Source organism: Megascapheus bottae, chromosome 38, assembly GCF_031878675.1.
Source record: "Megascapheus bottae isolate mThoBot1 chromosome 38, mThoBot2.hap1, whole genome shotgun sequence".
Lineage (NCBI taxonomy): Eukaryota > Metazoa > Chordata > Mammalia > Rodentia > Geomyidae > Megascapheus > Megascapheus bottae.
Genome location: NC_143546.1, coordinates 5,699,154 through 5,771,047, shown reverse-complemented (window position 1 = coordinate 5,771,047; position 71,894 = coordinate 5,699,154). Strand labels below are relative to the sequence as shown.

General features: G+C 42.6%; 1 protein-coding gene and 1 non-coding gene across 3 annotated transcripts; one reads left to right on the top strand and one right to left on the bottom strand.

Moving 5' to 3' along the window:
* Window positions 1-23,228: 23,228 nt before the first annotated feature.
* LOC150041917 (zinc finger protein 566-like) lies at window positions 23,229-53,407 on the top strand. 2 transcript variants are annotated; one of them, XM_090325382.1, is made up of 6 exons: window positions 23,247-23,288; window positions 29,592-29,718; window positions 30,956-31,045; window positions 45,190-45,297; window positions 46,205-46,761; window positions 52,227-53,407. In XM_090325382.1, exons 1-4 carry the CDS (start codon window positions 23,274-23,276, stop codon window positions 45,192-45,194), a joined length of 237 nt encoding a protein of 78 aa, XP_090181508.1. In that variant the 5' UTR covers window positions 23,247-23,273; the 3' UTR covers window positions 45,195-45,297; window positions 46,205-46,761; window positions 52,227-53,407. The 2 variants fall into 2 exon arrangements, with proteins under 2 accessions (XP_090181507.1, XP_090181508.1); XM_090325381.1 differs by lacking the exons at window positions 45,190-45,297; window positions 46,205-46,761; window positions 52,227-53,407 and adding an exon at window positions 32,690-34,699 and having other exon boundaries at window positions 23,229-23,288.
* LOC150041918 (U6 spliceosomal RNA) lies at window positions 38,105-38,209 on the bottom strand. Its single transcript, XR_016533712.1, has one exon. It is a non-coding gene; the product is annotated as a U6 spliceosomal RNA (small nuclear RNA).
* Window positions 53,408-71,894: the final 18,487 nt, after the last annotated feature.

The window sequence follows — 71,894 nt, the reverse complement described above, 5'->3', positions numbered from 1 at the left end:
CCTTTAAACAGTCCTTTAAAATACTAATCACATTATTCACATTTTACCATGAGATTTCTAGTGTCAGTTTGCAAGAAAAGACAGACAGGCAAAATTTTTGATATTAATAAACAAATTTACATTTAAATCTCTAATACATGTCTCCAAACTCTAACTTAAAGTAATAAATCCCAAATTCCCTAATACCTTTGTGCTAAACAGGATACAATGTTTGCAATGTAGACAGCTGTATCCATTGCAATACCAGATTTTTAAAATGCAGATTTCAGGATCTTTAGAAAAATACTTTTTACCAGTTTCTCTTTAAAACAATGCACCTTTGAGACACAGGAAACATTTAAACCTAATACTTTTCTTGAAGTTTAAACTTAGATTTACCCAATTGCTTTTGTTTTTCCAGTATAAATTTATCCATTGTTTACATAGCATGCTGACAATTTTGAACATATTCATTCTCACCCGTTCACACACACATTCATACTCAAAGATCTTAAAGCGCGCAAAATTAATATAGGGCATACATTTTCCAGAAGTTTAGTGACAAGAGATTTTTTGCTAATCTTATTCTTGTGTGTGACAACCAAGTTGGGTGGGAGTCTTAAACTTAGGAGAACAAAGACTGACATTTGTCCTGCCACCAACTGTCTCCAGACTATCACTTCAGCAGGTTGTAGGAAAAAGGAAACTAGAGGAAGCCTGCAGCTGCTTTGTCTGGCCTCTGCTCACCTGAAATGCAGCCGATTGGGAGGGGCCATACCAGGCCCGAGTGGGGCCAAAACTTTTACTTCCCAGAAATATTCAAATAGATAAAAAGGATGTGTGCTTGAGTACATGCAGAAAAACCATAAGGATCCCTATTTAGAACTGGTACCAATTTTAAAGATAAAACTGGACAAGGAAAAATATGTAACACGAACAAGACAGAAAAGCAGAGACTTTTAAGTAACCCCCAAACTTCTGATGGCATGCCTGGCCTTAAACTACCAGAGTGATGGAAAGATAGATTTCCATTTCCTGGTAGCTGGCAGGCGGAGGCCATCCTAACCTACCTACAAAAGGCTCTGAAACAAAATCAGACATTGACATATAACAAGAAAATTGGACTTAATCAGATAAACTTAACACAAAAACATAAATTTAGATGAATGTTTTCACTAAACAGCTGTTTTTAGATTTAGACATGTCTTCCTGGTGGGAATCTCAGGCATGCCCTGTTATCCACAAGAAACCCAGAAGGGGGGTCAAGGCGTCCCTTGACCATCCAGGCCTTAGAGATCTTGCTGCGTCCAGCCTTCTTTTCTCTCTGTTTTAGGACCACAGTGCACTTTCTTAAAAACAAAACACAGACATACAGGGGGTTGGCCAATTTCTACTTACCTCCAGAGGCCTTTGCTTTTCACCTGGGCATCTTTTAAAAAAAAAGGTTGTTAAAGGAAAACCACTGTTTCTAGAAAAAAGCAATCTTTTATCTCAATAGCATAAATATACAAATTATGAAGAATTGATGAAAGACTTGGGAGCCCTGGTCGGGTGGCTCCCATGAGCATATTTACTGCAGGGAGATCATGAAGAAACTTGTATTTGAAACTTGTATTTGCCTGATCCTTATTAACTTTAGTAGCCCCAATTGTTTTTCCAGCCAATAGGACACTGCTCCCCATTTGATTAGACTGTGGCCTCTAGAATTGGGGGAGCAGTTCTATGCCAATTTTTCATAACTAATGCAGTCATCATAGAATGTCACAACATCCATATCTTGTCTCTCCCTAGCGATTATAGGGCAGGTTCTCTTCAAGAGCAGCGGCTGAATGGCTCTGGCCAGGACAGGGGGCATGCCAATTGCTAAGATGCTGCTAGGCCAGCTACACCCAGGAGCTGGGCCTGCAGCAGTTTCTAGGAGCTGGGAACTTAAGGCCTGAAAGGCAGGCGATTGTAGCTCCTCAGGGACAGGGTGTGGAGGCAGTCCTGCTGTAAGCTTGTGGGGGGGGAGGTCAGAGTCTCCTCGCAGAATATCATTGAGGGGCAAAAAGATATTATTAGGCAATTTTAAATAAGGCCTGAGCCATTGATTATCTCCTAAAAGCTTTTGGAAATCATTAAGGTTTTTTAAATGAGAAGTACGTATCTGAATCTTTTGGGATATTATTTTATGAGGGAATAACTCAAAGCCTAAAGACAAATAGGGTGGTTTTAACTGTATCTTATAGGGGCAATTTGTAATCCTGCCTTTACAAGTGCTTGGGACATTTCTTGAGACACTTTTAGTAGGGGCGTAACCTCCGGTCCTGCCAACAAAATATCATCCATATAATGAATAACATATATGGAGGGGTAAAGTTTTCTAAAGGGGTCAATAATTTGTGCTACGAATTTTTGGCATAGGGTAGGGCCATTAGCCATCCCTTGTGGTAATACCTTCCATTGATATCGGGCCATAGGGTCTTTAAAGTTAATTACAGGTGGGCTGAAAGCAAAATGCTGCCTATCATCGGGATGAAGGGGTATTGTAAAGAAGCAATCCTTTAAATCTATTACTATCTTTTGAAAATTTTTAGGGATGGCGGCTGGTGAGAGGAGTCCAGGCTGCAAGGCTCCCATAGGGACCATGACTTTATTGACTTGTCTCAAATCCTGAAGAAGTCGCCATTTTCCTGTTTTCTTTTTAATAACAAAAATGGGTGCATTCCAAGGAGAAGTGGTGGGTTCAATTCTGCCAGCAGCTAATTGTTCCTGCACTAGCTCTGTGGCTGCCGCCAGCTTTTCAGTAGTAAGGGGCCATTAATCATCCCACACAGGTTCCATCTGTTTCCAAGTAATCTCGTCTGCGTGGAATACAGGAATGTCAATGGCCATTGTTGAAAATTTTTAAATCCTAGGCCAGTGCGAACTAATTTGGGTGGGATCTCAAGAGGGAAGGGGAGGCCCTGCTTTTTCTTTTCCTAGCCCTTGGCCAGGAAGAAATCCTTGACTAAGCATTTGCTGTGTTACAATCTCATTTGGCCCACACATAAAAGCTTCATTTGAGAGAGAATATCCCTCCCCCAGAAGTTAACTGGGATATTTGGAACTACATAGAGTTGGACTGTGCCTTTATTTCCTTCTTGATCCTCCCATGTTAAAATTTTTGAACTCTGGAGAGGGTTGGAGGACTGGCCGATTCCTTTTAAATGTGTTAGAGAAGAGGTAAGTGGCCAAGTGACTGGCCATTGATTTTGGACAATAATGGTGGCATCAGCTCCTGTATCCAAAGGTCCCTCAAATAATTTTCCTTCTAATTTTAAATGTAATAGGGGTCTAGAAGGGGTAATGGCCTGGACCCAATAGGCATCGGAGGAGCCGAAATTAGAGGAATCTCTGGACTTTGAGAAGCTGGGGTTATTGGTATTTAGGGGTAGTAAAGCCAATTGAGCGATTCTCTGTCCCGGATAAATGGAGACAGGGCCGTCCTGTGCAGAGGCCACGATTTTTATCTCACCTGTGTAATCATTATCAATTATGCCAGGTGAAATATTAAGTCCCTGAATAACTGAGCTGCCTCTTCCTAAAATAAGGCCAAATACATTTGGCAGCAGGGGCCCAAACACTCCGGTGGATAGGAGCTGGGTTCCCGCCTTTTGAGTTAATATTGTATGGGTGGAGGAACAGAGGTCAAGTCCTGTGCTCCCGGGGGTGGCCCGCATGAAGGATGAGATGCTGCAGAGGCCACCTGTTGTGGGGGATCAAATCTGACTGCCCCAGAAGTTTGTTGATTGGGGCCCCGAGGCTGGCCCCTCCTGTAGTTTCCAGCCAACCCAGGAGTTAAAGGGTTTCCTTGAATATCTGTCTTGGAGTGGCACTCAGAAACCCAATGTCTGCCCTTTTTACACCATGGACAAATGGGTGGGATTTGTCCTTGCCGTGGGGAGTTTCCCGGGACTGAATTAGTAGTTTGGGGCTGGGGGCACTCCCGAGCAAAATGTCCAGCCTGAAGGCAGTTAAAGTACAGGTGCATTTTTCCTGGGTGTAACTCTCTGAGTGCCGCTCCGACGGCCAGGCCAATATTGCGGGAAGTGGGGTCTACATCTGAGCAGATTTTTATATAATCAGAGAGAGTCTTATGGCGCCGATGAGGCCGTAATGCTGCTTGGCAGGCGGCGTTGGCGTTTTCAAAAGCCAGGTGTTTAATAAAATCACTCTCAGTTTCGTCCCTACCAGAAATACATTCAGTGGCTTCAGTAAGCCTCCCCACAAACTCATTGTAGGGCTCTTGTGGTCCCTGACAAATTTTAGCAATGGAGGAAAAAATAGAGCCAGGAGAAGGTATTGCTTTCCAGGCCTCAAATGCAGTGAGCTGGATCTGTGCTAACAACCCAGGGGAAAACCTGGTTTGCTGCTCATTAGTATTATAGGGGACCTGTCCCAATAATTTTTTAAGTGTCCATTTGGCCATTCCTGGTTTAAGGACATTGTTCTTTTCTTGTTCCCAACATCTTTCTGTATAATCAGCTTTCCAGGAAAGATATTGACCTCAGCTGAGAACTGCTTTTGCTAGGGTTTCCCAATTGTTAATTGTGAGATATTGTGAGCATAAGGTTTCCAACAGAGACACAGTAAAGGGGGCAGTCAGCCTGTAGGAGGAAACAGCGCTCTTCAGTTCTTTAATTTGTTTAAATTTAAAAGGCCGGTAATGATTCTGAGCTTTGACGATTACTCGGGGGCCTCTCTCTCCCTCTTCTTCTGATTCCCCCTCACTCTGATTATCCGATTGCCCTATTTGATCTCCTTGAGAGGACTGGGTCCCTAACTTTTCTCCATCCTGCTCCGGGGTTCCTGGTTCCTTGTTTTGGCTGTTGCTGCCCTGGGGTAGTTTATCTTGAGATCCAGTGACAGGAAAGGCAAGTAAGGGAGGGGCCTGCTATTTTACCTGAGATTTGTGTGGATTCTTTAAGGGCCTAACTTTTAACTGGGAGGAGATGTCTAAATCAAGCTGATGCAAGGCCTGCAATAAGTTAGCCTGCTCCATTCTTGCCTTAAAAGGGGCAGAAAGGGTTTTTGTTTCCTCCGTTAACTGTTTTATTGCTTGCTGAGTGGTGTCCAGGAGATTCTGAGAGGGCGGGGTCAAATCAGCACTGACTGGACAGAAAAACGGAGGCGGAGGCGCAGGCGCAGAGGCGTAAGGAGGGGGGTGGTGACCGCCGTATTGGTCTCCCTCACAGGCTGCAGCAGCTTCCTCTATGGAAGTTTGGTCCTCAGGGGGAAGTTCCTCAGGGGAAGCTGTTAAAACAGGGTAAAGGGATTTATTATGAGGAGTAGGGCTTTCCACCACAGGCGTGGGGATAGAAACTGAAGGACAGGGGAATGGGGAACGGGCAGTGGCAGTTACTGGTTTAATATCAGGAGTAGTTTTAATATCGGGGTATGTGACAGCGACGACGCGATGCTTTTGTAAAAATCTTCTCCATCTTTTATGGCCTGTGAAGCCTCAGGTTGAACATGCTTTATCTCAAAAACCTCTCTAATTAAATTCCAATAAGTGAAAGCAGTTACAGGGACTTTCTCTGGTCCAAACATTTTATTATAATAGTCCTGTAAACAGTCCCCTACATGCTTCCACCGAGCCTCATTGATAGTGCCCTCTTGATGAAACCACGGGCATATTTCTCCGAGGAGGACAAAAAAAAAGGGTGAGATCCTTCTTTTTAACCCTAATTCCTTGCATATTGAGTGAAGCCTTTAAGCCTTGAACAAACAACTCTTGCTTACTAAGTTTCTGTCCCATTTCGGCGAAGTTCTCCTACCTTGGCAGCACATGCCGGCGGGTATTCCTCCTCCTCTGAATATGGGGTGGCTTGACTACGTAGCCCTTCTCCATGGTGACACTTTAGTTTGGGGTTCCCATGCCTCTCGTTGGGCACCAATCTGCCCCAGCCCGCGGGGTTCTGTCAACTGAGAACCGAGAGGGAACAGTACCTAAATGAGTGGGACAGACAAACACAAAGGAATGAGACCAAGACAGTGCTCTGATCAAGGTCTGTTTATTGAAAACCATCAGGGGCTTATAGAGAGCCCTAAGGCAGGAACTAGGCTCGGTAAAAACAAATTGTCAGCATGAGTCCATGGGAACAGGACATGGGCAATTTGGTCGCTAAGATAACGGGTCTGTGAGAACAGGACATGGGGCAATTTGGTCGGGGGGGGGGAGGCAATTTGGTCCAGGTGTTTGTGGTCTTTCCTGAGACAGAGTAGAGAAGCCTAAAACCTATCAGGTTGAAAGTCTTTAGCCAACAAGTTAAGAGACCCTGAGGCCGTCTCCAACACATTGGAGACAGGGGTCTCGGGGACTTTCCTGGCTTTGAGCCACAGTCCTCAGAGCTCAGCCTCCCATGTAGCTAGGATTAGAGGTGTGAGCTGCCAGTGTCTGGATTTTGCCATTTTTGAGTTGAGCTCTTTATGGTTAGAATACTAGATGGAAGCCACAGTGTTTTCTCCCATTTTTTTGGTTTCTGTTTGTGTGCATGTGTAGTCGATAATGGAATCAGGTTTTTGCCTGTCTTGCAATCTCTTCCACTCTGCTACTCCCATCCTTGTCTTTTCTTTCCTTCCTTTCCTCCCTCCTTCTTCTCTTTGCCAGTCCTGGGGCTTGAACTCAGGGCCTAGACACTGTCCTTGGGCTTGCTCAAGGCTAGCACTCTACCACTTGAGCCACAGCATCACTTCTGGCCTTTTCTATGTTTAGGGTACCTGGGAATTAAACCCAGGGCTAATTGCATGCTAGTCAAGCACTCTACCACTAGGTCAAGCTCATTTCTTCATACCACATTTGGAAGCACAGTTGTATTCATTTTCATTATATCCTGTTTATATGACTTTGTGTGTGTGTGTTTGTTTTGGGGGGGGATTTTTTTTATTGTTTTTGTCTGTTGTTGGGTTTTTGTTGTTTTGGGCTTGAGGGTTGTTTTTCTCTGCTATACTTAGTGTCTTATTTAAGAATATGGTGTGAGTCAAGTGCCATTGGCTCACATCTGCCATCCTAGCTATTCAGGAGTCAGAGGTCTGAGGATCACAGTTCAAAGCTATGCCAGGCAGCAAAGTCCCTAAGACTGTCATTTCCAATGAACCATTAGAAAACTGGAAGTGGTGTTGTTACTCAGTGTGGTAAATAAAAGCTCAGGGCCAGTGCCCAGGCCCTGAGTTCAAGACCAATGACTGACATAAAAACAAGAGAAAGGAGTGAGAGAGGGAGGGAGGGAGGAGGGAAAGAAAGAAGGAAGGAAGGAAGTTAGGAGGGATAGAGAGGAGAAAGGGAAAGGGGGAGGGAGGAAAGAAGGGAGGAAGGCAGGGAGGGAGAGATGAAAGAAGGAAGGGAGGGAGGGATAGTTTTTGGTGCTTGGCTCTCACACCTGTACTCCTAGCTACTCAAGAAGGTGAGATCTGAGGATTAAGGTTCAAAGCCAGACTAGGCAGGAAAGTCCATGAGACTCTTATCTCCAATAAACCAGCAGAAAACTGGATGTGCTGTGTCTCAACACGGTAAAGCATTAGCCTTGAGCACAAAAGCTCAGGGACAGTGCCCAGGCCCAGAGTTCAAGCCTCAGGTCTGCAAAAGAAAAAAGAACAAAAAATGGAGTGAAATAGAAGGGACAAGAAGGGATATAGAGAAGCTACTATGCTTATCGTCACAATAATGATGAAACTGGCATTTCATCTATAATAGCAGATATCTGATACTTCCACCAGGCCAGGCATGATAGCAAAAGCTCTACAACACTACCTATACAAAGGCTCATTTTTGTTATCTCTATTTAAAAATGACAAAAATGGAACCCATCCATGGCTAAGGTTAACAAGTAAGAGACAGAAGTGGGATTTGAACCCAGGTATTCTAACTCAGGGTTTGCATTCCTCAACACAATGCTCCCATGATGTGAGGGACAGGCCAGATACTATCCATACAGTCTCTGGTGGCTCATACCTGTCATCCCAGCTACCCAAGTGGCTGAGATCTGGGGATCCCAGTTCAAATCCCAGCCCAGGCAGAAAAAGTCCAGTACACCCTTTATCTCCAATGAACACAGCATGCAATCAGATGGATGGACTGGGAATGTGGGTTAGTGGTAAAGTGCTTGTCTAGCATCCACAAAGCCCTGGGTTCAATTCCTCAGTACCACATACACAGAAAAATGCCAGAAGTGCTTCTGTGGCTCAAGTGGCACAGTGCTATAGCCTTGAGCAAAAGAAGCTCAAGAGCCGGGAGTTTGGCCTAGTGGTAGAGTGCTTGCCTAGCATGCATGAAGACCCGGGTTCGATTCCTCAGTACCATGTAGAAAAAGCTAGAAATGGTGCTATGGCTCAAGTGGTAGAGCTGTAGCCTTGAGAAAGCCAAAGGACAGTGCTCAGGCCCTGAGTTCAAGGCCCTGGACTGGCCAAAAAAAAAAAGAAAGAAAAACGAAAAGAAGCTCAGGGACATCACCAAGGCCCAGAGTTCAAACCCCAGGAGTGGCCAAAAAAACAAACAGAGAGCTGTGGCTCAAGTGGTAGAGTACCAGTCTTGAGTGAAAAACACAGGGACAGCAGCCAAGCCTTGAGTTAGAAGCTTAAGTACTAGACCACACACACACACACACACACACACACACACACACACACACACACACACACACACACACACACACTGTTCCTCACAGGTCAGGAGGCCTTGCCTTCACCATTGAGGAACTTGCCAATCCATGTGGCTTCCAGGGAGACCCTGCCATTAAATTATTATTATTATTATTATTATTATTATTATTATTATTATTACTACTACTACTATTTATTTGCAGACAAGGCCCCCTCTCACTGTGTCCTCACATGAGCCCCACTCACGACTACCTCTGGTTCCCTGCCTAGATCCCGCCTGCCCCATCTGGTTTGCACCACCATTGTTTTCTGGGTGAGCGGGACAGAGCAGTCCAGCGCCTGCTTTCTTCGGAACCAGGCCACTGTGAGGTGCCACACGGAAAGGGTCTGTGCACAGTAGGTGCACACCAGATCCATGCCTCCTGTCTGAGGGTCTGCAGGCTCCCTCACTCTTCTCCTGACTCCTGCAACACTTCCAGCTGCAGCCACACGGGGGCGCGCGCCGCCTTCTGATTCCTCACCACCTGTCAGGTGGCTGTGTGCAAATTTCCCCAGTGGAGGCCTTGGGCAAAATCCATGCCAACTTCAGCTCATGTCCTCCTGTGTGAATGAGATGGGGTGGGGGTGTGATCAGAGTGTTTGATCTGTCGGGGACCATCAAAGACACCAGCTCCAAAAAGTCAATGGCCTTTCAGGGAGTTCCAGGACACACAGGGGCCCCAAAGACTCAGATCACAGAGGGGGCGCCCCAAGTCACAGAAGCCAACTGTGAACTTCTGTCAAAGGGGCCCAGGGGAAAGTGAGGAATCCATGCTAGGCCTGGATGTCAGGTATAGTTCTGAGAGACCCTCTCAAGAAGATGAAGAGGGCACACGTGTAAAGAGAAATAGAAGTTCTTTTTACATCCCACCTCTGAAATATGGATGCTCACAAGAAAACATTTTCTTCCATGTATATTTCCATTTGGGCCTCAAAACGGATTGAAGGCATAACTCTGTTGGTAGAGTGCTAGCCAATGAGGGAAAGGAGAAAGACTGACTTCAGGTTCCAGTCTCGGAGAAAGAAGAAAAGGAAAAGAAAAGAAAAGAAAGAAAGAAGGAATGGAGGGAAGGAAGGAAGATAGAAAGAAAGCAAGATAGGAAGGAAGGGAGGCAAGGAATGAGAAAGAAAGGAAAGGAAGAAATAGAGAGGAAGGAGAGGAAAATGAAGAGAGAGAAAGGAAAGGAAGAAAGAGAGAGGGGAAGGAAGGAAGGAAGGAAGGAAGGAAGGAAGGAAGGAAGGGAAAGGAAAGAAAGATCAAAGGAAGGAAAGAGAGAATGAAAAATGAACAAAGAAAGAGAAAGGAAAGAGGAAAGAAAGAAAGAAAGAAAGAAAGAAAGAAAGAAAGAAAGAAAGAAAGAAAGAAAGATAGAAAGAAAGAAAGAAAGAGCAGGGGAGGGAGGGAGGGAAGGAAGGAGGGAGAGAGAAGGAGATCAAGAGGAAGAAAGGAAGAAACAAGAGGAGGAAGGAAGGAAAAGGGAAGGAAGGGAAATGAAAGGAAAGAAAAACGAAGGAAGAAAAGAGAAAGAGAAATGAAGACAGAAATGAAGGAAAGAGAGAAGAAAAGAAAGAAAAAAGAAAATGAAAGGAAGGGGAGAGGAGGAAGAGAGGGAAGGAGGAAGGAAGGAAAGAAAGAAGGAAGGAAAAAAGAAAACTGTGATTTGCTACTCAAGAGGCTGAGAGCAGATTTGAGGACCAAGAGTTCAAATCAGCCCAGGAACAAAAGCCCCTCAGACTCTCATCTCCCATGAACCACCAGAAAACTGGAAGTGGCACAATGGCTCAAAGTGGTAGAGTGCTAACCTTGAGCTGAAGAGCTCAGAGACAGTGTCCAGGCCCAGAGTTCAAGCCCCATGACCACCACCACCAACAAAAAGCTTAGTGATAGCACCCAAGACCCTAGTTCAAACCCTAGGACCAACACACACACACACACACACACACACACACACACACACACACACACATTGGTAAAAGGGTTATGCAGGAACCATTTCTTCCCTGGTATCTGACCCTAGAAAACCTTGAACTCATGTCTGAGACGTCGTTCCCCCTCTCCTATATGTTCAGTTTTTTTTTGTTGTTTTTTTTTTGCCAGTCCTGGGCTTGAGCTCAGGGCCTGAGCACTGTCCTTGGACTTTCTCAAGGCTAGAGCTCTACCACTTGAGCCTCAGCACCACTTCCGGCTTTTTTTCTATGTATGTGGTACCGAGGAATCGAACCCGGGTCTTCATGCATGCTAGGCAAGCACTTTAACCACTAGGCCAAACTCCCGGTCCTATGTTCAGTTTTGTAAAATGGAGAAATCTGATAAATATACTCAATAAAAGACATCTACCACATCCCACCAACCAGTGGTCTCGTCTGTTATCCTAGCTACTCAGGAGGCTGAGGTCTGAGGCTCGTGGTGGAAAGTTACTCTGGGCAGGAAAGTCCATTAGCCTCTCACATGCAATAAACCACCCAAAAACCAGAAGGTGAGTAGTGGTTCAAGTGGTAAAGAATCAGCCTTGAGTGAAAACACAAAGGAGCTCAGGCTCAGGCCTGAGTTCAAGCCCCATGACCGGCACAAATGATTTTTTTTAAAAATTCCCTATGTATTCATTTGAATCTTGTGCATTCTACCAGCAGCATAGAAATTACTTCAATTTCTACTCATTTCCAAATCCAACAGATATTCAGTTACCTATTTTGAGTAAGTTATTTGCAGATGCCAAAAACAAAAATAAATTTGAACTCGAATCTCATTCCCAAAGCCTATCAAACTTTTTCTGATCTAAAGATGGCATTTTTTTCAGCTATCAGGAAATGCATACGTTATTCCTTTTTATATGAGAAGATAGGGGAGAGAGAGAGTGTGTGTGTGTGACAGAGAACACTGTCCTGGGACTTGATCTCAGGCTTGAACTTGGGGCCCAAAGACTGTCTGCTCAAGTCTGCTGCTCTATCACTTGATCCACAGCTCCTGTTCCATCCTTTTTAGTGTTTAATTGGAGATAAGAGTCTCACAAGCTTTCCTGCCCGGGCTGGTGTTGAACCACAACTCTCAGATGGCAGCTTCCCGAGAAGCTGAGATTACCAGTGTGAACCAGCAGTGCCTGGCAGTGGTGGGTGTCTTTTAATGAGCATATTTATCCGATTTCCATCCTTTAAAAGACAAAACATAGGGCCAAGAGTTGGGCCTAGTGAAAGAGGACTTGCCTAAGCCTCTGACAGCCATGGGAGAAACATGGTTCCTTCACGAGGTTTTTACCAATCTTTGTGTGTGTGTGTGTGTGTGTGTGTGTGTGTCACTAAGCACAGGCATGAGTCACTGTCACTGGCCCCCAGCTCCACCCACACCTTTCTTGTGTCAGCTTCCTGCTATTTATTTTTTGGACTGTGAGTTATCTTTTTCTATGGAATTACACCATTGGACTGGATGCCAGTGTCTCCTGCCTGTCATCCTAACTACTCAGGGTGCAGAGATCTGAGGACCATGGCTCAAAGCCAGCCTGGGCAGGAATGTTCATAAGACTCTTATCTCCAATAATAATAATAATAATAAACTGAAAAAAAGCCCAACATTAAGTTGTAACTCAAGTGGTAGAACACTAGCCTTGATCAAAAGAGCTCAGGAACAATGACCAGGCCCTGAATCCATGCCCCAAGACTTTATTAAGTAGTTCAACTTCCACCTATGAAAGAAAGTATGCATTTCTTTTAAACCTCGGGGCCTGTTTTATTTCACTTAACATAAAAAAAATTCCAGGTGATTTTTTCAGAGGGATCAGTCATAGGACTTGAACTGGCCTGGGTGCTGTCCTGAAACTTTTTCACTCCAGGCTAGTGCTCTATCACCTAAGCCACAGCTCCACCTGTGGTTTTCTGGTCATTCATTGGAGATAAAAGTCTCACAGACTTTCTTACCCTGGTTGGCTTCGAACCACAATCCTCAGACCTCAGACCTCCTGAGTGGCTAGTTGGCAGGCATGAGCCTGGCTTCCAGGTAAATTAAAAAAAACCATCCATCCACCCACCTCCATTTACCTGAATAACTTCAGAACCACTTGTCTCAGGATGCCTCAAGCTTCCAGAAATTTTCCCAGCGCTGAGGCAAGGACTGTGGAGAGGATTCTTTCCTAAAGGAGAGAGATGCGAGGTGTGTGTGGGTGGTTGCAGCCACACAAGCGTCCTCCCTTCCCTTGGAGTGTGCCCTTTGTGGCCCCTGCCCCCAGGGTGAGTGGCAGCCTGACCCCACAGATGCCTCTGCTGAACAGTCATCTAGTTGCAGCTGCTACTTTCCACCATGTAAATGTTCAAAATTAATTGTTTCAGTGAATGAAATCAGACCACATCCTCCTTGGGAGGGGAGGGGGGAAGTCAGGACGACAACACCAAAGGTGAGATTAATGTCACTTGAGACCCCCTTCCCCTATCATCCCCCCAAACAGCACCCTCCTTCACAATTCAATGGAGACCCCAGCCAGGCTTTTCCTATAGACTTCACAGTCAGTTCTCAGCATCCCAAGGGCCTTGGTTTAAAGGCTAAGCCCCACCCCACACGCAAATGATCCATTCCATATTTGCATATGTATTTGCATACCACCCACACATAGTCTCCTACCTATGTTCAAGAATCTCCAGGTATGGAAACAAGATGTTTATCTTGGGTGGTTGTTGTTCTTAATGTGCTATCTCATTTCTCTTCTCTTTTTTTTTTGCCCTTATGGTTAATCTCATGTTGTTAGCATATCTGGCTTTGTTACCTGGTATATTGTCTATACGTTTATTTGTTTATTTGAAGTAGGGAAGGGAAGGGGGGGGAAACAAGATGATTGGGAGGGGGGAAGAGGGAAATGGGGACCAAAACTTGAGAGGGGCTATCAATGTGTGAGAAATAATGCACCTACTATCTGAGGAATGTAACTGCAACCCCTCTTTACATTATCCAGACAACTAACTAACTAACTAAATAAATAAATAAATAAGACTCTCCAGGTGACTTGTAACACCTAACTCAGTGACAATTACAATTCACAAAGCTAGTCCATTTTCCAGAACTCTATTTTGTTTGCTTGGGTTTGCTCCACGTTGGGCTGTGTGTCCCTTCAGGAGAGGGACAGTCCTGAGCATTGCTGCTTACTCATTCTTACTCATGGCTTATTTCCTTGTATGGGGCCTGAGTCCCACCTAGGGTTAAGCAGTCCTGAGAGTCTCTGCTGGTCCCTGCTGCCTGAGAGGTGAGTGCCTTGTGTGCAGTGTGCCTATTGGCTTCAAATCTTCAGCTCCCCCTCCCCTTCCCCCCTTCCTCCTCCTCTTCCTCCTCTGAGCCCTCAGTGGCAGCTCTGAGTCAGTGCTTCTACCCCTCCCCCTTTTTGGCAGATGGGGTAAGTTGAGGCCCCCCTCCAAGACAGGGAGTTGTTCATTTGGTGTCAGGATGAGAACTCAGGGCCCTTTTCACTGTGGCTTAAAGTATAGATAGAGCTCTAGCCTTGAGATGACGAGCTGAGGAACGATGTCCAGGCAGAGAGTTCAAGTCCCATGAGCGACCAAATTAAAAAGTTGTCGCTGCAGGTGATAGTGTCAAGGTTTGGTCTCCCACAGTTAATGAGACCTGACAATGGGCCAATATTGGTGGCTCATGTTAGTAAATCAATCTCCTGAAAACACAATGGAACCACAAAAAGGTAAATGGATAAGTTTAAGCTCCAAAGGTCCTCAGGTTGGGCATTAAACAGGCTTTTTATTTTCTGACAGTCCTGGGGTTTGAACTCAGGGTCATTGTACTGTCCTTGGGTTCTCTCAAGACGAGAGCTCTACCACTTGTGCCACAGCATTGTTTTCTGGTTTTTTCTATGTATGTGAGTCCCAGGCTTACAGAGATCAAAACACCTGGCCCCTTAACAGGCTTTGTGTGTGTGTGAGAGAGGGGGCTGGGGTCATGGACTTGAAGTCAGTTGGGGGTGCTGAGCTCCTCAGCTCATGGCTACCACCTTACTCTTGGGCCTGGGCACTTTCCCTGAGCTCTGCCTATGTTTTGTCAGTCATTGTGGGTTGGAAATCTTGGCCTGTACGCTGCCCTTGAACTCTTCAGATCAAGGATACTGCCCTAACCCTGGGCCTGGATTTTTTTCCCTAAGCTCTTCAGTTCTAGGCTACCACCTCACCCCTGGATCCACAGCACCACTTCCGCTTTTCTAGTGGTTAATTGGAGCTAAGAGTCATTGGATCTTGGGGCCGGGAGTTTGGCCTAGTGGTAGAGAGCTTCCCTAGCATGCATGAAGACCTGGGTTCGACTCCTTAGTACCACATATACAGAAAAGCCAGAACTGGTGCTGTGGTTCAGGTGTTAGAACACTAACCTTGAGGAAAGTCAACCGGCCTGGTTATAGTTTTTAAAAAGAGAGCACTTGCTCAGTCTGGAATTCTTTTTACAGTGCAGATCCTGTACAATTTTTTTATTAGTGGGTCATGGGACTTGAACTCTGGGCCTGAGCACTGTCCTTGGACTTTCTCAAGGCTAGAGCTCCACCACTTGAGCATCATTTCTGGCTTTTTTTCTATGTATGTAGTACTGAGGAATCGAACCCTGGTCTTCGTGCATGCTAGGCAAGCACTCTACCACTAGGCCAACTCCCAGCCCCTGGTGCTTACATTTTGAAAGCTCAGCCTCACTGAAACTTGGGGCTGTTGCCAACCAGTCCCAAGGCAGAGAGCAGTCTCTGTGCAGCTATTAAAATGACTCCTAACTGTATTCACTGGGAACTCTTGACTTTAATGCTGTGAGTTTGAATCCCTCTCGAATGGCTTGGATTTAACCTAATTATCTCATCCTGAAATCATAACATTTTTGGTCTCAATCATTGTGAATATGGAGACTTAGCATTAGTGGAGAATTAGTTTATACATACCTAAGGAGTATTTTCAGTAATAACCAGTTTTAGTGCAGGTGTAATATGTTTTTATTGGTTTCATTTATTTGTTTTTATATGTGCATTAGTTCTACAAATTCTGTATGTATATTTAGAATGGAATTGCTTTTATAAAACCTATCTCTAATGAACTGGGGATTCATCTTTAGTGGAGAGCATAATGTTCCACTTGAGACATTAAAGATTCTTCTCCCATAAGAGGATTTATGCTTTTCCAGCCCACGTATAATTTTTTCATATTATTTATTGTAATTAATAGAAGGGTTGCATTGTATTCACCAGATAGAAGGTGCATTACTTCACAAACATTAATACCCTTTCTCATCTTTTGGTCCCCATTTCCCTCCCCCCACCCCCTCCACATATAATTTTGGGTGTCTGACTTGAACTCTTGGGCTCAAGGCTACCTCTCTATCCCTTGAGCCACAGCTCTACTTCTGGTTTTCATGTGGATGATTGGAGGTCTCATGGACTAAAAAGTCTCATGAACTTTTAGTGTTAAGGCTTGCTGTGAATTGCAATCCTCAGGTCTCAGCCTCCTCAGTAGGTACGATTACAGGCCTAAGCCAATGCAACTTGATACTGTTTTGATTAGAAAAATCTGGGGCAAACTTACGCAGGTTCTTTCCTGACCACTTGATTTGACTCCTCTCCCTGGCATGCTTCCAGAATCTTCTGTTCATTGTCAACAGCAAGAAAGAAGGGAAGAAGCTCTGGTGAGTTGCTTTTTATTTCTCACTTTGTTTTTTAAATTGTATTTTATGAATCTAAGGGTGTCCAAAAATTAAAAACAGAAAAGCAGATTCAGCTTTGAGAACATGCTCTCAAGTCAGAAAAAGATGGTTTGTGGATTTAGCAGATTAGAACATCGTACATTCTAAGTTGTGTGCAGATTTGCTTCAGCTTGTTTCTAGTTTTCCAACGTGAGAAAAAGTAGTCACACATGTTATGTGATTCAATGACACCTAGGAAGTAACTTCCCATGGAAGGTAAATTTTCACAATCAGCCTATCTGAGATCAGATCCTTAAGCCTAACATTAAAGTACATTAATGAAGTTTTACTGCAGTTACTGGCTCGTGCTAGGGGATCCGTGAGGTTCTTGTGGTTCATGCTAGAGGATACATATTGAACTGCAGAGCAGCCTGTCGGGATCGCTTTTCTCACCTTATCCTGGAGCCTTAAATCACAGGGGGTGGTTATTACAGAGGGAGTTGTCTGGAATTTACTGTTTTCCTTGAAGCTGTTAGCTCTGCTGGTTTAGAATTGGGTCAGAGTATCTCTGGCAGGGCCTGCTTAAAAATCACTTTTTAGTGAAGTTGACCGAACTTCAAAATTAATTTAGGCTTCTCGTGAACAGGGATCCTCAGATCTCAGCCTCCTGAGTCTCTAAAATCACAGGCATGAGCCACTGATGCCCCATTTGAAGGCTGAGGACACTGAGCTCTCTGGGTCAAATCAGGTCTTTGCATCCTCATGCCAGGCCAAAGCAAGTGGGGATCCCTAGACCCCAGGTGCTGGGCATTGGTGGGGCTGCAGCATACCTGGAAAGACAGGAGCTCAACTCTCAGCAACAGAAGCAACAGCACCAGAGGAATGCAGGATTGAATCCTAGCATCCACAGGAACCACAACAAAGTGAACCCCATCCACCAGTTGCCAGGAAGCACCAACAAGTGCCCATAACCCAACAACTGGACTTTCTCACCACCCCTTAGGCAAGGGGGAGTCCAGGAGGAACGGGACTCACCATTGCGGCCAGAGAAGGGGGAGATCGGTTGTCAGATCCATCAGATCACACCCGGATAGGCTGTAACACCCCACATTAAGGTGGATATTGGCAGATGCAGGCTTTTCCTAACAACTGTGGAAGAGGTAATTGGGGGCTGGGGTCTCCCCGGTGCCCAACATTGGGGTTGGTGGGGGTGACTCACCCCCTGGCCATAACTGAGTGGTAGTGTCCGGTTTCCTGCCATCCAGGGAGGAAGAGCAAGAAAGTTGAAGCAGGGCTTGCAGCAGCAGAGCTAGTAAGCAGAGTTGGGACCACAGCCACCGCCACTGCCACCCCTGAGCGGGACACAGAGGGACACACAGTCTCCAACACAGCGGAAAGAGAAGCAGCTCCTGCAGGTAGTGGCTGTGGAACTGATGGCCCTGGGCTTCCTGCCCACCTTGTGTGTTCCTTAGGACTCAGAGTAGCAGTACTGAGAGAAGCTGCTGCTCCCAGCTGCCTGATGGGTGAGTGCCTTGCATACTGTAGGGCTGGATCTTGCCCTCCTTTCCCTGCCTGCTTTTGCTTCAAACCTTCAGCTCTTTCCCACTCCTCTTCTCCTCCTCCTCAGTGGCAGCTCTGAGTCAGGGTTTCTTCTCCAGACTCTTTTTTTTGTTGCCAGATGGGGTAAGTTGAGGTCTTCCTGCACTCCCCTTGCTGGATAGGGATGTGTCCCCTCAGTAAGGGTCAGGATGAGAACCCAGGGCCCTTGGCACTGTGGCTTAAGGGGTAGAGCACTGGCGTTGAGCTGAAGAGCTGAGGAACAACACCCAGGCCCAGCGTTGATGTCCCACTACTGACCAAAAAAAAAGAAACAACAAAGTTGTTTCTGCATGTGTCTCCCACAAATAATGAGACGAGATAATGCGCTGATATTTCTGGTTCATGTGAGTAAATCAATCCGAAAACACAATGGAACCACAAAAATGGGTAAGTTTAATCTCCAAAAGATCCTCAGATTTGAGCATTGAACAGGTTTTTTTTTTCTGCCAGTTCTGGGCCTTGAACTCAGGGTCAGAGTATTGTGCTAGGGTTATCTCAAGACTAGAGCTCTACCACTTGAGCCATGGCACCACTGCTGGTTTTTTTCTACGGGCAAACTCCTGGCCCCCTAACAGGCTTTATTTATTTATTTAGTGGGTCATGGGGCTTGAACTCGGCCTGGACCCTGTCCCTCAGCTCCAGGCTACCACCCTAACCTTGAGCCATAGCCCTACTTCCTGTTTTCTAGAGGATAAGTGCAGATCAGAGTCTCAGGTTCTTTTGTGGATAAATAGAGATAAGAGTCTCAGGTTCTTATGTGCCTGGGCTACCTTTGAACCTTGAATAGCCTGGATGACTGGCGTGAGCCACCTGGCCTGGACTTAACAAGGGTGTGTGTGTGTGTGTATCTGTCTGTCTGTGTATGTATGTATGTATGTATGTATGTATGTATGTATGTATGTATGTATGTATTTGTTGGTTATGGTACACTGGAACTCTGGCTGAACTCTATCCTTGAAATCTTCAGCTCAAGGCTATCGCCCTATTCCTGGCCCTGGATTTTGTCCCTGAGCTCTTCAGTTCTTGGCAACCACACTACCCCTGGAGACACATCACCACTTCTGGTTTTCTAGTTGTTAATTGGACATGAGAATCTCTTGGTCTTCAGTTCCCAGGATGGCTTTGGAGCATGATGCTCAGATCCCAGTGCTTGGTAGCTAGGATTACTGGCAGGAGTCACCCCACTAGGCTTTAAGGATCTGTTTGATTTGCAAATTGAGATCTGGTATTTTAAGACACAAAGCTGGGGTTATTGGCTTAGATAAAAGGCATCAGGGCATTTGGGTTTTCTTTGTTTGGCTACAATTTGGGGACAAGTGTTAGAAATTTAAATGTGATGGTCTCTTAATTTCAGAAACCTTGTTCTGTCTAAAACCACGTGGGTACTTAGGTATCAAGAGAAAGAGAAAGGGAAAACCAAGGAGAAGTCCATGCATGGTGGAAGAGAATAAATAAGCTGGCATGAAGATGCTTCACCTACACCTAGTGAGATGGGCAACAGTGGGACATCTTCACCCTGTCTCTTTCCCTTGCAGACTGACCTGGAAATCTGATGCAGATGATGTGATTGGTATTTCTAAAAATTGCTCCTTGGGAAACTTTAAAAGAGAGTTAAAGATTTATCTGAGTTAGATAATTTGGCTTCAAGATTATTTTGTAATTGATTGTAGGTTTCAAAAAGAGGCACATGATAAGCCTGGATTTCTTGGTACAGTGCTGGTACTTAAAATATTGTTTTGGTTGGTCATGGGGCTTGAACTCACCCTGGGAACTGTCCCTGAGCTATACAGCTCAAGGCTACCACCCCACCCTAGAGCCAAGCTCCACTTCCCATTTTCTAGAGGTTAATTGGTGATAAAAGTCTTAGGTCCTTTTGTGCCTGGGCTGGCTTTGGACCTGATCTCAGCCTCCCGAGTAGCTAGGATTACAGGCTAAAAGCCTCCATGCCCACCTGACTGGCAGGTGCTTGTACTTTTTGCATCAAGGAAAAATAGTCATTTAAAACCAGGTACTTATGTTCTTGCCTGTAATCCTAGCTACTCTGGAAGTGGGGATTGGCTCAAGGGTAGGGCATTACCCTTGAGCTGAAGAGTTTAAGAACAACACCCAGGCCCTGGGGTAGGGCAGTAGCCTTGAGGTGAAAGGCCGAAGGACAGTGCCTGGTTGCTCAGCTGAGTTCAAGCCACAGGACCCCCCAAAAAAATTGATGACAAGCTTGGCACAGATCTTTGTCACAGGACTGAGATAAGATATGGCCTAAAACTGCTACCAGCTCTGAGGTTACTTCACAGAACTAGGAAACAAAGAGTGCTTTTCCTCTACAATAATCTAGCAATTATGTAATCTTGCAGATTACTGTTTTGTGATTTAGAAAATATAGTGCCCAGAAACTTGAAGCCCCCCCCCGAAAGGATCACCAGAGTCCAAGGATCAATGCCAATTGCAATGAGTCGTTTATTGATGAGCTCGAGCACGGGTCTCTGTGCACTGATAGTAGAGTGCAGACCAGAGGCCCCGAGCACAAGATTACAGCACCTTTGGTAGGGGGAAGGCCCCAGGAAGCAATAGCAACAAATCAATACACCACACGGGAAATTTATACTATAATTTCATTAAATGATTGGTGCAATACAAAGCAGGAAAGGGGTCGTGACTAATCATTGGTCAGTCCAGCTGGCTGTCATTCTAGGAGGATGGTTTTAGGCCAGATATGAGTCTAGGGGGATCTCCATGGTAACAGGCTTCTGATTGGTTGACATTTGTCCTAGTTTGCTGGCCCTCGCAAGTCTGACCTTGTAAGTGCCAGATGGCCATTATCTCTAGCTCCAGGTTTGGAATGTGTATACTCCCTGCTAGAGTGGAGCTCAGTGTCTGGGACCCAAAGGCGAATGGGTGGTTGTAGATTAGCCACAAGGATAGCAGTTGCATTTCTCAGAGTTTTAGCAAGCAGATATACAGAAGCAGAAAGGCAAGTGAAGGAAATACAAATACAAAAAATTCAAATGAAAAAATACAATACAAAAATACCAATGATGGTTATACAGGTTTATAAAAATATATGTGTAGCTATTTTCTACGCTCCTCAAAAGAAAAATTGGAAATTAGGTATTCAGCATTAAATGAGATGTATTATTATTAAAAATAATAATAATGTTATGCCTTAGGGTAGTTTTGTTGTTCAAGTACTTGGGATCAAACCCGGAATCTCTGGTGAGGAAGTGCTTCACCTGTATTTGAGTCTTGGTCTCCCTATGTTAACTCTGGTTAGCCTTCATGTTCTGGGCTTGAATGATCCTCCCTGCTCAGCCTCCCAAGTTTTCGGATCTACGGTTGTACCACTGTGTTCCAGGATATTAGGGTTACATGGAAGATGTACATTTTCTATAAGCTTTCTAGGAAGCTTTTCCTGGGAATTTTCGAATTCTCTGTTAAAGCTGCATTATCAGCGAAGGAACTCTGTTGTCCCAAATGATGGCTGACTATTCCTGACTGTGATGCAAATGCCAGAAGGCAGGCACACGCCTGACTTCTAGAAGTGGCCTTCTGGTTGCTTCCACAGTTTGAGAGAGGAAAGTTTTATTCCACAGTGTAATGGATATGGTCTGGCAAGCCAAGTCTGAGGTCTGTAGCCTAGAGTTACTGAGAGGAACTTTTTGGATCAGAGAATAGGAAGGAAATATAATCAAACTGGGGCCTGCAAAACGGGCAAAGAGAAACAGACTGGTTTGGAGCAAGCAATCAAGCTTCACATCTACAAAAACCTCCTCTAAAAATCACTCATGTACCAATACTCACATTCAGACTTTCTCATTCTCCCCACCCCCAACCACTACCTGTTTTGAAGAGCAACAAAGGCAAAAACCCGGGAGTCACTTTTCACTATTTTTTATTTATGCCAGTTCTGGGGCTTGAACTCAGGGCCTGAGCACTGTCCTTCAACTTTCTCAAGGGTAGAGCACTACCACTTGGGCCATGGCACCACATCTACCTTTTTCTATGTATATGGTGAAGAGCTGTAGCTAAAAATGAAGAGCCGAAGCTGAGAAGCTATAGCTAATCCAAATCCATCTTGTTAGAACTACCTCCATCTTGCAGACAGCTGAGAGATGATTTCCCCTAAAACCTTCTCACAAGGATTACAAAGTGCTGTAAGCTATTTGCTCAGAGTCTTAGTGGAGACACCTGGAATTTGTCCCCGAGTCAGCAGCTGTGCTTCACAACTGTTTACAGTTAATTGTGCTTCACAACTGTTTACAGTTAATGAAGCAGATAAGGGGTTAAGGAGTCCATCAATGAAAGGGTTCATTAACTATAATATTGTGAAAATTAAAATTCCCCAAACTTGTTTGTTCTCTACTATAAAAGCTGTACTGATTCTGTGCTGGGGCCTCCAAGCGTCTCTGACTTCCATGGGCGCGGAAGACCAAGCTTGAGCTTGCTAATAAATGGCTCTTTGTGGCTTGCATTGATCGTGGTCTCTGGTGGTCTTTCGGGGGTGATCTCAAACTTTGGGTACAACAGTGGTACTGAAGAAACCAACCTAAGTCTTCATATATGGTAGGCAAGCACTATAGCACTAGGCCAAACTCGCCACCCTACAATACCCTCTTTTAAATACAAATTATACTTCTTTCTTTCTTCCTTTTTTTTGTTGGTCATGGGCCCTGTCCCTGAGCTCTTCATCTCAAGGCCCTACCTTCCCCTTGAACCACAGCCCCACTGCCTGTTTTCTAGATCTTAATTGAAGATAAGAGTCTCATGTTCTTTCCAGCCCAGGCTGGAATGGCAGTCCTCAGATCTAGGCCCCCTGAGTAGCTAGGATTACAGGAGAGAGCCACTGCACCTGGCACAAATTATATTTCTACTAAAATAATCCTAACTAGACGTCTTGAGATTTGAAGGAGAGATGTTCAGCTACTAGTGTGTATGAGAATAGTCTAAATCCTAAATCAAGAAGTCCAGTTTAACCTGCTCGACCACCTTTTGAAAGCTCAGCCCCACCTAGGCTTGGGGCTGTTTCCAACCCATCCCAAGGCAGAGAGCCCTCTTTGTGCAGCTATTAAAATGACCCCAGTGCTGGCAGTCTGCCCTAGTGGTAGAGTGCTTGCCTAGCATGCACAAAGACCTGGATTGGATTCCTTGGTACCACATACATAGAAAAAATCTGGAATTAGAGGTAAGATCCTCATGGTCTTTTAGTGCCAGGGCTGGCTTTGAACCACAGTCCTCAGGTCTCAGCCTCCTCAGTAGCTGGAATTACAGGCATGAGCCAATGTATCTAGATTTGTATAATGTTTTGAGGATGAAAATGTGGGGCAAATTCACATGGGTTCTTTCCTGAACACTTCATTTGCCTTCTCTCCTAGCCATGCTTTCAGAACCTTCTGTTCATTGTCAACAGCAGGAAAAAATGAAAGAATCTCTGGTGAGTTGCTTTTTATTTCTCGCTTTGTTTTTTACATTGTATTTTTATTGAGGAGCGTAGATAAATATATATATTTTTTTGATGAACCTGTGTTAGCCATTTGAATTTTTGAATTTGTATTGAATTTGTATTTTCTTCACTTGCCTTTCTGCTTCTGTATACTTGCTTGCTAAAACCTTGAGGAATGTAGTAACTACAACCACCCACTAGTCCTGGACCCCAGACACTCCTGGATCTGGAGAATGAGTTAATGACCCTCCGGCAGGGAGTACGTGACAAAGCACACATTCCAGACCCCCCCACCTAGGAGTGGAACTAGAGATAGTGACCATCTGGCACCTACAGGGTCAGACTTGCGGGGCCAGCAAACTAGGGCAAATGTCAACCAATCACAAGCCAGTCACCATGGAGACCTCCCTAGACCCCTGTCGGCCTTAAAACCAGCCTCTAGGATCACCATAGGGGCTCTGTCCAATCAATTCAAAGCACGATAGCCCCCTAGACAACCAATGCTTAGCCTCGGCTCATTTCCCGCTTTGCGTTGCGCCAATCATTGCTAAAAGTTTGGTATGAATTTTCCCGTGTGCTGTATTGATTTGCTGCTAATGCTAGCTGGGGTCTTCCCCTTACCAAAGAATGTATAAAAGGTGCTGTAATTTTGGGCTCGGGGCCTCTGGTCTGCACTTGGTTTTCAGTGCGCAGAGACCTGTGCTCAAGCTCGTTAATAAACGACTCATTGCAGTTTGCATTGATCTTTGGCCTCTGGCAATCCTTCCAGGGGGCTTCAAGTTTCTGGGCATTATATTATGAATCTGGGGTGTCCAAGAATTAAAAAGAGAAAAACAAATGCAGATGCAGCTTTGGGAACATGATCATAAGTCAGATAAAGATGATTTGTGGACTTAGCAGATTAGAACATCTGATATTCTAAGTTGTGTGCAGATTTGCTTCAGTTTATTTCTAGTTTTTCTAATGTGAGAAAAAGTAGTCACATATGTTATGTGATTCAATGACACTTAAGAAGTAGCTTCCCATGGAAGGTAAATTTTCATGATCAACATAGATGAGATCAGATCCTCAAGCTTAATATTAAACTATGTTACTGAAGTTTTACTGCAGTTACTGAAATAGTGTGGTGAAACACACCTTCAAATATTCTCTAGAAATGAGTTATCTTTTTGTTCTTAAATTACTCCCCATACAGGCTTCTTTTTTTAATATATTTTTTCTTCATGTATTTTTATTGTAATTAATAGAAGAGTTCAATTATATTCACCAGATAGAAGATGCATTACTTCACAAACATTGATACCTTTTCTTATGTCTTGGTCCCCCTTTCCTTCCCCCTCCATTCCCCATCTTGTTTTCCCACCTCTACCCTATCCAACTTAAAATAGCCAAATACACACATATACAATATATCAGATAACCAGGTGAAATACTGTAACAATATGAGATAACCAAGGCACAGCAAAAGAGATGAGAGACAACATAGTACATTAAGGACAACAATCACTCATTATATGGCTTTTGTTTCTATATCCTGGAGGTCCTTTCATTTAGCATCATTGTATATGGCCTTATATATCTAAGTTTTGTTGTATTGTAAATCTCTGCTAGGAGAGCCCAAGGTTTCTACTGATTATGACAAATGAGGGAATCCATCGAGCCTATATTCCTATGAGTCTGGCTTACTTCACTTAATATGGTTTTTTCTGTCTTTCCATTTCCTAACAAATGGGGCGATGTCATTCTTTCTGACAGCAGCATAGAATTCCATTGTGTACAAATACCACATCTTGTTGATCCACTCATCAACTGAGGGACATCTAGGTTGGTTCCATATCTTTGCTATGATAAATAGTCATGCAGTGAACACCGTTGTGCTAATGGATTTAGTATGTCCTTCTTTCTGGACAAGCGGGTAAAGCTAAGTAGTGGAATTGCTGGGTAATAGGGGAGTTCTGTGTTTAAGACTAAACATATGAGAAATTTCCATACTGCTTTCCATAGTGGTTGAACGAGTTTGCACTCCCACCAACAGTGTAGTAGTGATCCCTCCTGGCCACATCCCCTCCAGCATCTGTTGTTATTAGATTTCTTGATCATGGCCATTCTAACTGGGGTAAGGTGGAATCTTAGAGTTGTTTTGATTTGCATTTCTTTTATGGCCAGAGAAGTTGAGAATTTCTTCTTGTGCCATTCTTATTTCTTCAGAGAAGACTCTCTTTAAGTCTTTGGCCCATCTTTTTTTTCTTGTTTCTTTTTTTATTTTTAATAAATTTTTTATTGTGATCAATAGAAGGGTTACATTATACTCACCAGATAGAAGGTGCATTACTTCACAAACATTGATACCCTTTCTCATGACATGGTCCCCATTTCCCTACCCCCTTACCCCCCATTTAATCTTGATTTCCCCCCCTTCCATATCCAATTTCAAATAACTAATTGAGCACATATTAAACATACCAGATAACAAGGTCAAATATTGTAACAATATGAGATAACAAAGGGATGGATGATTGTTTCTTTGGAGATTATTTTTGGAGTGATTCAGTTTTTTGAGCTGTTGATATATTTTCGATATGAGGACTTTTCTGTTGTATGGTTAGTGAAGACCTTCTCCCACTCTGTAGGCTTTCTAGTTTATTTGCTAGCTATGTCCTTTGCCATACAAAAACTCTGCACTTTTATGCAGTCCCACTTATCCAGACTTTCTCTGATTTGTTCTGTTTCTTGGTCTTTATTAAGAAAGTTTTGACCTGTGCCAGGGAGGCCTAGTGCACCTCCTATTCCTTCTTGTAAAGTTTTCAGTGTATCTGTTTGAACCTCGAGGTCTTTGTTCCATTTGGAGTTAATCCTGGTGCAGGGTGACAAAGAAGGATCCAACTTTAATTTTCTACAGGTGCTTACTTAAACGGTTCTGCCAGCACCATTTGTTGAAGAGGCTATTTTTCTGCCACTCTTTTTTTTTGCTCCCTTATCAAAGATTAGGTAGCCATAAGTCTACGGGTAAATATCTGGGCCCTCAGTTCTATTCCATTGGTCTTCAGGCCTGTTCTTATGCAAGTACCAAGCTGTTTTGGTGACTATAGCTCTGTAATAGAGTCTAAAGTTTGGTATTGAAATTCCTCCTGTGATGTTCTTTCTGCTAAGAATGATTTTTGCTGCACGAGGTCTTTTATTATTCCATATGAAATTTTGGATTGCCTCTTCTATTTCTTTAAAGAATGACATTGGAATATTAATAGGTATTGCATTGAATTTGTAGATAGCCTTTGGCAAGATTGTCATTTTCACGATGTTAATTCTTCCAATCCAGGAGCATGGGAGGTTTTTCCATTTCCTTAGTTCTGCTTTAATTTCCTTTTTCAGGGTTTTAAAGTTTTCATGAAAAAGGTCATTTACATTCTTAGTTAATTCATGGGTACTTTATTATCTTTGAGGCTATTGCCAAAGGAGTTGCTTTCCTGATGTTTCCTCATTCCTCTCATTGTTGGCATAGAAGAAGGCGGTTGATTTTTGAGGGTTAATTTTATACCCTGCTACCTTGCCAAAGTTTTGTATGAGGTCAAGAAGCTTGGGGTGGAGTCTATAAGGTTCTTTTAATACAGAATCACATCAACTGCAAAGAGGGAATGTTTCGTTTCCTCTTTCCCTATTTAGATCCCCTTTATGCTTGCTTCTTGCTTTATTGCTCTGGCTAGGAATTCTAATACTATGTTAAGAGTGGAGAGAATGTGCATCCTTGTCTTGTTCCTGATTTTAGAAGAAATGGCTTCAGCTTTTCACCATAAGTATAATGAAAGCTCTGGGCTTGTCATAAACAGCCTTTATTGTACTGAGGAATGTTCCATGGATTCCTAGTTTCTCCAGAGCTTTTAGAAGAAAGGGGTGTCAAATGCCTTTTCTACATCACTTGAGACAATCATGATTCTTGTCTTTGTTCCTGTTGATGTATTGAATTATATTAATTGATCTGCATATGTTGAACCAGCTTTGGAACCCTGTAATGAATCCTGTTTGATTGTAGTGTATAATGTTTTTGATGAGTTGCTGAAAACGATTGGCCAGTATTTTGTTGAGAAGTTTTGCATCAATATTCATCAAAGAAATTGGTCTATAGTTCTCTTTTTTTTGAGTAATCTCTGTCTGGTTTTAGGATGAGGGTTATAGTGGGATTAGAGTTAGTTTGTTGTAAGGTGCAACATTAACTTCTTGGTTTGTGATTTTTCCAATTTATTAAGGTTAGCACTCAGAGCTGTAAATCTTTCTCTGAGTACTGCCTTTGCTGTGTCCCAAAGGATCTGGTATTTTGTGTGCTCCTTTTTGTTAAATTTCATAAACTGCTGTATTTCTGTTCTGATTTCCTCAATGACCCATTGGTGATTCAACAATGTGTTGTTCAATCTTCATGAGTTACAGAGTTTTCTTTGGTCGAGATTGGTGTCCAGTTCCAATTTGATGCCCTGATATCTGAGAGAATGCAGGGAATAATTTCAGTGTTTGTGAATCTGCACAGGTTTGCTTTATGCCCTAAAATGTGGTCTATTTTGGAAAAGGTTCCATGTGTGCTGAAAAAAACATATATTGTGATGTTGCTAGGTGAAATAATCTGCAGATGTCTGTTAGATCTAGTTGGTTAGATCTAGGATCGTTATGTCCTCCTGGAGGAGAGATCCCTTTATTAGTATGTAATAACCTTCTTTGTCTTTTCTCACTAATTTTAGTTTGAAGTCTATTTTATCTGATATGAGAATAGCAACTCCATCCTGTTTATGGGGGCCGTTACCTTGATAAACTTTATTCCAACATCTCACTTAAATAAAATGTGATTCAGTGACACCTAGGAAGTAACTTCCCATGGAAGGTAAATTTTGAGTATCAACTTACCTTAAATCACATCATCATGCCTAACAGTAAACTGTTACTGAAGTTCTACTGCAGTTACTGAAACACTGTGGTCAACACACCTTCAAAAATTCTGGAAGAATTAGTTGGCTGTTTGTTCTTAAATTACTCTCCATACAGGCTTCTTGAAGTGCTTTGTATTCTTCGTTTACTGGAAATTTAAGCTTCATTTGATATAGTTTATGGTGTTTTCAGAAATCCATCTTCCCATTTTCTAGTGATTAATTGGAGATAAGTCCCACTTTCCATTTTCTAAGATTAATTGGAGATGAGTCTCAGCTCCGTTAGTGCCAGGGCTGGTTTTGAACCGTGATCCTCAGATCTCAGCCTGCTGAACAGCTAGGATAACATGGCTGAGCATAAACAAAAATTTTATCAAGAAATATTTTATGCACTTTTCAACTATATTCTGTATTGTAGCAGGTAGGCAATGTTCACAAAATTTTGTGCTAGCCTTTCTTTTGCTTATGTAGGAAGTATCAGTATCAGGTTATCGATGATCAGCCTTAATCTTTGGAAATTTAGTAATATAATTGATTACCATAGGTTGTTTTTGTGCTACTTAATTTTTTTGTCATGTTTTTATTTGGGGACCTAAGTCAGATCTTGTAAGGACCAAATTAATCATTACCTACCTTCTCGATTACTGTTGCTTCCTTTAACACTCACCTGGAAACTATGCTTTTCAAACATCTACTGGTATGATTTTATTCCCTGTGATTTCAGCATGTTTTGATTGCTTATGAGGGCACTTTTTTTTCTTTTTGCCTTGTCCTGGGCTTGAGTTCAGGGCCTGAGCACTGTCCTTGGACTTTCTCAAGGCTAGAGCTCTACCACTTGAGCCTTAGCAACACTTTTGGCTTTTTTCTATGTATGTGGTACCGAGGAATTGAACCCGGGTCTTTGTGCATGCTAGGCAAGCCCTCTACCACTAGGCTAAACTCACAACCATGAGGGCACTTTTTAATAGTAGCTCTAAATTGCTTTTTAGTGAGGCAGAATATGAACATGCAGGAATTATTATTTTTTTACTTCCTTGTTACCTTGATATGTAGTGAATTTTATCAAAATGAGCTAATACTACTCTATCAGACATCTATTTATAACTAATGCTGTCATGTCAGATTATTAGCTCCTTAGAATTTTTATCTTGTTTCTATTGCTAGCGGCAGAAATGTATTCTAATATACTAGGGAAACTTTGTAATTATCTACTTAATATAGGGGAAAATATGTCTATTTTTAGTTTTCTTTCTCTCACTCTATGGATAACACAGGAAGCTGGAAATATTTTATGTGAGACCAAAGCTTACATGTAGAAGAATGCAGTTCCAGAATTGATGTGCTCATGAATCAGAGCTAATTTCTTGAAGGAAATATGCCATTGCAGGAGATGGTTTCATTTGGAGATGTGGCTGTGGACTTCAGCTGTGAGGAGTGGCAGGACCTAAACATTGCTCAGAAGACCCTGTATAGAGATGTAATGCTGGAGAACTACAGCAACCTGGTTTCACTGGGTGAGCAAAATTTACCTCATCTTCAAAGTTCAAGTGATTTGTTTTTAGTGGATAGGTGAAGTTAGTTCTATTAGTTCTATTTACATGGAATATTTCTTTCAGTGGGAAGTGTCGTTTCTTTCTTTTTCACTTTTTTTTGTAGCTGATTTTTGTTTTGGGTATGAGCTCTAGGACTGGGCACAGTTCTTGAGCTCTTCAGCTGAAAGCTAGGTCTCTGCCACTTTGAGCCACAACATGAGTTGTTGTTTTCTAGTGGTTAATTGGAAATAAAGAGTGCCAGAGTTTTGTGCCTGCACTGGCTTTGAACCACAATCCTCAGATCTCAGCCTCCTGAGTAGCTAGGATTACAGGTGTGAATCATGGGCACCTACCAGTATCGTTTCCTTCTTGTTTATTTTACTTTTTTCCAGTCACGGAGCTTGAACTCAGGGCCTGAGCACTATCCTTGGGCTTTTCCTCAAGGCTAGCGCTCTATCACCTGAACTGCAGCACCATTTCCAACTTTTATGTGGTACCAAGGAATCAAACACTGGTCTTTGTGCATGCTGGGTAAGCACTCTACAAGGCCAAACTCCCAGCCTCAGTATCGTTTTCTTCTAAGGAAAACTTCAACTTGATTATGTAATCCTTTTTGTTGTTGTTGTTGGTCAAGGGCCTTGAACTGTGGGCCTGGACGCTGTCCCTGAGATCTTCAGCTCAAGGGTACCACCCTACCCTTGAGCCACAGCCCAACTTGCCATTTTCTAGTGATTTATTCTCATTATTTAAGCAGCCAAATCAGTAGTTTGACAAAAATTCTGAACTATGTTCCCTAATAAGAGACTGAGGTGATTAATGTAGTTGGATATATAATCTAGAGTACAATGTATATGACTACTGAAAGTATGATCTAGGAATCACTAGTTAAAGTGTGTATTCCTAATCCAAACCAGGCACTGGTGCACTGGTTTTGCTTGAAATCCTACCTACTCAGGAGGCTGAAATCTACCTACAATTAAGCCCTCATGAGCTGGAATTCAAACGTGGACTCAAACTGATTGAATACTAGCCTGGAGTAAAAGCTGAGTTCCAGGCACACAATGGGAAAAAATTCTAAAGCTAGGGATAAGTCAATAAATGGAGCCAGTGAGAAATGAGAAAGAAGAGTTAGGAGCAACCTTGTGAACAGGATGTGTGAGACCTTATAACACAGATGATACACCATGAGCAATAATTCTCCATTATTCCTTGTCCACAGGGCATTGTTTTCCCAAACCTATATTGATTGTACAGCTGGAGCAATGTGCAGATCCATGGATACAAGAAGTCTCAGAAAAGAATTTTACAGGTGAGTTATTGGATTTTGCGGAGCACAGTAGGTAAATACATCTTGAGCAGTACTAAGCAATAACATTCCTAGTTCCTGTAAGTTCTGGGTGTGGCAAGGATTCATATGGAGACATACTGAATTTTGTGTGGAAGTAGAGTTAGAGTTAGAAATTCTCTTCTTTGTGGAAATCATTCGGAAGCAAAAAAAAATAGAGATATAGAAAATGAGATTTCATTTTCTTTGTAACTAGGAAAATACAGATATAGTATAAAATGGAATATGCCAGTGCTGGTGTCCTCTGATATGAAAAATGGCTTGTCAGTGGTGGGCAGAGATTGTGATTTCGAATCAAAGATTATAGTCTACAGTGGATGATTGACAGCTCCTGAGCTGGATTATCCTCCATCTTCCATTGTTCTGATGGTCAGGTTTGCCTGAAAAGGGTTTGGACTTAGACTTTGTCTAAGATTGATAGAAATGAACTTTACAATTCCCATAGATACATAAAGAAGTTAATAATGAGAAGTTAGTACTGAAGAGATTCATGTATAAATCCTTACTCTCAAGAACCATTACCACTTAGGTAAAAGGCAAAGGGATGGATAAAATACTCCAGTCGTATCTGAATCTCGAAAATATTCTTGTTCCTCACTTAATGGTTGAGAAGGAAAGCGGTAATACACACATATTTCAAGAAAATAAAAGAAACAGCTTATTCCCCTATGATAAATCAAAATAGTATTTGAAAAGCAGAGCCATAAGGATACTATATGCAGGTGATAAGTACTCATCTTAAAACTCTACCAATACATAGTGGAATTATTTGTGATGTTTTAAAGTTCTAACATCTAGGATGGGAGAAAATGTCTTTACCTTGACCTGGCATGGTGGCTCACACCTGGAATCCTAGTTACTCCAGAGGCTGATATCTGAGGATCATAATTCAAAGCCAGCCTGGGCACTAAAGACCTTGAGTCTCTTATCTCCCAATTAACCACTAGAAAACAGGACATGGCTCTGTGTCTCCATGGGTATGGTGGTAGCCTTGAGCTGAAGAGCCCAGGGACAGTGCCCAGGCCCAGACTTCAAGCCCCACAACCAGAACAACAACAACAAAGCTGGGTGCAATGAATGGCTCACATCTGTAATCTTACCCAGGAGGCTGAGGTCTGTGGATCAAGTTTCAAAGCCAGTCCAGGCACAGAAGGACCTGAGACTCTTATCTCCAATTAACCTGGAGAAAATGGAAAGTGGGGCTTGGCTCAAGGGTATGGTGGTAGCCTTGAGCTGAAGAGCCCAGGGACAGTGCCCAGGCCCAGACTTCAAGCCCCACAACCAGAACAACAACAACAAAGCCGGGTGCAATGAATGGCTCACATCTGTAATCTTACCCAGGAGGCTGAGGTCTGTGGATCAAGCTTCAAAGCCAGTCCAGGCACAGAAGGACCTGAGACTCTTATCTCCAATTAACCTGGAGAAAATGGGAAGTGGGGCTTGGCTCAAGGGTAGGATGGTATCATTGAGCTGAAGAGCTCAACATCCTGGCCCACTTCACCCTTTGGAACCCACAAAAAAAATTAAGCAAAACAAATGTTTTTACATTAAAGACCATTGGAATCTTATTTATGTTTTTGTCTTTTTTTTAATTTTAACTCATTTTAGATGTCCAAGAAATGGAGGACATAATTACAACCTGCCAGGAAAATTCAGTTGGATGTCTGTGTGAAGTAGCAGTCACCAATAGTTATACATTGGAAGACAGAGGGAGATTAGTGAGAACATTTGATTTGACTTCAAAACGTAAGGCAGAGCTGAGTAGAAGTAATGTAGATTCCTTAGTGATGAAGACTGAAGAATTCAGTGAGTGTCAGAACATGCGACTTTATAGTGAGCTTGATGACATACGTGCTGCATGTAGGCCAGTTGTGTCTCCTGTAGTTGAAGAATCCTTCAGATATTCAGAGCATTTTAGATCAAATTTTGAGTGTTCTGATGAGCTGGAGTATTTTGAATATGGTGAAGAAGGGAAGGTTTTAAACTCAGAGAGCATATTTTTAAAGCAGAATTGTGTTCTTGTGGGAGAGTCTGACAATATCCATAAGCAGCACAGAGACGACTATGATAATTCTACCCACAATACCCAAACAGTAGTTCAGAGAGGGAAGAAAACACCTGAATGTGCCAGATGTGGAAAACTATACACCCAGAAATCAGCTCTTAGGAGACACTGGAGAATTCATACAAAAAAGAAACCATATGAATGCAACAAATGTGGAAAGTCTTTCACCCAGAAGGTAGAACTTAATAATCATCAGCAAATACACACCAGAGAGAACCCTTATGGATGTAAAGATTGTGGAAAGTCCTTCTCCCAGAAGACACACCTTTCTACCCATCAGAGATTACACACAGGAGAGAAACCTTATACATGTAACATGTGTGGAGAGTCTTTCACCTGGAAGGATCGCCTTACTACCCATCAGAGAATACACACTGGAGAGAAACCTTATACATGTAACACATGTGGAAAGTCTTTCACCAAGGAGAAACATCACAGAGTGCACACAGGGGAGAAACCTTATACATGTAACCCGTGTGGTAAGTCTTTCAGTGACAAGTCAAACCTTACTGTTCATCAGAAAAGACACACAGGAGAGAAACCTTATACATGTAACATGTGTGGAAAGTCTTTCACCAAGAAAATAGACCTTACTGTCCATCAGAGAACACACACAGGAGAGAAAACTTATGAATGTAATGAATGTGGAAAGTCATTCTCCCGGAAGACAAGCCTTACTAATCATCAGACAACACACACAGGAGAGAAACCATATGAATGCAAGAAATGCCAAAAGTCTTTCAGAATGAAGTCATACCTCATTTTGCATCAGAGAACACACTCAGGAGAGAAACCTTATGAATGTAAGAGATGTGGAAAGTTTTTCGCCTACAAGTCACATCTTAATGCCCATCAGAAAACACACACTGGAGAGAAACCTTATCAATGTAACAGGTGTGGAAAGTCTTTCAGAAAGAAGTCATACCTCCCTTTGCATCAGAGAACACACACAGGAGAGAAACATTATCAATGTAACAGATGTGGAAAGTCTTTCATCTGGAAAACAAGCCTTAATAATCATCAGAACACACACAAGACAAAAATTTTATGAATACAATAAGTGTGAACTGTTTTTCACTCCGAATGCAAACCGTACTAATCCTCAGAATACACACACAGGAGAGAAAACTTAGGTAATCAATGTAGAAAACCTTTCATCCAGAAGGCAGACCTTGCCAACTATCAGAAAAAAACAAACAGGAGAAAAACCTCATGGATGTTATAAATGTGAAAATCCTTTCATCCAGAGGAAGGCCTTAGTAATCATCAAAGATGACAAAATGAGAGAAACCATATGAAGGCAACAAATATGCAATGTTCTTCACATAGATATGACACCTAAGCAACCATAAAAGAATTCTCACCGATGAGAAACCTGAAGACTGTAATAAAATATGGGAAGTCTTTTTCCTAAAAGAAAACTCGGTTTGCATCAGGGTACTCACAGAGTGAAGGCTTATGAATGTAGCAAATGTGCAGTCTTTCACTCAGAAGGCACAGCTCAGGGTTCCACATGAGAGAAATCCTATGAATAAAACAAATGTGGAAAGTTGTTTGTTTTTGTTTTTGTTTTCCTTTTACTTTGTCGGCTAGTTAATTGCATGTAAGAGTAGTTAGTGTCTGGTAGTTAATTGTATATAAGAGTCTCTTGGACTTTTCATACCATCGCTGGCTTTGAATCGTGATCCTCAGATCTCAGCCTCCTGAGTAGCTAGGATTAGAGGCGTGAGCCACCAGCACCCATGAAGTTTTTCCAAAAAGTCATACCTCAGTTTGCAGCAGACAACACACAGGTGAGAAATTGTTTGAATGGAACAACTGTGGAATGTCCTTTATTAAGAATTCATGGCTCTGTACTTATAAAACACACAGGAGAGAGAAGTCTCATTACTATAACAATCGAGGAAAATCTTCCATCTGGAAGGCACACCTCAGTGTTTATCAGAGAAGTGATTGGCTAGAAGAAAAGCAGCAAACAGAGCAAATGTTCAATGACTTTTAATCAGCCAAGAACGCAGAACGCATCTATTTCTCCACTACTCCTCTAAACTCTCTCGCTGTTTGTGTGGTCCATGCATTATAGCAATGACATACTACATAGAGTTCAATTTTTGAATGGAAGATGCAATTCCATGTTTATCATAAAATTTGCATAGAAGTCAAATCTCTCTTAACACCTAATTTTATTTTTTTTCATGGGAGTTGGACTCTGGACCTTGGCAGTGTCCGTGAGCTCTTCAGCTCAAGGATACCACCCTACCCCATTCAACCACAGCCCCACTTTCCCTTTTCTAGCGATTAATTGGAGATAAGAGTGTCTTGGTCTTTAGTGGTCTTTACTGCCCAGGCTAGCTGTGAAAGTCAATCCTCAGATCTCAGCCTCCTGAATAGCTAGGATTACAGGTGTGAGCCACCATGCCCGGCTTTTCTTAACACCTTTTATTCCCTAGTTAGTTCCTGAAATATTCAGAGAACATGGAAGGACACACAATTGGGTATACATTTTCTTTGAGTGTTGGTAAAAGTCTTGGCAGCTTGAACTCAGAACCTAGGCACCTTCTTAACCATTTTTGCTCGAGGTTAATACTCTACCACTTGAGCCACTGCACCAATTCTGGTTCTTTGGTGGGTAAATAAAGAGAAGAATCTTTAGAATTTTGATGAGTAACCCCAAAATGACTAGTTTTTCCTTTATATTGAATTAATCACTAGTGATGTGTTGTTTGAGATTGTTTATCTTGCTCATTGTTTTTTCCTGAGTTATAATAAAACACAGGTGTGGATGATATGAAGTGTCTTTGATTTCTCCCTGTTCTGGAGGTTGAAAGAGAAGCTCTCAGGAGGATGAATATCTCTCTGCTATCACTGCTTTCCCTTACTCTATCTCTCTGAAGATAGCTGTACCCAAACACAATTAAGACATGGTTTTGGGCTGGGAGTTTGGCCTAGTGGTAGAGTGCTTGCCTAGCATGCACAAAGACCCGGGTTCGATTCTTTGGTACCACATGCATAGAAAAAAGCTGGAAGTGGTGCTGATGCTCAAGTGGTAGAGCTCTAACCTTGAGAAAGTCCAAGGACAGTGCTCAGCCCCTGAGCTAAAGCCCAGGACTGGCAAAAAAAAGACATGGTTTTGTTAAACTTAATTCTGGAAGTAATGGAAAAAATGAGGAAGTAAAGGAAGTTAGAAGATGGTTAGATGGAGCCAGTCCTGGTGTGTCATGCCTATAATCTTAGCTACTCTGGAGGCTGAGATCTGAGGATCAAGGTTCAAGGCCAGCCCGGGCACAAAAGGACTGAAAATAAAATTAACTTCATTTTTTATTGTTGGGGTAATGTATAGAGGGGTTACAGTTCATTCGCCAGGTAGTAGGTGCATTACTTCTCACACATTGACACCCCTTCTCATGATTTTGAGACTTGAGATTCTTATCTCCAATTAACCTCTAGAAAACTGGAAATGGGGCTTGGCTCAAGGGTAGGGTGGTAGCCTTGAGCTGTAGAGCTCAGGGACAACGCCCAGAGTGTGTTCAAGCCCCATGACCCACAAAAAAAATAAATAAGATGTTAATAGTAAAAGTAGCCTTGAGCCAGGCACTGTTGGCTCATGCCTGTCATCCTAGCTACTCAGGAGACTGAGATGTGAGGATCACGTTTCAAAGCCAGCCTCGGCAGTAAAGACATCTGGGTCCTGGCATTGAAGATCGGGGGCAAGGCAAAAGATGCTGGCCCTTCCCTTGGGCACTGAACCATGAAGCAGCCCAAGCCCAGGGAAGACCAAAGCAGTGGTTGGGGTCAGTCCCCATCTCCCTTTGTCCCCCACCTGTTGGTGACCATCGCTCAGCCTGTTCCTAGAGTGATATGGGATGGTTCTCCTGATGACTGACCTGTCTTATTAAGAAATTCATTTATTAGATAAAACTTTTAAATTAATTTTTTTTGCCAGTCCTGGGGCTTGAACTTGGGGCCTGAGCAATGTTCTTGGGCTTTCTCATTGCTAGATTTCTACCACCTGAGCCACAGCACCACTTCTGGCTTTTTTTCTATGTATGTGGTACCGAGGAATTGAACCCGGGTCTTCATTCCTAGTAGTCAAGGACTCTACCTCTAGGCCAAACTACTGGCCTTGCCTTTTCTTTAATAATTTTTTCAGCTAACTACTGAGTGGCTAGGATTGTGGTGTGAGCCACCACACCTGGCTGGGAGAAATCTCTTGTCTCTCTGAGATCCTATGCTTCTCTCTTAAAGGCTTATCGTTATGTCATTTGTGGGGTTTGACTCTAGGTCTGGGCATAGTCCCTGAGCTGTTCAACTCAAGGCTGTCATCCACAGCGCCACCTCTGCATTTCTAGTGGTTAATTGGAGATAAATGTCTCCTGGCCTTTAGTGCCTGGGCTGGTTTGAGCTGTGATCATCAGATCTCAAACTCCTGAGTAGCTAGGATTACAGGTGTGAACTATCAAGCCCAGCTTGATTTTTGATGATTCTTTACACACAACATGATTAGGAAATATTGGGTAAGAAAGCTTCATACATGATATTCAGTCCTTGAGTACATGGTTTCTCATTGCCTCTTTATGTGAACCCGAGCTATTCCACATGAAAATGGAGGTCATAGGGCATATTCGAATATATTGACTTGAACTTGACAGCAATTATAATCACACAAACTAATAATTTCCTTCTTTAAATTCCTCAGAGGCAAGGAGATCAGGCAAAAACTGGGATGCTTTCAAGAATATCCATGCAATATAATTTTCATTGTTCAACATATTTGTTAAATACGGTTTTTACTGTAATTAATAGAAGGATTATATTATATTCGCCAGGTAGGAGGTGCATTACTTCACAAACATGGCTACCCTTTCTCATGCGGTTCTCCCCATTCTCCATCCCCACCCCTCCAGATCATCTTGTTTTCCCCTCTACCCTATCCTATTTCAAAAAGCAAGTATATGTACAAAAATATGGAATGCTTCACAAATGTACATGTCATCCTTGCACAGGGGCCATGCTAATCTTCTCTGTATCATTCATTTTGGATATATTTATTACTAAGTGTTTTATTGTTTAGACTCGTGTAAACAGTATTGATTCCTTAATTGTAAATTTCCCACATATGTACGCCCACTTAACTTTATAAAATTACTATATCCTGTTACTTCACATTGAACTGTTATTGACAACAATAACTTGTAGTGAAGTCTTGTGAGTTTTTAAATCAAAGATAACATAAGCTTTGGGAGCCACTGGCTGCTTCCTGTCGTCCTAGATCCTCAGGGTGTTAGCTGCTTAGGTTCCACAGCCATGTGTAAACCTGAATGCAGTCAGTGCCCGCTGCCCTGAGACACGTGTCTATCTTGCCTACCAGTGTTGTGGGGCGTCCACATTCTTGGAGATGACACAAAAGTTGTTCAAACCTGGCATTGGTGGCACCTGCCTGTAATCCTACTGCTAGGAGGTTGAGATCTGAGATGTGGCAGAGAGCCCTTGAAACTTTTTTAATTTTGCTAGCTCTGGGGTTTGAACTTAAAACCTGAGCACAGGAATTGGGCTGTTCCTTTAGCTCTTTAGCTCAAGGCTTATTGCTCTACCCCTGGACACATAGCCCCCTTTCCCATTTTCTAGTGATTAACCAGAGATAAGAGTCTCAGGTTCTCGGGCCAGGAGTTTGGCCTAGTGGTTAGAGTGCTTGCCTAGCATGCACAAAGTCCTACGTTCTATTCCTTGGTACCACATATATAGAATAAAGCCAGAAATGGTGCTGTGGTTGCAGTGGTAGAGCTGTAGCCTTGAGAAAGCCCAAGGACAGTGATGAGGCCCCAAGTTCAAGGCCCAGGACTGGAAAAAAAAGAGTCTCACATTCTTTAGTGCCCGAGCTGACAAGTAGCTAGGATTACAAGTGTCAGCCACTGTACCCAGTGCCATTTTGAATTTTATCATAGGAACACTTATGACAGACTTTGGTGGCTTATGCCTATAATCCTCTGCTTAGGAGGCTGAGATCTGAGGATCAGGAGTCCAGGCCATCCCAGGCAGGAAATACAGTGAGACTTGTCTCCAGTTAAGCATCGAGAAACCCAGACGTAGTGCTATGGCTTATTTGGTAGCATGTTATCTATAAGGGAAAAAGCCAAGAGAGAGGAAGAAACCTGGGTTCCAGCCACAGTCCTGACATACATGAAAGAAAAACAATGAAATTATTTTACAGCTGAGAAACCAGACTCTTGCTCATCATAACACATTCCAAATTGCTTTATTTGAGAGACAGCTAATGGTTTTGTTCTTCCTTCACAGAGGTGAGCTTTGTGTTCTCAGCCAGTCTTGGTAATGGAAATAGACTCTCTGTAGCACATCTGCAGAAGGGCAGAATCATTCCAGAACTGGGTTCAGTTTATGTCCAATGACCATCAGCTGCTACTTTCTACATCAATGGCTAGGGATATAACCAGTGATTTGTTGCAGCGAGCGTCATAGAACTGTGATTTCTAATTTGAGCGAGACTAAAAGGGGTCAGTCATTCTCCTTTTCTGTGTCAGAACTTCCTATTAATGTCAGTACTAAAAATGTCAGGCATGCCCTGAAAAGGGAATCTCCTCTGAGTATAATATACTCGGCATTTTATTTAGTTATTTTTTGTCAGCCACTATTTATTTTGTTTACCTAACACTGATAATGAACTAAGTGATATATCAAAGCAAGTTATAGGCCTAATGGTCTTGAAAACATCGTTTGAATGTGTCTTACATTTCCAAATAAACACATCACAATTTTCCAAATTAATGTCAGCTCCTGTGACTGTGTAATTGCCTTCCATTTTTCATCAGAAGTTAGAAGAACAGCACAGATGACAAAGTCATTCTGTTGCACAGTAGGGTGACTGAAGTTCACAACACAATAATATAGAGTCACATAATGGTGTAATATACTTCACAATAATACACAATATAGTTACAAAAAGCTAGAAAGGAGAATTTGTAATGACCTTATCATAAAGACACATGTATAAGGTGATGGGACCGCTAACTACCTTGAATTTATTATTTTACAATGTATACTCTGCGTTTTAGACAACAGCCACTTAATTTTTACTTTTCTGTTGCGTTGAGGCTATTGTGCTTATTTAGTTTTCTGAATGAAACCACCACTGCTATAATAGAGTGAAAAAGCAATTGACAGAATGAAAACGCTAGGTTGACAGAATGAAAAGGCTAGATACTCATTTCTCAAGTATACAACACTGAATTTATTGCTCCAAGATAAATAATATGGACATAAACATGCTCCAAGATGCCTTTGAGGTTTCATTTGTTGCTCTTTTTTTGGAATACTAAAAGATGTTTGTTCGAATACCTACTGTAAGTGTTATACACCATCTTTACGCACTCTTTGATCTCATACATTTGGAAAATTGATGTATTTTTCCTATTTCTCTGATTTGATGTTATGTTTAACCTGCCCTTATCCTTGAATCATTTCAGGTCAAAAGTTGAGAGATGGCTACCCTGACTTCCCTTGGTGGGTTTTCAGACAGCCTGGCTTTCTCTCCTTTGTATAGACTGTTTCAGAATAGGTGATGAGAATGACAAGATCTGTTCTTGGAATACATTCTCCATAAAAATCAACTATGATGTCAAATCTTTTTGCAAAGTTACGCTGGCAAGGATGCTTTCTTTTAAGCTTTTTTATTTTTTTTCAAATACTTAATCACCTTTTTTTAACTCTGGGAAATAAAAAATTAAACAAAAATTTGGTGAAATTTGAAACTAGGAAACTAAAAGCACCCATTGTCCCTGAAGTCAACATTTAAAAATATTAAAACTTTGTTCATACGTTTTACATTATTAAAACTTTGTTCAAGTGTTTTAATTGTTAGTAATTAGAGCCAAGCATGATAGCTGTCATATGTATTCCTAGTTTCTTCAGTTACTGAGAAGCCGTGGAGGGTGTCTCATGACTGTAATCCTAGTTACTCAGGAGGCTGAGATCTGAGGACCCACCCCCCGATACCAAGAGACTCATCTCCAATTAATCACTAGAAAAGGGGAAGTGTGGCTGTGTGTCTCGGGGTAGGGTGGTATCCTTGAACTGAAGAGTTCAGATACCACGCCCAGGCCCAGAGTTCAAGACCCATGATCCCATCCGCCAACAAAAAAAAAAAGATACTGAGAAATGAAGGATTAGGCAAAATGTTCACAATACTGTATCTCAATCAATAGGTGAACCCAGTGCATTGTGCTTTTTATCTCAGCTACTTAGAAAGGGTAAAAAGAAAGATTGTGTTCCAAGCTGACCTGGTCATAAACATAAACCCTAGTATAAAAATGAGTAAAACAAAAAGAGCAGGGCGTGCAGCTCAATTTGTAGAGCACGTACCTAGCATGAGTGATGCCTCGAGTTTAAGCACTAGGATAGACAGGAGAAAGGATTGAGAGAAAAAAGGAAATTGAGGGGCTGGGAGTTTGGCCTAGTGGTTAAAGTGCTTGCCTAGCATGCATGAAGACCCGGGTTCGATTCCTCGGTACCACATACATAGAAAAAAGTCGGAAGTGGTGCTGAGGCTCAAGTGGTAGAGCTCTAGCCTTGAGAAAGTCCAAGGACAGTGCTCAGGCCCTGAGCTCAAGCCCAGGACTGGCCAAAAGAAAAAAAAGGAAATTGAGGAGTTATGATATAATCACATACTGGAATTATATGAAGTATTAAGTAAAGGGGTTACACATGTTTTATATGAAAAGAGAATGATGATTTACTGAAAGGCAAATTATAAAATATGGAATTCAGATTAAAATACATATATAATTGTTGTTTTCTCCAAAATGATACTTACATGCCTGTTTAGTTTAAAAGCAGTTAATGATTTCAAAACAAATAATACAAGAGTGGTTAGAAATGAATCATTGTTTTCTCATCATTTTTTCGGCTACATTCCCCATTTACAAATTTCAAAGAATTGTTGTTGACTATATTCATTATTTGTTCATTTAATCTTTCATCCTGCGTCTCTAGTCTATTGTGTGCACTGTTTATATTTATGATCTTTCTTTTCCCTTCAGTCTTGGGGCTAGAACTCAGGGCCTGGGTAATGTCACTGAGCTCTTTTACTCAAGGCTAACCCACTAACTAGTACATTGTACCACTGTGCCACTACTGGTTTTTGAGTACTTCACAAGAGGTAAGAGTCTTACAGTATCTTTTCTGCCTGGGCTGACTTTGAACCATGAATCTACAGGTGTGAGCCACTAGCATTTGGCTGAACTCATTTACTTTAACTGTTAGGTCTGTATAACCTTAGCTCCCCAAATACCTGCAAAGCGAGATGCAAAATTAGCTTGAAAGAAAAACCACCATCTGTGGATGCTGTCCGTTCGCTGAGCACAGTGCCAGTACTAGTTTGCCGGTGGTTTATTAGGGATAGAGTCTCATGGACTTTCTTGCCCAGGCTAGTTTTGAACTTTGATCATCAGATCTCAGATTCCTGAGTTGCTAGGATTACAGCACCAATAGTTGAAGAGGCATTTTCTGTGTATGTCTTGTGTTCCTTTGTGGAAGATCGAACAAATGCAAGTATATGGTTTTATTTCTGGGTCTTCCAATCTGTCCCATTGATCTTTGGGTCTCTTTTTGTGTCAATACCAACTTTTTTTGTGTTACTATGGTTCTGTAATACAATGCATTATTTCCATGTGTACTGTTAAAGAGGGATCACTTGACAGTGGTACCTGTCACATGTATGGCAGCATGTCTTGTTCCATATATACCATTCAGTAACACCTCCTACCCAGTATCTTAGATAATACTATTTCCTTTTATTTTATCATCCTAAACTTAAGTGCTAAAAGACTCATAGGGTCCCTCAGAGAGTACTTCAGAAAAGGTATCATTATGAGAGTTGACAGTTCCATGAATGTAGCATCTCCAGACATTTCAAGGGGAAAATGTGGAGTTAAAGAGAGAGAATTAATAGTCCTTAGTGTAGGCTAATGTGTGCACTTGTATCTGAGAATTCAATAGAAAAACAAGTATAAAAAGGTATAAAGATAGAAAAAATTGTGAGTACATATATAAAGGAAATTCTTTTAGAGTTACAGGATAGCTATGTATGTTAACCTACGTGCTATCAGAAAAGAACTCAAAACAAAAATTGAAAGTGCATATTAAATAAAACGAAAATAGATTTTATTATCATTATAATTATTAGATATTTTGGAGAATATTCTCGGAATATAGTACTACCACCCCAAACCAAACTGTACACTATATCTAAACATAGTTGTAATAAATTAATCCTTGGGGCCAGGAGTTTGGCCTAGTGGTTAAAGTGCTTGCCTAGCATGCATGAAGACTCGGGTTTGATTCCTTGGTACCACATACATAGAAAAAAGCCAGAAGTGGCTCAAGTGGTAGAGCTCTAGCCTTGAGAAAGTCCAAGGACAGTGCTCAGGCCCTGAGCTCAAGCCCAGGATTGGCAAAAAAAATTAATTAATTAATTAATTAATTAATCCTAAGTTAACAGTGTTTCTAAAGTAGCATGGTAGCATAGTTGTGGACAGTGAAGGGCAAATCCAGTATTTTATTTACTAAACACTAGCTTGCCTAGAGCAACTTCCAGATCTGAACATTGAACTTGTCATGCCTTTGCCAGATCACATTTTATATTCCTAAACATGTTTATTTATGTATGTTGTGTTGCACACTTTTCCCAAGTGCTTTTGCTGAAGGTTACTTCTCTACAACTTTCCTCAAAGATCTCATTTTCACTTTATGGTGGATAATTGGAGAAAAGAGTCTCATGAATTTTTCTACTCAGGATGTCTCAAAACCCTGACCCCAAAATCTTATCCTCCTGAGTAACTTGGATTAGAGTGATGAGACACCAGTAGCCAATATGTTTGTGTGTGTGTGTGTGTGTGTGTGTGTGTGTGTGTGTGTGTGTGTGTGTGTGTGTATTGTGGCGGGGTTACTCAATCCATATTGGTGTATAAATTCTCAAGACTTCCCATTTGTAAGGCAAGTGGTCTAACCACTGGATCCATTCATCTCTTTTTATTCTGGATATTTTGAGGTAGGCTCTCACTTTTTACCCAGAATAGCCAAGACTGTTCTTCCAGTTCTATTTCTGGAGTACCTAACAGGCACACCCTCCCATGCCCAGCGTTTTCTGTAGAAAATGGGATCTCACAAGCTATGTTTGCTTATGCAGGGCCAGAGGCAAGATATTTCTAATCTCATATGTTCCTGTGTACATAGGAGAACACATGACATTGATTCAGATACGTCTTTATTTTCCATTAGCCAAGTACGTGTATTTGCTCTAGATGACACCACAAAGCGATTTCAAGGGAAATCTGATATTTATGTTATAAACACTTAACAGTTGTAATGTCAGCAAAGTGTGCAGAAAATCCATGGCACAGTCAGATAAAATGTTTTGTGCAGGATGAGAGGTATTGATCTGACCTAGGAATGGCTCCTTGAAGCACAGGATTCAGGATTCAAAAGACAAGGTGTGACTTTTACTTTGCCTATTGTGCAGTGGAAAAGGGGATTTGCCCTCCACTTTGCCTTCAGGTAGGTCTTATGTGAGAAGAACCAGCTTAGGTCACTGGGCCCTGAGCAGTGACCCTACCTCCTTCACAATGGAATTGAACACGGAACCTTGGTAGCCAGGAACTATAACTGACAGTTTGGTCAAGCCAGCTCAATTGGCCTGTGACTCTGGAAGGAGAAAGGGGTTCTCGTGCTGTATTAGAATGTCAGGAGAGTCAGGTCTCAGGAAATCGGGGTATGGGTGTGTCTTATGAGCCTGGAGAGTTTGGAAACATGCCCCACCACGAGTCCAACACTTTAGTATATTTTCTACCAAGAAAACGATGGAAACACAAAGTAACTCAGGCAAGGTATAGTCAAGATACCTTCTTGTGTGCTTTTCAGTGCCAATAATGATAGAACATTTTCTGTGTGGTTTTCAATCTACTCTGTCTCAATTACTCAATTTGAAATATGCTCCCATTTCCACTTTTAAAAGATACTTTGTCTTTACCCTTAGAGTGACAATGACTCAGGCGGGACTGTGAATGTGCCCTGTAACATGTGGAGCTGGAGGCAGGCCTGCTGGAGGTGCTGGTGATGAACATGGTCCCTGCACACCAGAAAGGTCATCTTTGATTTATTTGAAACTTTCTACACAATTATAGACTCTGTGGGACAATGGAGCAAGTACTGGCTATTTTGTTTATAAAGTGAATGTTCCTTCAAGCTCAGGGCTACTCAGCCTTTCATGGCTGAGACTTGCGAATACTTGGCATCTAGAGCCCAGTTGTTCCCATTGGGGTGTTGTATTGGGAATGTGGGATCAGACAAGTGCACACCTTATCCAGTTTTCTAGATATGGACACCTAGAACATTTCATTCCACTCAGAAGCTACAGAAGCCTCAGAAGTCTACTTACTGAGAGGCTATGATCAGAGGCACAAGACACTGGCACACAACTTCAGCCCTCACATGGCTGAAGCCCTAGGAGACCACATTTCCAAGTAAGGTTTCAAAAGCAATCTTGGAGGCCTGTGGAATAATGTAGATGGAAGAAAGTGGACTGTGTCTACTGAACCACCAGGCAAGGACAATATTGGGCTATCGCATTTACAGATAGATGAAGCATTTTTATTTTTGGTTCTGATTCTGTGCCTTGAATTCAGGACTTGTTTTTTTGTCTCTGATTTTGGTGGTGAGGTGATGGAGTGCGCATCATTTGAGCCACAGCTCCATTTTTGGCTGTTTGCTGGTTAATGGAGATAACAGTATCGTGGAAATATCCTTCATAGGCTAGTGTTGAACTCTGTTCATCAGAGCTCAACCTCCCAAATAGCTAGGATTTCAGGCACAAGCCACAGTCACCATGCAGAACATTTATTTTGGACACATCAAACCTCTTCACTTTTTTAGAGAATAGCATAGACTTACGCCATGTGCTTTCTTATTGTGATTTAGCCAAAGCCATAGATATCCTCTTAGTTCTGAAAAAGAGAGCCTCCGGGTGACTTTCTCTTCCTTTTTTTCATCAGGTACAAATCACTGCAGCCTAACTATGAGGAAGATGAGCAAGTGAAGAAGCAAGTGGGATTTGGGGCCAAGAAAGGGCTGTCCTTGGATCTGAGGATCTTTGGACCTTCTAACTCCAAGTGCAAATTTCTCCTTTGCACACCACTTGTGATTTCCAGCAGGGGATTGAGTCTTGGGACTTGAGTGGATGGCAGAACACACAGTTGGGGATGTGCTTCTGGTCTGAGGAATGACAGGGAGGGCTTTGGGCAGAAAGTCTACAAGTAATGTTAAAATTGCCTCTCTCAAAGAAATTTGAGGACTTGTACACTAGAAGTTTCTAGCATTGAGTGGTGAAGATCATTCTGCTTGCAGGAGTGTCTACTTTCACAAGTTGCATGTGTGCATCTAAGATGAATAGCTTCTGCATGGGAGCCGAGCGAGAAAGGAGCTTGGTGGGCGGGTCCTGATGATAGGGAGGGTGGCTGCTCACTCTCCTTCACCAATCTGCTCACAGAACCCCTGTTCCTATTAATATCAGTACCATTAAAAGGAAAAAGAAACAAAGAAAACAGAGGATGTGAGAAATATAAAATCTAATATCTCCCCATAATGTAATAGTAACCAATAGCAACCACTCGAAAGTACTTTCACAACACAAACATAATCCAAAGTCTTAAAAGAATGGCCTTTAGAATAGTGCAAGTAGCTGCAGTTTATACAATGGGCTGAAGAACAGCCAACAGGATGTGCAGTTTGAGTTGGTTCGAGTCAGTGAAACTGTATACCTTATGAACCTGAATAAGAGGGGGAAATTCCAGGAATAAAACAATAAAATAAGGCCAGAAACAAGACATGCAGTCTACTGCCTGTTTAACCAAGTGGAAATTCAATAAACCCCTAGCTGAGCCCCTAGCTGAGTCTTACCTAATGTGACCATAATCAATCATTACCCTGTAACTATGCTTCTGCTTCTGTAACCTGCTTCAGCCACCCATAAATATCCCCCTCTCCCCAGCCTAGGTGCGCAAGTCTCCTAGGAGATCTTGTTGCCCCGGGTACCTGTGTCCCCAAATAAACCTCTTGCTGATTGCATCCGACTGCGTGACTCGCTGTTCCTTGGGAAGGGGGCTCCGTCTGAAAGACGTCCCGCTGAGTCGGGAGTCTAACATTTGGAGGCCCCAGCGAGATCGGAGACCCCCACCCAGGGACCACCGACCCACCTCCGGGAGGTAAGCTGGCCAGCAAATTTCTGTTGTCTTTTGTGTGTCTTGTCTTATGTTAAGAGTATTTCTGGAATCTGTGACTCGGCCGTGTCAATCTGTATCTGGCGGACCCGTGGAGGAGCTGAGGAGCTCGTACTCCCGACCGCAGCCCCTGGGAGACGTCCCGGAGGTGTCTGGGGTCAGATTTCTGACCCATCTGGTTTCGGGGCTTCGCCCCGGTCTGAGGACTCTCTAGTCCGTCTGGTTTCAGGGCTTCGCCCCGGTCTGAGGACTCTCTAGTCCGTCTGTTAGGGGAGACTCCGAGCTCCCCCCCAACGCCCTTCCCCTTTCGGTTTTGCACCGAAGCCGCGCTGCGAAGTGTGTTGTCCTTTGTGTCTGTTTAATTGTTGTGTTTATGATGACAGGATTGGGACTGACTATTAATATGGAACAGTCTGTGACTGCTGCCATGTATGCCATCAAAATTTGGGGTACTTAAAGGTCTCTGCTTCTGTCTTGTTTTGTGAGATTTTTTTTGTTGTCTAGTTTTGTTTTCAAAATTGGTACCAGTCTTAAATATGAATCCTTGCAATCTTTGTGTGTGTAACAAGCCCTGGAAAAATAAATCACTGCTAAGTTGCCATGTAAAAAGTTTTGTTTTGAACCTGGTTCTCACCTGCAAGAGTAAATTGGCAAAGCTCTCTTGACACAAACTTCCGGAAAATGAACGGCCAATATTAATTTTGCGCGCTTTAAGATCTTTGAGTATGAATGTATGTGAATGAGTGAGTGAACATGTTCAAGGTTAAATTATCAGCATGCTGTATAAAACAATGGATAAATTTATACTTGAAACAAAAAGGCAATTGGGTAAATCTAAACTTTAAGAAAATTATTAGGTTAAAATGTTTTACAATGTCTCAAAGGGTTATTGCATTATTTTAAAGAGAAACTGGTAAAAAGTATTTTTCTAAAGTAGAAAAAGTATTTTCTAAATGAAATTTGCATTAATAATTTAATATTGAAATGCACAGAGCTGTTTACATTGTGAGCATTATATCCTGTTTAACCCAGAGGTATTAGGGAATTTAGAATCTATTTCCTTAAGTTAAAATTTGGAGATAAATATTAGGAATTAAAATGTAAATTTATTTATTTATTTCAGAGACTTTACCTATCTTTCAAAACTGTCTAGGTAATCAAATGCTAAGAGAAAGGATGGGAAAACTTAGAATAGTCCTATGTGACCATCTTGAGGGGTGAGAGGTGAACTGGCAAAGGTGCAGCTCTGGGTAAATAAGCTGGAATGAAGGCTGTTCACTTAACCTGGTCAGGTGGACTGAGATCCACATCTTCGCTCTTTTTCTTTGCAGACTGACACTGAAAATCTGATGGTAAAATCTGGGTAATATAATTAGCATTTTAAAAGGAATAAATACTTAAAAATTTATCTCTGTATAATTTGGGTTCATGCTACTGCATTGCAATTGGATGTATTCTAGAAAAAGAAGGAAACTAAGTCCAGATTTAGACTTTTTGTGCACTGATGATGTTTACAGTTCTTGCATTGAGGAAAAAACTTATTTGAGTTTAAACTGTTGCTGGAGTTTTGAAACCTGGAAACAAAGCGAGTTCTTTGGGCCCTTAAAGATTTTTCACATGCAAATAAAGGCTAAAGTGTTAATTGTTTAAGCAAATATCAGTAAAAATTTTAAAGAACATTGGAAATGGGTTTCTGAACAAAGTTTGAAATTGAAATTATCCTAAATGTTTGTTTAAACAAGAAAAATTAGGACTACCAAAATGGTTGCTTAATTGATATTTCAGCTTATTCTTGCAAGTTACTCTATAGCAATCCGCAGCAGGTCCATGGAGAAGGACAGCAGATCCTCATTCAGATGTAAATTTGGCCCTCACCAAGTTCCAGGTAAGGTCATGCTTAGAGACTATTTCTGAGTTGACCACCTTGTTGCTTCTAATTGGATTAAAGTGTCCTTTGTAGGACTCACTGATCTGAAAGCCGCAGTTTTGAGCCAGCCCGGGCAAGGCAAAGTCCCTGTGAGACTGTGGTGTCTAATCTGTCAGAGTGCTATTGAGAGTTGCTTTGGAGCTCGAAGTGGCAGAGTGCTAGCTCTGAGCTGAAAAGCTGGGGGACAGCACTCAAGCACCAGGCCCGGGACTCACAGTGGCAGAGTGCAAGCCTTGAGCTGCAGAGCTGAGGAGCGGCACTCAGGCCCTGAGTTTGGGACTTAAAAGTGGCAGGGTGTTAGCCTTGAGCTGGAGAGCTGAGAGACAGCACCCAGACCCTGAGTTCAAGTCCAGCAACCAACAAAGTGAAATGCCAATGGGACATTTATTCCTGTGTGGAGAGACCCTACTGGGACAATGAAGCATCCAAATGCAGTAAGCCACAGCTTGGATGGCAGAGGTGGTGTCAGATCCTAGAGTCATTTGTGCTTGGCCATTCAAAATTAATCAGAGCCGGGAGGTCATAGAATAATTTGTAAGCATGCCTTACTAATGCCCATGCCTACCTGGGCAGGAACTTGTCAATCATCTGTGATAGAGGATGGTTTAAAATCCTAACTGAGTGAAGTTTGATTTGACACCAGCCACAAATTCAGGGTGGATGTGATGCTTGCGTCCCTATTATATGTTTAGATCTGGCAACTGAAGCATAGAGTGCAGGGATTAAGTTCCCCAGAAAATTAGGAAAATGCCTTTGCAAATGGGTGCTAAGTAAGCTACACTGTTGTAGCCAAAGAAAAAGTTTGTGCAGTTGTTAAATGCTTTACATGACCTCCAATTTGGAGTAGAATATATGTAATCTTGACAGCCTCTTGGTAAAATAGGCTAAGTTTTCAGGGTCCCTGGCTAGGTATAGAGACAACGCCCCTGAGTCAGCCTGAAGAAGTTATAGAAGACAGATCGTCGCCCATCAGTCCTCTTTAGATAAAGGGACCAAAAAGTTGTTTCTTAAAAATTAAGACAGCATAAGTTAGAAGCATTGGGAAAAAAATAGTAGTAACAAATGTGCAAGAGTGGAGACTGCACTTGTGGGGAACGGCTACAGTTTCGTGTCTTCTGTGCCTGTCTAGAGAGTGCTAAGCCTTGTTCAATCTGGTTACTAAAAGTTGCCACCCTGGTATTACTTTGGATTCTCAATCCTATACTGTCTTAAAAACCAACGGGTGCCAGCCTGCAAAAAAATGAGTGTGCTCGGGTAAAGCAACTAGAAAAGCATTGGGAGAATTCACCAGAGTCAGGCCTTAGGTTAAGCTTCTTTAGAAATTTTGCAGGTGACCCAGCAGGAGGTGTAACATTCCATTGGAGCTGCTGTGCTGCCGGATTCAACCACCACCTTACAATTGTTTACTGAGAGGACTGGAACTAAACTCTTGGTAATGGGACCCGACCTGATTTGACAGACCACCCCCTTCAGGAATAGAGAAGCCTCACCGTAGTCTTCCCCCACTCCCATACACTCCAGAGGATATTGAGTGTCATAAGAAAATGGGGGCGGCCTATGACTCCAAACAAGGACAATGGACTTTTGATGGAAAAACAGTTTGGCCCAAAAAGTGGACTTTTAAAATGAAGACTCTCATAGAGCGGCAGGAAAACTTTGGCCACTTCTTGGGAAAGGAGGAGGCTTTGCAACAAGTGGCTGCCCAGTGCCCAGCGTGTGCTAGGGTGAATGCAGGACAGACTAAAATTGGACTTGGAACCAGAGTGAGAGGACACCTCCCAGGTGTTCATTGGGAAATTGACTTTACAGAAATTAAACCTGGACAATATGGCTAAAAAAATAAGACTTTCTTGGTTGTAAAAATCTCTAACATCCTTGTCTGAAGTACTTTTCTTAAAGGATGGTGATTTGTGTGCTGCTTTGAAAGAGGAATGCTGTTTTTACGCAGACCAGACAGGAATTGTCCGGGAAACCATGGGCAAACTTAGGGAGCGGCTGACAGAAAGAGAGAAAGAGTTCCGCTCTCAGCAAGGATGGTTTGAAAACTGGTTTAATCAATCCCCCTGGTTTGCAACTCTGTTATCCACTATAGCAGGACCACTCATTATACTCATTCTAATTCTCACTTTGGGCCCCTGTATCCTAAATAGACTAGCCCAATTTGTAAAAGATCGATTAACTGTAGTACAAGCCTTAGTGCTCACTCAACAGTATCAGCAACTTAAGGAAAGAGAGACCACTCTCATTGAATGAAAGATTCCATTCAACCAGAAGAAAATGGGGGATGTGAGAAATATAAAATCTAATATCTCCCCATAATGTAATAGCAACCACTCAAAAGTACTTTCACAACACAAACATAATCCAAAGTCTTAAAAGAATGGCCTTTAGAATAGTGCAAGTAGCTGCAGTTTATACAATGGGCTGAAGAACAGCCAACAGGATGTGCAGTTTGAGTTGGTTCGAGTCAGTGAAACTGTATACCTTATGAACCTGAATAAGAGGGGGAAATTCCAGGAATAAAACAATAAAATAAGGCCAGAAACAAGACATGCAGTCTACTGCCTGTTTAACCAAGTGGAAATTCAATAAACCCCTAGCTGAGCCCCTAGCTGAGTCTTACTAATGTGACCATAATCAATCATTACCCTGTAACTATGCTTCTGCTTCTGTAACCTGCTTCAGCCACCCATAAATATCCCCCTCTCCCCAGCCTAGGTGCGCAAGTCTCCTAGGAGATCTTGTGGCCCCGGGTACCTGTGTCCCCAAATAAACCTCTTGCTGATTGCATCCGACTGCGTGACTCGCTGTTCCTTGGGAAGGGGGCTCCGTCTGAAAGACGTCCCGCTGAGTCGGGAGTCTAACAAGGAGACAGAGACAGAAGAAAAAAATAATTATATTGCTGGGCACGGGGCTCACACCTGTAAACCTAGCTACTCAGGAGGCTGAGATCTGAGGATCAAGGTTTGAAGCCAGCCTGGGCACTAAAGGACTTGAGAATCTTATCTCCAATTACCCTCTAGACAATGGGAAGTGGGGCTTGGCTCCAGGGTAGGGTAATAGCCTTGAGCTGAAGAGCTCATGGTCAGTATCCAAAGCCCATGACTCATACAGAACAGAAAAGAAATAATTATAATTTTTGAAAGCCAGAGGCTAGGCCCTGAGTTCAAGGTGTACCAGCCATGGAAAAGCAAAACAAAACCAAACTTGACATATGGTGCAAGTAACAGCACTCAGTAGACTTGAGAAAATAAACAAAAAGTTCAGAGAGAAGCACCAGCCCTTGGGTTTAAGGCATAGTACCAGCACCCAAATTTTAAAAATAAACATGAGCAATCAAGGTTTGGCTCAAAGTCTACAGCCTGCTAGCTCTGAACAAAAACTTTCACGGAGAGTATACTAGGCCCTGATTTAAAACCCTAGGAAAAGCACCAAAGGGCAAAACAAAACAAAAAATAAATGTTAACTTGTAGTTAAAAAATTCTAGCTGCATTTATTCTATTACTTCCTACCTTTTGGTGGTTAATTGAAGAGTCTCATGGAGACCCTTTGAGACTTTTATCTTCCATTAATCAATACAAAGGGCAAGGGAACCAGAAATTGACCTGCTGATATGGCTATAGACCATGCTAGCCTACAGAAAGGAAAAGAAAGAAAGGAAGAAAGAAACAAAGAAAAAAGAAAATGTAAGACACTTGGTCATGCCTTCAGTTCAAACCTTAGGAATAAAACAACCAAACTACCAAGGAAAGTCAGAAAAATCCCTTGTGGCTTATGAAGAGACTGTTAGTATTGAGGGGGGAAATTAGAAAATGTGGCCAGACCACCAGGACAAGAAAAAAAAGAGCGTCAGAAATTCACCTATGACTCAAGGTGTGAAGATGGCAAAAAAATAAATAAATAAATAAATAAAAATGCCAACTCAGGGAGACTTGCCAGTGCCTCCTAAGTTCAATCCTTTCAATTAGAATTAGCACTCAAATGCACATGAAAACTGAAAATTTGGATTTTAGCTGTTAGAATTGAGATGAGGAGGAGGAATAGGAGGAGGAGGAGGAGGGAGAGGAAGAGGAGGATGAAAAGGGGAATAAGAGGAAGAAGAAGAAGTAAAGAAAGAAAAGGAAGAGGAGGAAGAAGCAGGAGGAGGAGGCCCTGAATATAAGCCCCAGTATCAACAAGCTTCTTCCCCATCAAAATAATTAAGGATAAAATGACTGTAAAAGAGGGTAAAAGAAGAGAAAAGCCACAGAAGCACCTTAAAGTGACCTGGGTGATGTTTGCTTATGTCTGTAGTTCTAGATTTTTAGAGGGCTGAGACTTGTGGATTTTAATTTTCACCCAGCCCACGTGGGAAAAATCCCTGAGTATCCATGAGACTTGTAACCAATAAATCACACACAGGGGGAAAAAAAGAAACAACAAAATCCAGGGATTTTGAGCTGTAGTTCAAGTGGTGGATCAGTACCCTTGAGCAGAAAAGCTAAGGGACAGTGCCCCAGACCTGATTTCAAGCCCTATAATCATCAGAGAGAGGGGGGGGGGGGAGAGGAGTGAGAGAGAGAGAATTAGCTGTAGAGACAAAAGGCCAGGGACAGAGAGGAGATTTGAAAACATTTAAGATGATTTTTAAATGAAATATAGAAGTTGAAAAACAGTTGTTTAATAAGACACAAGAACAATAGAAGAATTTTTTTGACAATGAAGGTTAAAACACCAAGCTGACCTCACCCAAAATTTACCCCAACCTACAAAAAGCCCCTTAATTTTGCTTTCTATCAGAGTTGTCAGTACTTTAGAACTGAAACTTCACAGCCCATGTTGACATGATATTCATTCTCTGATGCCTGTGGCTGTGCAGCCCTGGGAGAACTGATGGACTGTGCAGTATTTGACCTGTTTTATTTCCCTTGTGTCTGGGACTAGTCATGTGGTTGAGGTGGGGACATGGGCACAGGAAGTGGAAATCATTCTTGAGGCCCTCACAGGAGGAGCTCACAGAATTCAGAGTCTTAACCAGCACTGATTTAAGCTACATTTTTCTCTTTTTTTCCCAAGCAAGGGTGGAGTTATGTTACACTTATACAATTACTGATAGACTTCACAGATATCTACCATGAAGAAAATATGGATTTTTCTACATTCTATGAGTAAAATTAGAATTAAAATGAAATTCAAGCTTAAAAGATTCAGTCATGTAATTAGACTTCATTATTTTCTTGTCATGATTGATCATGTTTTTTTTCTTTGGAGAACATTCACTCTATTTTTCCTATGAAAATCAGTTGTGTTTTCAGGCAGTGTAATTTGTGACTACCTGAGCACTCATCCTTTTATTGGAGTCACAGTGCCAGAGACTCAAGCTCCTTCTCTCTTGCATGCCCCTGGTGTTACAAAGCCCCTGGCTGAGATTGTTCTGTGAGCAAATGGGTGGGTGAGAAGCCTCCCTATGTCAGTGACAGGGCTTCTGGCTCTTGATGGCTTTGGAATCTTTCAGGACTCTTCACTGCCATGTCTGGAACTGCCTGTTACTGGGCCTGCACACAGCAGCACAATCTCCGCAAAGCAGCCATCATCCTGCTCACCACCCCCTTCCTTCTCTGTTTTCTTCAGGAGCTAGAGGCTCTGCCATCATGCAGTGTCTGCTCCAAGGGAGGGACAATGTCTTCTGAGGTGTTTTGTCCAGGTCCAAAGCTAGAGCAGCCAGGGGTCTATGCTGAGCATGCTGGGAGCTCAGCAGCAGGAACTTTGTGCACAGCCTCTTCTGGCAGCTCCTTACAGCCCCTCCCTCTCCCCCTCCCCCTCCCTCTCCCTTTCCCCCCCTCCCTCCACCCCCTCCCTCCCCCTCCCTCTCCCTCTCCCCTCCCCCTCCCTACCCGTCCCCCTCCCTCTCCCCTCCCCCTTCCTCCCCCTCTCCCCTCCCCCTCCCCCTCCCCCCTCTCTCTTTCTCCTCTCAGTTTATAGGAGAAAGTTTCATGTGAACACAGGCCCTGAAATATGAAGATTGTGGTTTGAAGCCAGTTCAAGCAGGAAACTCCATGACAGTCTTATCTCCAATTAACCACAAAGATTCAGGAAGGAGTAGAGTTCTAGCTATAAACAAATCACAGCAAGTTCAAGCTCACCAATACCACTCATTCAAACAGGTGTCCTGGACTTTCCTGCTCAGGCTGGCATTGAACCACGATCCTCCGATTTCAGCAAGCTAAGCAGGATTACAAGTGTGAACCATGATTTTAATTTAAATGTCTTTATTTGGCTCCTCTCTCATCTTTTTTTTTTTGGCCTTTTTTTGTCTTGTTTTTTTCTTTTTAGTTCAAGTCTTAGGATTTGATGTTAAGGCCTAGCCACTAAGCCTGTTTGATTGCTTTGTTTGAAAATAACTGGCAGGGGCGCGGTGGCTCATGCCTAAAATCCTAGCTGCTATGGTGTGGTGGTGGCAGTGAAGACCCCTGGTTGTTCTTACTTTGGACACAAAGCACATCAGAGGCTAATGTTCTTTTCAGCAGCTAGAGCATGATAGTAGAGCCTCTAGCTCCAAGAGCAAATGGTACAGAAAAGGGGTGGTTCGCAAGATACTAACCAGGAACAGAGCAGTTCCAGGAATGACAGTGAAGAGCCCTTGAAAGACACCAAAGCCATGGAGAGCCTGAAGCTCTGCCACTGACACAGGGAAGCTTCTCACCCATCCATCTGATCACAGCAGAACCACCCCAGATAGCAGCTTTGTAACCCCAGGGGCATGCTGGAGACTTCAGAAACTGCTCATGGTGCATGATGGATTGGCTGGGGTTCCCTGGAGGATTTTCAGAGCTGCTCCCCAGGCACACCTGGTGTTGCTCCCCAGCAGGGGTCTCTCGCTGGTTTCCATCTTTCCTCTTCTTGGCTGTCTGAGGTGCTAGGTCTTTGCATAAGTCTGTTTGTATGTCCTATACAGTGGGATTCGTGGTAGACAGTGTACCCTCGGTCCCTACACATTTGGTTAGAGTGAGAGATTTGGTTAGAGTGGGGGGATTTACCTTCAAGGATGTACCATCTTGGTCCTGCTATTCCCAACCTTTTATTTTTATTCATGCATATGAAATCTTTAATATTTTCGCAAAATATATCGAAAAGCAACAGAAATCAGATAAAAACTTTCATATGGCATTTGATTTCCAATTCTACACACACACACACACACACACACACACACACACACACACACACACACACAAAACCAAGTTATGAAAACCATGATTCATGGACCAAATCGAGCCTGTTTGTTTTGTTTCGGTAGGTCATGGAGAGTGAACTCAGCCTGGGAGCTGGCCCTGAGCTCTTCAGCTCAAGGCTACCGCCCTACCCCTTGAGCCACAGCCCCACTTCCCGTTTTCTAGTAGTTAATTGGAGATAAGAGTCTCAAGTCCTTTTGTGCCCGGGCTGGCTTTGAACCTTGATCCTCAGATCTCAGACTCTTGAGTAACTAGAATTATAGGCATGAGCCACTGTTCCCAGCTCATATATGTAATTCAATATATAATATAATATATAGTATATATAGTATCTATATATTACAAATTTCTGTGTGTCAAGTTAGTAAAGAGTGATTAAATAATAAATTTAAAGGTATTACCAACCCTGGAGAAAGAAACTATTGTTCATTACAGACGTTAATCTCAAGAGAAAAGTAGTGTCCAAGGAGAGCACCCAAGCCCTGAGTTCAATCCCCAGGACTGGCAATAAATAAATAAATAAATAAATAAATAAATAAATAAATAAATAAATAAATAAATAAATAATGAGAGAGAAAAAAGTAAAAATTCTTATGCATTGTAATCATAAAAAAGATAACACTTTCTTGGGAACATAGCCTAATGGTAGAATGCTTGCCTAGTATGCACAAAGCCTGGGGTTGGATTTTTCCATATGACATATGCACTGTTTAAAGGGGAATAACCACCACCAATCAAACTATAAACAGACACACATTCTAGCAAAGAAGAATTTGTACTACTGGTGTGTAAGGTCAGAAATCAGCCAACAGGCACTGCAGCAAAGTGATTCCTGCTGTACAGCCATGCCAGGTGCCACACACCTGAGCCCAATTACAGGAACTGTGAGTAGCTCATCAGGGACCCCTTCCAAGGGAAGAGCTCCTGGCATGACCCAGAGTGCCTGCTCCAGATCCCCAGCATGAGAAAAGGACCGCAAATGTGAAGAGAGCAAAGAAGCAAACCTTTCCACACATCCCATACGTACTGGGAAAGAAGGCTGGAATACAGACCTGCCTTCTTATACCAAAAACTCCCAGTAGTGGACAGCAACACTCCTCGTACCTGGGAAAGCAAGAATTTCCAAGCTGAATGTTCTGTGTTTACTTATCTGATGAGGTTTGTTATATAAACATAGACCGAACATTTTCCTATTCTCCATATTGCCTTTCTCTGCCCAAAAGTCAAAGTTTAATTAGGTAGGAGAGTGACAGTTTAGGCTTCTGAGAGTAGTTATGAGAGATCTCAGGGTGTTTGCCTCAAATTCTCTTTACTTGAATTCGGCATACAAGAATATTCCTCTTTCATTTGACTCCTCCATCAAATTCATTTGCTGTCCTCCCTTCTTTACTCCTCCAACTCACCTATGAAGCTGTACCTTCTCTTACACATCCCTGCAAACTTCCCTCAACATTCTAGGTTTACATTATAATCTCAATACTTTTATCTGATAGTCAAATTTTAAGAGTACAACTCCTCAGCAAAACTGAACTCTGTATATTCACTCAACAGTCTCTCTAAGCCCTGAATCCAGATACATCAATCTCAACACAGAGACAGAACACCAGCTAACTTGTCAATCAAAGTTGAAATCAGAAATGCAATTCCAGTTACAATTGCTCCCCCCCCCACTGCCAAAAAAAAACTAAGAATTAACCAAACAAGTAAAGGACCCTACACTGAAAATTTAAAAATCTGAAAAAGGAAATTGAAGAAGACTTAAGAAAATGGAAAGATATGAAAGATATGGAAAGATTGTGCTAGTGGATTTAGTATGTCCTTGTTTCTGGATAATTGGGTAAATGCCAAGTAGTGGAATTGCTGGGTCATAGGGGAGTTCTATGTTTAGTCTTTTGAAGAACTGCAATACTGCTTTCCATAGTGGTTGGACAAGTTTGCACTCCCACCAACAGTGTAGTAGTGATCACTCCTGGCCACATCCCCTCCAGCATCTGTTATTATTCGTTTTCCTGATCCTGGCCATTCTAACTGGAGTGAGGTGGAATCTTAGAGTTGTTTTGATTTGACTAGAGATGTCGAGCATTTCTTCATGTGTCTATAGGCCATTTTTATTTCTTCTTCAGAGAAGACTCTAAGTCTTTGGCCCATATTTTAATGGGATGGTTGTTACTTTGGAGATTAATTTTGGAGTGATTCAATTTTTTGAGCTGTTGATGTTCATTGCAGCACTATTTACTATAGCAAAGATATGGAACCAACCCAGATGTCCCTCAGTTGATGAGTGGATCAACAAGATGTGGTATTTGTACACAATGGAATTCTATGCTGCTGTCAGAAAGAATGACATCACCCCAGTTGTTAGGAAATGGAAAGACTTAGAAAAAATCATATTAAGTGAAGAAAGCCAGACTGAAAGGAACTTAGGCTCAATGGTTTCCCTCATTTGTCATAATCAGTAGAAACCTTGGGCTCTCCTAGCAGAGATTTGCAATAGAGCAAAACCTAGATACATAAGGCCATACAGTATGACACTAAATGAAAGGACCTCTAGGATATAGAAACAAAAGCCATATAATGAGTGGTTGTTCTCCTTAATGTACTATGTTATCTCTCATCTCTTTTGCTGTCCCTTGGTTATCTCATATTGTTACAGTATCTCACTTTGTTATCTGATATACTGGATATATTTGTATTTGGTTATTTGAAATTGGATAGTGAAGGGAGGAAAACAAGATGAGGGATGGGGTGGGGGGAGGGAAATAGGGACCAAGATATGAGAAAGGGTATCAATGCACGTGAAGTAATGCACCTTCTATCTGGCAAATATAATGTAACCCTACTATTAATTATAATAAAAATATATGAAAAAAAGAAATATTCAAATTTGTGTTAGTGCCAGGTTTTGCAATCCAATCCAGAGATTTAATGTAATCTAACTTTGAAAGTTATGTTTACTGTTTTGGTGGTCTTGGACTATACACTCAGGCCTCACAATGACTGGTTAGTTGCTGTGTTTATTACAAAGCCATGCCTCCAGCCATTTTTTCCACATAATTATAATCTAGGCCTTGCTTCCTTCTAGGGCTACAATCTACACCATGTCCAGCTTTCCATGGAGAAGAGATGTTGTGAACTTTTGCATCTAGCTTTACTTCCAAACAGTATTTGCCCAATTCCAGCCTCCGACATGAGAAAAGCATGCAATTTGTTTCTCTGGGTCTGGCTTTCTTCACTTAATATAATTTTTTCCAAGTGTTTCCATTTCTTTCTGAATGGGACAATCTCATTTTTTTTCTGATGAAAGCATGAAATTTCACTGTGGATCTACAACACATCTGAGTTGATATTCCATAGCTTAGCTCTGGTACACAATGCTGCAACAAACATGGTTATGCTAGTGACTTCAGTGTGCCCTGGTTGGTGGTCAATTGGATAAATGCCCAGGGGTAGAATAGAGAAAATCTTACGTTCAGTCTTCAGAGGAACCTCCATATTGCTTATCAGAGTAGCTACAAAAGTTTATATTTCCACCAACAATGTAGTAGTGTTCCCTTTTGACCACATCCCAGACAGCATCTGTTACTGTTTTCTTGATAATGGCCTAGCTGGTATGTTGTGGAATCTCAATATTGACTTCATTTGCATTTATTTGTGGCCAGTGATGTTAACATCATTTCTTCGTGTGTCTATTCGTCATTCTTATTTCTTTCTCAGAGAAGTCTCTCTTTAAGTCTTTAGCCTATGTATTGTATTGTTTCTTTGAGCATTTGTTGGGGGGGTTAATTTTTGAGCTCTAAGTATATTTTAGATATGAGGCCCTTGTGTGATGCATAGCTAGGAAAGATCTCTCAGTCTGGGGGCTTTCTATTTATCTTGGTAGCTATGTCCTTTGCCATGCATAAATTCTTCAGTTTGATGAAATCCCATTTTCCAGCATTTCTTGGATTTGTTGTGATTCTGGATCTTTCTTTAGGAGATTTCAACTTGTGACTAGAAGCCACAGTGTTTCCCCCTATCCTGCAATGTTTTCAGAGAATATGGCTCTAACCTGGGGTATCTGATCAATTTGGAAAGGATTCTGGTGGAGGGTAAAATACAAGGATCTAGCTTCAGTTTTTGCATGTGTATAGTCATTTCTGCCAGCTCCATTTGTTCAAGAAGCTGTCTTCCTTCTACCCTGTGTTTTTGGCTCCCTTATCAAATATTAGGTAGCCATATGTTTGTGGGTTCATTTCTGGGTCATCTAATCCATTCGATTGGTCCTCAGTCTTGTGAGAAATTTTAGTAGGTTTTAACTGACAAATAAATTGGTGTGTGGTTTTTCATATGGAAAAATTATATAGAAAATTAACAATTAATGAAAGGTCAATGCGATTCTGTTAGAGACTGGAATTTGGTACCAAAATGATTATGAAAATGTCAACAAAGGGCCAGGAGTTTGACTTAGTGGTAGAGTGCTTGCCTAGCATGCATGAAGACCTGGATTCGATTCCTCCCTCAGTACCACATACATTGAAAAGTTGGAAATGGGGCTGTGGCTTAAGTGGTAGAGCACTAGCATTGAGGAAATCCCAGGGACAGTGCTCAGGCGCTGAGTTCAAGCACCAAGACTGGCAAAAAAAAAAGAAAATGTAAGTAAGGGACCAGGAGTTTGGCCTAGAGATCTCTTATTTACATATCTTGGAGTACATTTTTATATGTACATATATATACAATTTTATGTAAATACAAAGAGTCACCTAGGCCTTGCACTTTCATGTTTATGTCTTAAGAGTATCCTCTTTTTGTCTCACTGTGTGAGTATCTAAAATCCTCTATAATTTATCATATTCCAGTGTATTTTAGATCTAATTTCCACATTATCAGAAGGAATGCATGTCTTTGTCTTACATTGGCTTGCCTCATTAAAATTATTTATTCTAGTTCCATCCATTTTCCTGCAAATGCCAGTTTAATTTTTCTAATAGCTGTGTAAAATTCCTTTGTGTATAAGTACCACATTTTTTGGATCCACTCATCTATTGTGAGCCATCTGGGCTGTTTCCATTATCTTGCCTATAAGGCATTGTACAGCAGTGAACGTGGGTGTGCAGGTGTCTTTACCAGATTCTGACTCTGGATGTTCAGGGTAGATAGCCAGAAGTGGTACGGCTGGGTTATAGGAAAAAATCTATGCTTAGTTATTTGTTATTTTGACTTTTGATGCATTTTTCCCCAGTCCTGACACTTGAACTCTGGACCTGGGCACTGTCTGTGAGCTCCTTTTTGCTCAAGGTTAGGCCTCTACCACTAATCTACAGTCATTATCAAGACACTACATGTCCCTTTATTAAGAGACAAGGCTGAAGATAAAGAATGCTGTTTGCAATATGCACAAACTATAATACTAGTTGAGAAGCACTTAGTGAATCTTATAGCTATTCCAGTGGGATGCCGTTACTCACAGAGAACAAGGTAAGTTATACAAGTCTCTAACATAAAGTCATTATATACATTACATATTCCTTTATTATATATATGAATCATTTCCAGATATTCTCATTCAATGTATACTTGAGTTTCTGAGGATCAAAATGCTATATTTCAAGTATAACCTAGGCTTTAATGGTCCAACACTTGCATTTCTAATATTTCAAATTCAAATTGAGTTATCTGTACCTACTCTAGTGGTTTGGAGATTGTTGGCTTCTGATCCCATGTGACAGTACAGAAGAGGGGGTGTGGCCCTTTTGGTCCCTCAGATTCAGATGGGTTCCATATACTAGGAGAATACTCAAAAAGTTCAGTCTGCACAATTTCATACTCTGTTGAGAATGGAATAAGAAACAAATCATCATATCCAATCATTCATGAAAACTTAGGGCTGGGAATGTGGCTTAGTGGTAGAGTGCTTGCCTAGAATGCATGATGCCCTGGGTTTAATTCCTCAGTGCCACAGAAACAGAAAAAGCTAGAAGTGGTGCTGTGGTTCAATTGCTAGAGAACTAACATTGAGCAAAAAGAAGTTCAGAGACAGGGCCCTGGCCCTGAGTTCAAACCCAGTCCTGGGGCTTGAACTCAAGGCCTGGGCGCTGTCCCTCAGCCTCTTTGTGCTCTATCACTTAGGCTACAACACCACTTCCCACTTCAGCTGAGTCCACTGACTGGAAATAAAGAGTCTCAGGGCCATTTTTCTGCCCTGGGGTTGGCTTCGAACCGTGATGCTCAGATCTCAGCCTCCTGAGTAGGTAGAAGTCACTGGATTTGAAAGTGACTCCACTGGGGGAAGTTGCTGGATTATTACATTGTTAGGGTTAGTGTTAGGGTTAGGGTTAGGGTTAGGGTTAGGTTTAGGTTTAGGTTTAGGGTTAGGGTTACGTTTAGGGTTAGGGTTAGGGTTAGCGTTAGGGTTAGGGTGAGGGTTAGGGTTAGCGTTAGGGTTAGAGTTAGGGTTAGGGTTAGGGTTAGGTTTAGGGTTAGGGTTAGGGTTAGCGTTAGGGTTAGGGTTACGGTTAGGGTTACGGTTAGGGTTAGGGTTAGGGTTAGTGTTAGGGTTGGGGGTAGGGTTAAGGAAACGGTAAGGGTTAGGGTTAGGGTTAGTGTTAGGGTTAGGGTTAGGTTTAGGGAAACGGTAAGGGTTAGGGTTAGGGTTAGGGTAAGGGTTAGCGTTAGGGTTAGGGTTAGGGTTAGGGTTAGGTTTAGGGTTAGGGTTAGGGTTAGGGTTAGGTTTAGGGTTTGGGTTAGGGTTAGGTTTAGGGTTAGGGTTAGGGTTAGGGTTAGGTTTAGGGTTAGGTTGAGGGTTAGGGAAACGGTAAGGGTTAGGGTTAGGGTTAGGGGTTAGGGTTAAGGTTAGGCTTAGGGTTAGGGTTAGGGTAAGGGTTAGGGTAACGGTTAGGTTTAGTGTTAGGGTTAGGGTTAGGGTTAGGTTTAGGGTTAGGGTTAGGGTAAGGGTAAGGGTGAGGGTTAGGATTAGGGTTAGTGTTAGGGTTAGGGTTAGGTTTAGTGTTAGCGTTAGGGTTAGGGTTAGCGTTAGGGTTAGGGTTAGGGTTAGGGTTAGGGTTAGAGTTAGATTTAGGGTTAGGGTTAGGGTTAGGGAAACGGTGAGTGTTAGGGTTAGGTTGAGGGTTAGGGTTGGGGTTAGGGTTAGCGTTAGGGTTAGGGTTAGTTTTAGGATTATTGTTAGGTTTAGGTTTAGGGTTAGCGTTAGGGTTAGGGTTAGGGTTAGGGTTAGGGAAACAGTAAGGGTTAGGGGTAGGGTTAGGGGTAGGGTTAGGGATAGGGAAACGGTATGGGTTAGGGTTAGGTTTAGGGTTAGGGTTAGGGTAAGCGTAAGGGTTAGGTTTATGGTTATCGTTAGGGTTAGCGTTAGGGTTAGGGTTAGGGTTAGGGTTAGGGTTAGGGAAACGGTAAGGGTTAGGGGTAGGGTTAGGGGTAGGGTTAGGGATAGGGAAACGGTAAGGGTTAGGGTTAGGGTTAGGGGTAGGGTTAGGTTTAGGGTTATGGTTATGGTTAGGGTTAGGGTTAGGGAAACGGTAAGGGTTAAGGGTAGGGTTAGGGGGTAGGGTTAGGGATAGGGAAACGGTAAGGGTTAGGGTTAGGGTTAGGGTTAGATTTAGGGTTAGGGTTAGGTTTAGGTTTAGGGTCAGGGTTAGGGTTAGGGAAACGGTAAGGGTTAGGGGTAGGGTTAGGGGTAGGGTTAGGTTTAGGGTAAGGGTAAGGGTTAGGGTTTGGTTTAGTGTTAGGGTGAGGGTTATGGTTAGGGTTAGGGTAGGGTTAGGGAAACGGTAAGGGTTAAGTTTAGGGTTAGGGGTTAGGGTTTTGTTTAGGGTTAGGGTTAGGGTTAGATTTAGGGTTAGGGTTAGGGTTAGGGAAACGGTAAGGGTTAGGGTTAGGGTAATGGTTAGGGTTAGGGTTAGGGTTAGCGTTAGGGTTAGGGTTAGGGTAAGGGTTGGGGTAAGGGTTAGCGTTAGGTTTAGGGTTAGAGTTAGGGTTAGGTTTAGGATTAGGGTTAGAGTTAGGTTTAGGGGTAGGGTTAGGGTTAGGGAAAGGTTAAGGGTTAGGGTTAGGGTTAGGGTTAGGCTTAGTGTTAGGGTTAGGGTTAGGTTTAGGGAAACGGTAAGGGTTAGGGTTAGGGTAAGGGTAAGGGTTAGGGTTAGGGTTAGGGTTAGGGTTAGCGTTAGGGTTAGGGGTAGGGTTAGGTTTAGGGTTAGTGTTAGGGTTAGGGTTAGGTTTAGGGAAACGATAAGGGTTAGGGTTAGGGTTAGGGTTAGGGTTAGGTTTAGTGTTAGGGTTAGGGTTAGGATTAGGGTTAGGGTTAGGGTTAGGTTTAGGGTTAGGGTTAGGGTTAGGTTTAGTGTTAGGGTTAGGGTTAGGGTTAGGGTTATGGAAACTGTAAGGGTTAGGGTTAGGGTTAGGGTTAGGATTAGGGTTAGGGTTAGGGTTAGGGTTAGGGTTAGGTTTAGGGTTAGGGAAACGGTACGGGTTAGGGTTAGGGTTAGGTTTAGGTTTAGGGTTAAGGATAGGGTTAGTGTTAGGGTTAGGGTTAGGGTTAGGGTTAGGTTTAGCGTTAAGTTTAGGGTTAGCGTTAGGGAAAAGATAAGGGTTAGGGTTAGGGTTAGCATTAGAGTTAGGGTTAGCGTCAGGGTTAGGGTTAAGGTTAGGTTTAGGGTTAGGGTTAGGGTTAGGGTTAGGGTTAGGGTTAGGTTTAGTGTTAGGGTTAGGGTTAGGGTTAGGGAAACCTTAAAGGTTAGGGTTAGGGTTAGGGTTAGGGTTTAGGGTTAGGTTTAGGGTTAGGGTTAGGGGTTAGGGTTAGGTTTAGTGTTAGGGGTTAGGGTTAGGGTTAGGGTTAGGGTTAGTGAAACGGTAAGGGTTAGGGTTAGGATTAACTTTAGGGTTAGGTTTTAGGGTTAGAGTTAGGTTTAGGGTTAGGAAACGGTAAGGGTTAGGTTTAGGGTTAGGGAAACGGTAAGGGTTAGGGTTAGGGTTAGGTTAGGGTTAGGGTTAGGGTTAGGGTTAGGTTAGGGTTAGGGTTAGGGTTAGGGTTAAGTTTAACGTTAGGGTTAGGGTTAGGGTTAGGGAAATGATAAGGGTTAGAGTTAGGGTTAGTGTAAGGGTTAGGGTTAGCGTTAGGGTTAGGGTTAGGGTTAGGTTTAGGTTTAGGGTTTAGGGTTAGGGAAACTGTAAGGTTTAGGGTTAGGGTTAGCTTTAGGGTTAGGTTTAGGGTTAGGGTTAGGGTTAGGTTTAGGTTTAGGTTTAGGTTTAGGGTTAGGGTTAGGGAAACGGTAAGGGTTAGAGTTAGAGTTAGGGTTAGGGTTAGGGTTAGGGAAACGGTAGGGTTAGGGTTAGGGTTAGGGTTAGGGTTAGCGTTAGGCTTAGAGTTAGGGTTAGGGTTAGGGTTATGGTTAGGGTCAGCGTTAGGCTTTGGGTTAGGGTTTGGTCTTTCTGTTGAGGAACTCTTGTCTAATCGGGATATTTCATCCTTCCTTGTTCAACTTCAGTGTACCTGCTTTTATTTCTGCTTGGTTCTTTATCGACTACAACCGAGACAGTACTTCCACTCATATAGCTCTATCTGCTAAGAGTTGTTTTGTGTATGCGTGGTCATTTCTTCTATCAGAAGCAAATTCAATGTATCTGGTGTCAGTTCTTGGACGTTCTCCTCCAGTGTAATGCTTACTGGATTTTGCCGTTCAAATTTCTACGGCATTGCTCTTTCTGCTAAGCGTTCAACTTCAGTTTACCAGCTTTTATTTCGTCGTGGTCCCCTGAGGAGGTACAAGGGAGACTGTAGCTCCACCGAGTTTGCTCTATCTCCTAGAATTGTTCTTGTGAACGTGCTCATTTCTTTGTCCACAAGCAACTTCAATGTACCTCGTGTTACTTCTTCGACGATTTCATACAGTGCAGTTGGTATTGGATTTTGCCCTTGAACTTCCTAGGAATTGTTCGATCTGCTAAGATCGTTTTTGTCTAAGCAGGGTATTTTATTTCTCCCCCCTGTACCTTCAGTGTATCTGCTGTTATTTCAGCGTGGTACTTCATCTTGTACAACGGAAACGGAGCTACCATTGACATTGCTCTATCTAGTTTGATATGTTCTGTGTAAACCTGCTCATTTCTTCTAGGACAAGTAACTTCAATGTACAATGGGGACCCTACTGCCACCGACAATGCTCTATCTGCTAGGAGTTGTTCGGTTAACGTGGTCATTCATTGTCTCCTAAGCAGATTCAAGGTGTCTGCTTTTACTTCTTGGAAGATTTCATCCTGTGTAATGGATACTGTATTTTGCCGTTGAACCTCCTACGGCATTGCTCTTTCTGCTGAGGAACCTCTTACCTAATAGGGATATTTTATCCTTTTCTGGTTCAACTTCAGTGTACCTGCTTTTATTTCTGCGTGGTGCTTCATCCCACTACAACCGAGAGAGTACTACCACTCATATAGCTCTATCTGCTAAGAGTTGTTCTCTGTAGTCGTGGTCATTTCTTCTACCACAAGCAACTTCAATGTATCTGGTTTTGGTGTTGGACGTTTTCATCCAGAGTAATGCTTACAGGATTTTGCCGTTCAAATTTCTACTGCATTGCCCTTTCTGCTAAGCAGGGTATTATATGCTTCCTCGTTTCAACTTCAGTGTCCCAGCTTTTATTTCGTCGTGGTCTCAGAACAGGTACAAGGGAGACTGTACTTCCACCGAAATTGCTCTATCTCCTAGAGTTGTTCTTATGAACGTGGTCCTAGAGTGTCATGGATACTGGATTTTGCCGGTGCAGTCAATAGGGCATTGCTCTTTCTCCTGGGAACCCTTCTTGTCTTAGCGGGGCATTTTCTTCTTCCTCGTTCATCCTCAGTGTACCTGGTTTTATTTCTGCGTGGTCTCTGAGCAAGTACAATGGGGAGTCTACTGTCACCGGACAATGCTCTATCTGCTAGGGTTTCCCTAACCCTAACACTAAACTTAACCCTAACTCTAACCCTAACCCAACCCTAAACCTAACCTTAACCCTAACTCTAACCCTAACCCTAACCCTAACCCTAACCCTAAGCCTAACCCTAACCCAACCCTAACCCTAACCCCTAACCCTAAGCCCTAACCCTAACCCAACACTAACCCTAACCCTAACTCTAACCTTAACCCAACCCTAAACCTAAACCCAACCCCTAACCCTAACCCTAACCCTAACCCATTAACCATAAACCTAACCCTAACCCTAACCCTTCCGTTTCCCTAACATAACATTAACCCTAAACCTAACCCTAACCCTCACCCTTAACCTTACCCTAAACCTAACCCCAACCCTAACCCTAAACCTAACCCTTACCCTAGCCTTAACCCTAACCCTAACACTAACCCTAACCCTAACCGTTTCCCTAACCCTAATCTAAATCTAAACCTAACCCTAACCCTAACAATAACCATTACCGTTCCCTACACCTACCCCTACCCCTAGCCCCTAACTCTAACCCTAACGCTTACCGTTTCCTAACCCTAACCCTAACCCTAACCCGAAACCTAACCCGAAACCTAACCCAACCCTAACCTAACCCTAACCTAACCATAACCCTAAACCTAAACCTAACCACCTAACCCTAACACTAACCTTCACCCTTACCCTTACCCTAACCCTAAACCTAAACTTAACCCTAACCCTAACCCTAACCCTAAACCTTACCGTTTCCCTAACCCAAATCCTAACCTAACCTTAACCCTAACACTAACCCTTACCGTTTCCTAACCCTAACCCTAACCCTAACCGTAAATGTAACCCTAACTCTAACCCTAACCCTAATCCTAATGATTACCGTTTCCCTAACCCTAACCCTAGCCCTAAACTTAACCCTAATCCTAACCATAACCCTCACACTTACCCTTACCCTAAACCTAACCCTAACCCTAACCCTAATCCTAACCCTAACCCTAACCCTAACGTATACCCTAAACCTAACCCTAACCCTTACGTTTTCTCTAACCCTAAACATAACCCTAACTCTAACCCTAACCCTAACCCTAAACCTAACACTAACCGTAACCCTAAACCTAACCCTAACCCTTACCCTAAACCTAACCCTAACCCTAACGCTAATCCTAACCCTATCCCTAACCATAAACCTAACCCTAACCCTAACCCTAACTCTAACCCTAACCCTAACCCTAACCCTAAACCTAACACTAACCTAACACTAACCCTAACCCTAACCCTAACCTAACCCTAACACTAACGCTAAACCTAACCCTAACCCTAACCCTAAACCTAACCCTAACCCTCACCCTTAACCTTACCCTAACCCTAACCCAACCCTAACCCTAACCCTAACCCTAACCCCAACCCTAACCCAAACCCAACCCTAACCCTAACCCTAAACCTAACCCTTACCCTAACCTTAACCCTAACCCTAACCCTAACCGTTTCCCTAACCCTAATCCTAAACCTAAACCTAACCCTAACCCTAACAATAACCCTTAGCGTTTCCCTACCCCTACCCCTAACCCTAACCCTAACTCTAACCCTAACCCTTACCGTTTCCCTAACCCTAACCCTAACCCTAACCCTAACCGTTTCCCTAACCCTAATCCTAAACCTAAACCTAACCCTAACCCTAACAATAACCGTTACCTTTTCCCTACCCCTACCCCTACCCCTAACCCTAACTCTAACCCTAACCCTTACCGTTTCCCTAACCCTAACCCTAATCCTAACCCTAACCCTACTAATCCTAACCCTAACCCTAACCCTAACCCTAACCTAACCCTAACCCTAACCCTAACTCTAACCCCTAACCCCTAACCTTCACCCCTTACCCTTACTCTAACCCGAACCCTAAACTTAACCCTAACCCTAACCCTAACTCTAACCCTAAACCTAACCCTAACCCTTACCGTTTCCCTAACCCTAACCGTAAACGTAACCCTAAACCTACCCCTAACGCTAACCCTAACCCTAATGCTTACCATTTCCCAAACCCTAACCCTAACCCTAAACCTAACCCTAATCCTAACCCTAACCCTCACACTTACCCTTACCCTAAACCTAACCCTAACCTAACCATAATCCTAACCCTAACCCTAACCCTAACCCTAAACTTACCCTAAACCTAACCTTAACCCTAACCCTTACGTTTTCTCTAACCCTAACCCCTAACCCTAACTCTTACCCTAACCCTAACCCTAAACCTAAGACTAACCGTAACCCTAAACCTAACCCTAACCCTTACCCTAACCCTAACCCTTACCCTAATGCTAATCCTAACCATATACCTAACCATAAACCTAACCCTAACCCTAACCCTAATCCTAACGCTAACCCTAACCCTAACCCTAACCCTAACCCTTAACGTTTCCCTAACCCTAACCCTAACCCTAACCCTAATAGTTACCGTTTCCCTAACCCTTATCCTAACCCTAACCCTAAAACCTAACCCTAACCCTAACGCTAACCCTAACCCCTAACCCTAACCCCTAACACTAAACCTAACCCTAACCCTAACCCTAACCCTAACTCTAACGCTAACCCTAATCCTAACCCTAACCCTAACCCTCACCCTTACCCTTACCCTAACACTAACCCTAAACCTAACCCTAAACCTAACCCTAGCCCTAACCTTAACCCAAACCCTAACCCTAACGCTAACCCCTAACCCTGTCCCTAAACCATAAACCTAACCCTAACCCTAACCCTAACGCTAACCCTAACCCTAACCCTAACCCTAACACTAACCCTAACCCTAACCCTAACCCTAACTTTACAGTCTCCCTAACCCTAACCCTAACCCTTACCGTTTCCCCTAACCCTAATCCTAACCCTAACCCTAACACTAACTCTAACCCTTACCGTTTCGCTAACCCTAACCCTAAATGTAACCCTAACCCTAACCCTAACCCTAACCCTAATCCTAACCCTAACCATAACCAAAAACCCTAAACCTAACCCTAACCCTAACCCTAACCCTTACCGTTTCCCTAAAACTAACCCTAACACTAACGCTAAACATAAACCCTAACCCTAACGCTAAACCTAACCGTAACCCTAACCCTAACCCTAACCCTAACGCTAACCCCTAAACCTAATCTTTACCGTTTCCCTAACCCTAACCCTAAACCTAACCCTAACCCTAACCCTAACCCTAACCATAGCCCTAAACCTAACCCTAGCCCTAACCCTAACCCTAACCCTAACCCTAACCCTAATGCTAACCCCTAACCCTAAAACTTACCCTTTCCGTAACCCTAAAAATAACCCTAACCCCTAACCCTAAACCTTACCGTTTCCGTAACCGTAACCCTAACCCTAACCCTAACCCTTATCGTTTCCCGTAACCCTAACCCTAACCCTAACGCTAACGCTAGCCCTAACCCTTACTCTAAACCTAACCCTAACTCTAACCCTAACAACCTAACCCTAACCCTTACCTTTCCCTAACCTCCCTAACCCTAACCCTAAACCCTAACCCTAACCCCTAACCCTAACCCTAACCTAAACCTTACCGTTTCCTTAACCCTAACCCTAACCCTAACCCTAACGCTGTCCCAAACCCCTAACCCTAACACGAACCCTAACCCTAACCCTCACCCTTACCCTTACCCTAACCCTAACCCTAACCCTAACCCTTACCATTTCCCTAACCCTAACCCTAACCCTAACCCAAACCCTAACCCTAACGCTAACCCTAGACCCTAACACTAACCCTAATCCTAACCATCACCCTTACCCTTACCCCTAACCCTAACCCTAACACTAACACTAACCCTAAACTGTAACCTTAACCAATAACCCTAACCCTAATCCTAACCCTAACCCTAACCCTAACCTAAAACTTAAACCTAACCCTAATCCTAACCCTAACCCTTACCGTTTCCCTAACCCTAACCCTAACCCTAACTCTAACCCTAACCCTAACACTAAACCTAACCCTAAACCCTAACACTAAATCTAACCCTAACCCTAACAATAACCCTAACCCTAACGCTAACGCTAACCCTAACCCTTATCGTTTCCCCTAACCCTACCCCTAACCCTAAACATAACCCTAACCCTAACCCTAACCCTAAAGCTAACCCTAACAATAACCCAAAACCTTAACCCGTACCCCGAACCCTTACCGTTTCCCTAACCCTAACCCTAACCCTAAACCTAACCCCTAACCCTAACCCTAACCCTAACCCTAACTCTTACCCTAACTCTAACACTAACGCTAACCCTAACCCTTACCCTAACCCTAACCCTAACCCTAACCCTAACCGTTTCCCTAACCCTAACCCTAACGCTAAACCTAACCCTAACACTAACCCTAACCCTAACCTCTAAACATAACGCTAAACCTTACCGTTTACCTAACCCTATCCCTAACA

Bases quoted from the DNA above. Each gene is read 5' to 3' on its own strand.
- LOC150041917 (XM_090325381.1), top strand. From the start codon at position 23,232: ATGCTTTCAGAACCTTCTGTTCATTGTCAACAGCAGGAAAAAATGAAA. The intron at 23,289-29,591 runs GTGAGTTGCTTT...ATGCCATTGCAG, and splicing joins AAAAAATGAAAGAATCTCTG to GAGATGGTTTCATTTGGAGA. The intron at 29,719-30,955 runs GTGAGCAAAATT...CCTTGTCCACAG, and splicing joins CAGCAACCTGGTTTCACTGG to GGCATTGTTTTCCCAAACCT.